The 72,089-nt window shown below is 36.5% G+C and overlaps 3 protein-coding genes and 1 pseudogene across 6 annotated transcripts in view; 2 read left to right on the top strand and 2 right to left on the bottom strand.

The window, feature by feature from the left end:
• Positions 1-23,392: 23,392 nt before the first annotated feature.
• Positions 23,393-49,985, bottom strand: LOC128015005 (merlin-like; annotated as a pseudogene).
• Positions 49,986-56,413: 6,428 nt separating this feature from the next.
• On the top strand, positions 56,414-65,015 carry LOC128014160 (F-box only protein 21). 2 transcript variants are annotated; one of them, XM_052597512.1, is made up of 12 exons: positions 56,414-56,673; positions 57,335-57,470; positions 57,608-57,702; positions 57,786-57,907; positions 58,570-58,716; positions 58,963-59,099; positions 59,660-59,796; positions 60,298-60,477; positions 60,775-60,907; positions 62,332-62,522; positions 62,800-62,957; positions 63,201-65,015. In XM_052597512.1, the coding sequence occupies exons 1-12, from the start codon at positions 56,450-56,452 to the stop codon at positions 63,437-63,439; spliced, it is 1,899 nt and encodes a 632-aa protein (XP_052453472.1). In that variant the 5' UTR covers positions 56,414-56,449; the 3' UTR covers positions 63,440-65,015. The 2 variants fall into 2 exon arrangements, with proteins under 2 accessions (XP_052453472.1, XP_052453462.1); XM_052597502.1 differs by having other exon boundaries at positions 57,593-57,702; positions 63,201-65,014.
• LOC128014169 (F-box/WD repeat-containing protein 8) overlaps positions 59,603-72,089 on the bottom strand; it is a 35,117-nt gene continuing 22,630 nt past the window's right edge. The window contains exon 12 of the mRNA XM_052597525.1: positions 59,603-59,828. The gene's annotated coding sequence lies outside the window, so the exon portion shown is untranslated. The remainder of the gene's footprint in view (positions 59,829-72,089) is intronic.
• On the top strand, positions 65,815-71,723 carry LOC128014176 (calcineurin B homologous protein 3). Of its 3 annotated transcripts, none has more exons than XM_052597545.1 (8): positions 65,815-65,928; positions 67,019-67,088; positions 67,439-67,519; positions 68,499-68,638; positions 70,735-70,796; positions 70,876-70,971; positions 71,075-71,122; positions 71,212-71,723. In XM_052597545.1, the coding sequence occupies exons 1-8, from the start codon at positions 65,868-65,870 to the stop codon at positions 71,293-71,295; spliced, it is 642 nt and encodes a 213-aa protein (XP_052453505.1). In that variant the 5' UTR covers positions 65,815-65,867; the 3' UTR covers positions 71,296-71,723. The 3 variants fall into 3 exon arrangements, with proteins under 3 accessions (XP_052453505.1, XP_052453497.1, XP_052453509.1); XM_052597537.1 differs by having other exon boundaries at positions 70,876-70,983; XM_052597549.1 differs by having other exon boundaries at positions 70,876-70,975; positions 71,212-71,307.

Below are 72,089 nucleotides of genomic sequence, written 5' to 3'. Positions count from 1 at the left end.
CTCAATCACAAGTCACAGCCATATTCCACTAGGGACTCCAGGAAAATGTGATTTGAATAGTAATATTGTTGAAGTCAGCCCTACAAAATCCACCCACCGAAACACTTTGAGAGTCTGCACTGCTGTAGAACCGAGACAATTTAGCCACCGTCACGTTTAATGTGGTCCAGGGTTTCTGAGCACACTGGTTGGGACAGTCAGAAGCCTGCGCTTCTAGAGAGGCGAGAAGAACCGCTACAGATCTCACTAAAGAGTCATGACTTGCTAAAGAACCGCACCCTTGGTATCTCTCAAGGGTTTATGGACGATTTGGGCAGAATTTGCAAAACATGAGAGACCTCCATTAACCTTCAGAATGTCTTGTAAAATATTAAAGTCTCTGAGGAAATCAGTCCTCATTATATTTCTGACTTCTATCATTTCTTTCCAGACTTTTGAGGGAAAATCCACATGTCATCATTTATTCATCATTCACTGTTATTATTTTATTGAGATCATTACTAAATGTGAAACAGACGTAAGAGTGAAGCACTTTATATTGATGCCCTCTGATGGCAGCCAATTATCTTTGATAATTTAAAAATGCCACTCAATATTACTAGCATTAGATGTTTAAAACCGCAAATAAACTATTTATCCAAAAACCTTCCATGCAACATCAAAAGTTTGGTGTCTGTGAGATTCATAATGTGTTCACAAGGCTGCATTTATTTGATCACAAATGCAGTAAAATTGTGAAACATTATTGCCATTCAAAATAAACGTTTTCTACAGCAATATATTTTATGTAATTTAGTCCTGTGATGCAACGCTGGATTTTCAGCATAATTACTCCAGTCTTGAGTGTTGCATGATCCTTCAGAAATCATTCCAATATGCTGATTTGTTGCTCAAGAGACATTTATTATTATCAATGTGGAAAACAGTTGGAAAAAGTAATTTTAGACTTGATTTATACTGATAAACAATTATATACTAAACTCTGTGAATGTCTTTGAGTGGCCCAGCCAGGGCCTGGCTTTGAACCCAGTCTAATATTTCTGGAGAAACCTGAAAATGTGCATCTGCCCCCACCCGTCCAACCTAACAGAGCATGAGAGGTGAAGAGATGAGGAGGAGGAGAAGGATGGCAGATAATTGCCAAATGCTGATACGCAAAGCTTGTCGCATCATACCCCAAAAGACTTGAGGCTGTTAAGATTCTTCAGCTGTGGTCACACAAGGCATGCAAAATTACTTCAGACCACACAGCACTCCAAAGCATGCAGCCTTCCGGTTCCCTGTGTCAACATGATGAGTGAGAATGAGTGTGAAGTGTGACCACGGCTTAAGACTTGGCCTCAGTCCCCACACCAGAAACGTTTAATGCAACACTCACTCAAATCACATCCACACCCAAAGTCTTTATAATGTTGCTATTGGGTTTCAAGAAACCCTTCCAATTAACATTCATATTAAAAATGTGATATCCCAAACTAACAATATTAATTTGCATATACTGTAGCATTTATGAATGAAGTAGTTCAGCAATCCTGTATGAGTGAGGCCCACCGATTACGTGATATGCCCGCAGATCTGGCGCTGTTCTCTAATTAGGATTCAGTGAGTGTTCCTTTAGCAGTGCCGCTGCAGAATTCATCTTTATCCTAGTGTTTAATTGCGAGGAATGTTTATTTAGGTGTCCATGCGATTGTGTCTGTCGCATCTCAGGTTTAGCTTGTTTATTTTCATCTGCCACCTTAAAAATATTTTGACATGATGGGAATGCATGGTTTATTTATTTACTGTTCTGCTAAAAAAAAAAGAAAAAAAAAAGAAAAAAAGTCACCTACATCTTGGATGGTGAAGGGTGAGTCAATTAAAACAGCAAATTCTCATTTTTGGGTGAACTATCCCTTTAACTAGTAATCCATTTGCAAGCATTAATACAGTGGCATACCATACAATGAATATTTCATCACTAACAATGCCTGTCATTTCATGATGGGAAAGGCTTTTGAATGACAAATGTAATTCAATCTGTAAATAACTTCTCCTTCTGGGTTTATGAATTACATAATTTTCCTGTCAATCAACAACTTTAAAATCAATGTTCCAAGTTGTTTATTCACCTCGAAAGCGTTTAATCCCAACCGTTATCTCCTCCTGAGCGTTTTGTATTCATTCACACACTGCTGCGGTTTAAACACCAATGTATTCGTCTCTTCCGCAAGCCGTTTACGAGGAGCTCCCTTGGTTGTAATTTGAGTGTGATTTCTGCGGGTGTGTTTGTTTGTTTGTGTGTGTGTGTTAGCTCTCCTGTCAGGCGGCTCTCTCAGGGGTTGAGTGGAAAATCCCTGCAACAGAGCTGCTGTTCCATTAACATTCTCCACCACAGGCAGCCTAAGCCTTCACACGCCGCCGCACCAGAAGCATTTCTTTATCACTATCGCTCTGCCTTTTCCTCACCACATCTTTTTCTATCGCTTTGTCCACCTTCTTACACCGGTTCCCACTCGCTCCATCTCTGTGACCCTTTCCTCCTGTCTGGCTTTCTCAGTCTTTGCTCATTGTCCTGTAGATTCACCTCAGAGAGGCAGCTGAAACCTGCAGTGCAGCACCAGGCGCATTAAACAGTGCTCACCGTTTGACTGTTCTGCCAGGGGCAAGATTAAATCACCTCAATCTGACATTAAGAAATGAGGTGCATGTGATCCAAGTCACATGCACTAATAAAGTGGCTTAAAAAGGTCATATCAGAAAAGTTTCCACTTTTTAAAGGGATAGTTCACCTAAAAAAGATAATTCGACAAACAACTTTATTCTGTGAAACACAAATATTAATTTTTTGAAAGGAATATGCAGTTATGGGGAATTAAAAAAAAAAAAAAAAAAAAAAAAAAAAGTTGGTCACAAAGAGATCCATGGCTTTTGGCATCAACATGCCATTTTTGTAGTCCATTCTTTGTCCTTGTTGAATCAAAGTCATTGACATAAGGGAACAGACTAAAAGACATGTGATAGTTACTTATTTTTGTTTATTTTTTATGGTTTTTTTTAGCTTTAATTTATTTTTATTTCAGTTTAAGTTTTAGCAAACTTATTTTACTTCAGTTTGGCAACACTGTAAAAATGCTGCTGCAATTAGTTGTGGCAACTTAGAATTGTTTGAGATTGCTTAAATATACATTTTAACTAAACTTATAATTTTAAATAAAAAAAAAAAATTATCACTGCCTAACACTGATGAATAAAATATATGTCCACTCAACATTATTTTCAGCTGAATACTGCGTTTCACTAGAAAATATCACATTATGTTTGCAAAGTGCCAGTTGATTTCTACGTAGTCAGCAATACTGAAGTAAAAATTTGCGAAAAGTATTTTAATGTCCAGCCTTATTCATAATATCCATCAATTATATAAAAAAACCCATGCTAACTCTTTAAACACATTAAACTGCATCCTAAAGGAGTCCGATTTTATCATTCCTCCGGTGGGAAATACACAAGTCCAATGCAAATTATTTACCACAGGATCCTATCTAATAATTTTCTGTGATGGTTATTTTGATATGTGTGGCTCTAGAGGATGTATGTGCTTTCTGAAGAATCAGTAACTGAATCTGAAGTGCACCAAAGCGTCAAATACTCCTTGTGTGCGATCCTCACCTGTTAAACCCCAGGCAAAAGCATGCTAAACACAAAATGTTTTTTTTTTAATACTTCAGGCTAGTTTTCTTATCTCTGATAACACTTATTATAAAACTGACATCAAGATGCTTATATTTTTGTATTCATAATATACATATAAATGGTCAGATTTACATATTAATCTCTTTCAGCCTTATATTTTTTTGCCCTCCACTAACTATACAAAAACAAAACCTTTCGGTTTCAAAAATGCTGTAAAATAGCATTTAATATATTTCTACTTTGCATATTAGTATAATTTAAATAATGTTAGTTATGACAAAACATGGGCAACAGTTTTTTTTTTTTTTTTGGATTAGCGGTGTCAAAACATGATGCCTCTTAAATAAATTGTATTCTACTTACAAATCAAAAACATGTAATTAAGAATGTAAAAAGAAAATGACGCTATTGTCATCTGTAGCATCTAACCAACTGTTAACATGCACCATCCACAAGGCTGACAATGAGCATCTTATTTGGGGAAAGATAAATATATTCTAATTTGAGAACCCAGGTGTAACAAAGCTGACGAGAAGAGAGGTGTGCAAATAAATGTGCAAGCTTTTATTAATAAACAGTAAAAAAAATTAAAGAACAGGCAGGGTCGAACAACAGCAAGCATGTGGCACAGGCAAGACAAAAGAGCAATCCTAAACAGGCTTGAGTCGGATGAAAGCAAGCTCTAATCCAGAGGGCTTGACAAGAGAAGTAATCTGTAAATATGACCATAAATCACGGTGAGGAGCAAACTAAATCCAAAACAGCAAGCAAAGGGTACGTGGCAAGAATCAGGAATCAGGAAAACAGGCAAAGCAAAACTATGACCAAACTAGGAAAACTAGAATTAGCTCCATATAGCTACGCTAGGTGAGTGATAAACTCTATACACTACTAGAAAATAAAAAAAGGAACATGGAATGGTTCGGTAAAGCAGCTGACACTAGGTGAGTGAAAAATGCAGAACAATACTCGGCAACTTGAGAAGGATCTGAGTGGGTGTTATATGATGTGTGTAATTGCTTTCCAGTGATCTTGTTATTGATTAGAAGAAGTTCCACCCATGCATCAATCGTTACAAATTGGTTTCAGTATTTCCTCATGGTCTTTCCGCCACAATTTACCAAATTGTTTTTGATCGTTTAAAATAACATAAAATCCAGGTTTTGTTGGATTTGCCACAAAGTGGAGGAGATATGCACCGAAAGAGATAGATTATTGTTTTTCTTGTTTGTTTTTATTCCCATTATGTTTCTCTAGGAAAATGTGGTTTGATTTTACACGGTTGACCTTTATAGAGATGACACCGTTTTTCTGCATTGTGCAGCAAAATTTATTTATGTTTATACAGCCGTAGGAGGAAGCCAAAGGGAACGTTACACAAAGAGAGCGAGAGAAAGCACATTATAACATACAATTCCTACTGTAAACACTGACTGATGCACTTTGGAGAACAGTAATGCATCAATATGACCAGAGCACCACAGACAGGGATTTCCTCACGCTGTGCTTCGCATCCACAACTCAGTCAATAACATCCTCTGACAAAACCCATCACAACAGCCCCACTACCTTACTGCTGCAAGTCAAACAGACAAGATGACATTTTAGATGTCATAACTCACGATTCACACTTGTTTACAAGCTCTATCCTCGACACGACTCAATTCCGACCCTTTCCTTGACCCTGAACACCACTGACCAAAAACTCTCCCTGACCATGTCTCAAAAAGTGCTCATTACCTGCATTCGGGTTACAAAAGTGGCAGCATGCCATCACACATCAGAGGTCATCAGCTTTAAGAGTTCTCGAGGGGAGCCAGAAGATAAATAAAGCCGCTCACATGGACTTCATTACATTCCCGCTCGTGTGGGATGCATCGGGTCTCTTGCTGATGGATCAGTGAGAGGTTAATGTAGTTCAGGCCCACTGTGTTAAAGAGGCAAGCAGGTAGAGATTGGCTTCGATGTTGGGGCTTCAGATCACCCACGTTACATTATGCAGATAGATATCATTTTGTTATTAAGTGGCAATTAACCCCTCTTTGCAAATTCTGAACTACTACAAACCTAGGTTTGGGTAAGTGTTGAATCCAGCTTACATAATATACTATCACAGCCATTAGAGCCCACTTGGTTCAGTGGCTTTTAGCAAGGCAAGGCAATTTATATAATTGGCAACCTGCATGATACTTTGTTGAAAACAGCAGTTATCACTTTGATTGCAGTTACAGAATAAATAGGCCTTTCTGTTCTGATGGATTAAACTTGAACTTTTAGAAATGTATAGCAATAAACATTTTAAAACATTGCTGCATTGCACAACCATTAGTATACAGTCAGGTTATGATTCCTATATGTTCAGATTCATATTTGGATTTACATGATCTGTCACAAAAAAATCTAAATTGATACCATTAACCTTGTTAATGCATGGACACAAACCATATCTAGAGACCAGTAAGGCAACCACCTGTAAGAAAAAACCTGGCAGCCACTCACAGCATCCTAGCAACTGCATGATAATGCACTAAACACCACTTAGAATACTTTAGAAACGGCACAGCAATGTCTGGCAGCCATTCAAAACACCCCAGGCAAACAGCACTGACTTTTAAATGTATAAACCTTAACCAGAAATACCACAGCGATATGTTTTTCTTGATCCAGTCAGTGTGTTGCATTTGCAAATGTGTTGCAAATGTTTGGTTATGTTCCTGGTGCACATGCATGATTCACAGAAACAAATCAACAGTTAAATAAGCTAATATTATAAATAATATGAAAATAAAATGTAATAACTCCCAGTCAAAAAAATTTAAAACACCCACTCACTCTTTATAATTTTAGAATAATAATTAAAACATCCACAAATACAAACAAAAGAATGGAAATTATGCAGCAAATAAAGGTAACTCTCTTAGATTTGGCCTTTTTCTTCATCTAGAAACTAGTTCTGCTCTGCTCATGAAAAAAATTATTAAATAATGATGCTATAATAATGCAATAATGCAAATAAATGCTTTTCTTTTGAGTGTTGGAAAGAATCCTGAAAAAAAGTATTGCTGCATCTGCATTTCAACACTGTACAATAATATGTGTGTGTGTGTTATGCCTAGTGCATGAATATATACAGTATATGCTGTCATATTCAATAAGTCTTAAAGACAAAAAGCTGCAATCACAAGGTCTTCAACACTAACTTAATAGAGAAGGAAGCAATATTACTTCACTGCCTCTAGATGTGTTTTTCAGGTATCTATTGGAATGAAAATGAAAAAGTTAATCAAGAAACAGAGTAAGTTTTAGTGAACTAGCAAAAAAAAAAAAAAAACCTGGGTCCAGTTACGGCCATTGAAATGTCAGGGGAGGACCTTTCCACACACTCCCCAGAAACATTACAAGTTCTATGTTCCAATTAGTATGGAAGAATATTCAACTGGGCTGCATTTGCATTTGATTTCATGCCTACATTTGTGGATAAGTGTATGAGTGGGGGTGAAGAGAGTGCTCACATGATCATTTTTCTTCATACAAAAAAAGAAAATAATCGAATCTGCAGATAAGAGCGTAAATGAAAGTGTAGTGCTTTAGATTACTCTTAAAATGTTTGAATGAAGAACATTTGAAAAGACATTTCAAACACATTTAAACATGAATGCTGTTTTTCTGAAACAAATATTAGATTTGGACACCCAAATTTCCAAGTCTGAATCTGTGAGCAAAAGATTCTCAGAGGAAAGGACAGTCTATTCAGCAAACCATGAATATTTTTTTTTCCATTTTTGAGAAGCAGTCATACAATTTCAATGTGAAAGCATGAGTTATCACTCTCTCACTTGCTTTAACCGACTGCAGAAAGCTGCAAGTGTCTCAAATGCAATATTTCTCAGTTCTCAGTTACATTATTCGATCTAATACATAGGGTAAAGTGAAAAAAAAACAGGCTTTTCATAACCTGTCACAGGCTACTGTGCCAGGAGGACAAGCTCTAATAATTCAAGAGAGTCGAGCTCTAACAGTACTATGCGGCGTAATTCATAATCACAGCGGTTTGATTGCAGGTTTAGAGCACAAACTCTATTGCTACATTCTGCAGCGGGTGATTAAGTGTCAATTGAATTACAACCATAATTGCAAACCACACTGAAGTTGTACCTGGCAGACTAGAAGCTAGAGAGCATGAAATGCCTTTTTCCAGAGCCCACATTGCCCGTCTCTCACAAAGTTTAAAAAAACACTGCAAAACTTTTCTTTCCTTGGGAAAGCACTAAATAATTTCAAGGTAAAACAGAATAAGACAGTCTGTTCAATAAGTGATACTGTTGCGTACTTTGGTGCTGATCATTTAATCAAAAAATATTGAAAACATATATTTTTCCATTTATTAAGAAATATTTCCAAAAAACACTCAAGATAGCATGAACTGTAAATATTAGACATGACCGAAGCCCTTAAGAAAGAAAGTACAATCTAATGTACAGACATAATGGCTATAAGTATCTATTGTACACATAATTATATTCATCCTTCTGATGGACAGACTGATATATAAAATGATAGAATGACAGATAGAATGATATGTAGATATATAGAATGGTATAATAGATAGAACGCTAGAAATGCAGATATAACAACAGATAGAACAACAGATAGATAAAAGGATAAATAGAATGTTAGTGATTGAACAATAGATATACAGAACACTAGAAACAACGATAGAATGAGAATGATGATAGATAGATAGATAGATAGATAGATAGATAGATAGATAGATAGATAGATAGATAGATAGATAGATAGATAGATAGATAGATAGATAGATAGATAGATATATAGATAGATAGATAGATCTCTCCAAAAATGAGGTCTGAGCAAAGTTTTGGTGGTGCGCTGGTAGAGAGAAATTGCCTTACAAGAGCGTGTTAATCATGCCAGTTTGAAGCTCAGCCTGAGTAGTCATGCCACTGATAGGCCCTGATGAAATGCTGTTATAATTAAAACCACTCATGTGTTTAAAATAAATGTCGGCCCATGTCCCTCGCCAGGGCACCGACACCACTGGGAGACGCTGGCAATTACAGTCAATATTTCTCATTTGCACTAAGCTGTAGTGGAGGAATATTCTTCTCTATGGCTCCCAATGGACTACTGGCAGAATTAAATTCATTTGCCAAGACATACACAGTAGCAAACACTGTTTTTGGCAATGTACTGACTAACCATTATGACATTTAAAGTCTGAAACAAAGGATAAAAAGCTTCACAGACTTCCAAGGAGTCGAATACCAGCTGAGCAACTGCCAACTGGAAATGCTATTGAATAGCTTTTTGGGGGGTATCATAGTAGATTTCTTTAGCCTATTATCAACTCGGCTAATTAATATTCATGAGCCAAATTTATGCATTGTACAACGTGTCCTTCCCACACAGCTAGGAAAGGCTGCATAAGCATGCTTCTCTTTAAAATCCAGATAAACAAGACACTAAATCAGGGCAGAAATAATAATTCCCTGCGACAAGCGTTGACTCTGTGATCATCTAATTATCCCTTAATACATGATGAGGAGAGGTTCTAATAACAGCACACTTATGCATATTCTGTGCTTTGGCTCACCATCCTTGGCCTCGGGAGTCTCTGCGGAGGATGTTCTGTGAGGACAGAGGGAATGTAGGTGAATTATGCAATCCTTTGCCTTTCATGTGTTTATTTAATATTAACTGCTGAGGGTTTTATTCGTTTTCTCAATGGATACGGCACAGTTAACAAAACAAGAGTCCAGACAGAAGCAGACACAATGAGGAAGGGAGAGAGATAACAAGACTCTATCTAATGATTCTCTGGATCGTGAAAGCCTGGCGGACGGCTCTTGTGCAAAATCCAGGTCAAAGCTGCAGAGTTCCCTGCTGGCACACGGAAAAGTGGGGCAAACTCAAACTTTCCCTCCTTTTTTCCCGGTGAGTAAGCAGTATGACACACTCCCTCACAGAAAACATCACCAGTGATCATACCGTAACAAGACGGAGGGAGGGAAGAGAAGATTTAAGAGAGAAATAAACAGGAAAAAGCCGCTAATGTGGGAAGGAAGGAAAGCAGGCAAAGAAGGAATAAACGATGAAACTGAGGAATTAAAATACCAGTTCAATAGAGCAGAGAACGTGTGTAAATGTAGAACTAGAAAAATATTTCAAATGTAACCGATTGAATGCTATAGAGGCATTATAAAAAGATAAGAGTCTGTTAAAAGGGAAATGTTAGTAGCTGGGGTGTACTGGTGAGCTCTATCTCAACTGACAGAACTGATAGAAGACAGTATAACAGAGAATGATAGAACATTAGTTAGAACGCTAAATAGAACAATAGTATGACAAAACAAAAATCAGAAGGATAGATAGAATCATAGAACATTAGAGTGATAGAATGACAGAGAGACAGACAGAACAAATAGTGAATAGAGCCATTAACAGAACAACAGAATGATAGAAAGAGAGGAGGAAAGAATTATGGAACGAATTAATGACAGACAGAATGAGAGAATGATTGATTGAATGAAAGAATGATAGAACGATACACAGAATGGTTGATGGAATGATATATAGAACAAGAAAACTGTATTTCGTTGTTCCTCAACAAGGACAATAAAGTTCTATTCTATTCTATTCCAAACAGACAGAGAGACAGACAGCTAGATAATGGTAGATAGATACAAGCAGAGACATGTAGACATGCAGCACGTATAATAACAGTATGTTGTATTTGTCAAGCCAAACATAATGACATGACTGCCAACACAGTCTGAAGGAAGTCAAGGAGTCATGCTCAACAGAGACAGACAAAAGGAGAGAGAGGGAACACAAGGGATGAAAGGTAGACAGTGTGACAGAAAAGCAAGTTAGCTGAAGTTGAAAGGATGAGAGGATGAGAAGAGGAGGACTGAGAGAAAGAGAGAGAGAGAGAGAGAGAAGCTTTGAAGAAAACAAGGCCATCAAAAAAAGCAAGAGAGGATCTCAGTGGTTTTAATATGTTGTTTATTTCTCTAAAAATAGAGAAGTGAAAATACTGAAAGCAGCGTCACCGTGAGCGCTGTATCCTGCATCGATCAGACAAGTGCATATGTGGTGGGAAAACCACTGTGTTGAGAGGTTAACAGAGAGAAAGAGAAGATGTTTTTAGGAAGAAGAAAAAAATGCTTGCGATTCTGATTACTCTTCTTCTCTCTGTCCTATTGATCACAGCTGTGACAGAGCATGCGTGTGAATTCTGAAAGTCAAGAAGAAGACAATGAAGTGACAGAAAATCAAACATCTTTTGATATCTTCCTTTCTTGAGGAGCAACAACACTGCATCTTTATTTAGGAAAAATCACAACAAAAAGGTTTGTATATTTCAGTGTTTCCCAAGCTTATCTTATATATATAGTTAAAAAGTTTAATGGTAATAAGATGTAACATTTTTGAAGGGAGTCTCTTATACAAAGACTGCATGTATTTAATAAAAACACCTAATTAAAACAGTAAATGCAGAAACATTCTGAAATGTTATTATTATTGAAAATAACTGTTTTCTATTTGAATATATACTAAAATGTCATTTATTCCTGTGATGCAAAGCCGAATATTCAGCATCATTACTCCAGTCGTCAGTGTCACAGGATCCTTCCCAAATCACTCTAATATGCTGCTCAAGGAACCAGAAACAGTTTAAAACGGCTGGTGACAGACAGATTGAGCTTCTGTCTCTACAGATACAAATAACTAGCTGACCTTTACAGTGATCCATGACCTAGTGCAATTCGTCCCCTTGGAATTATAAGGTTCTATCTGACATTTTTGTCAAAATTGAGTTATTCACATATTCTTATTCTGTGACAATTTATTTACATTATGTGATGTTTTATTTTAAGTTTTGTACATTTTGGGATTTTTTATTGAAAAAACAAAAAGGTTCTATCTACAGAAGTCTATGGAACACAACAATTTTAAAGCTCAATATCTCAAAACTACTCACAACGCAGATAGAACCTTATAATTCCAAGGGGACGAATAGTTTATTCCATTTCAGATTTGGAAGGGTTATGCAGAACTTAGGCCAATTTAAAAATGTATTTTTGAGCACACAGTCTACCACAAAGAAGGGATCATTGTTAAATAAAATTTCTGAAACTCATGTTCGAAAGAGAACAGTTCAATGATGCAGACTTCTCCGTTTACAGTGGCAGCTAATGACAGAAAGGATAATACATAGATACATAGCCACACAGATGGGAAATCAAAAATTACCTGTTTTACAGTGTATCATGTAGCTGTCCATCAGTGTAAAAAATGTGCAAAGTAATTAAACCAAAAAGTACACGATTTATAAAGTTATTAGCTTCTAAAGCAAGGAGCCGACTCTGAATCGCTGAAACGAGTCGTTATAGATTTCAAATCTTTTGCCCATCTCTATGTACGTCACTAGGAACACTTTGCATAATAATCTCCGCCTACCGTGTTGGGAGAAACCGAACTCTGACTTGCCCCACCCCCACACACAGACGCTCTGGTTGGTGTGAGAGCATCATGTCGAGGAGACGGTGTGTTTTTAATAGTAAAGGCAAGTTTGTTTTATTTTCACTGCCAAAGAATGAAAATCAGAAGAACCAATGGCTAAAATTCATTTTTACCACAATACCAGAGCAGTACAACAAATCCCTTTTAATGTGTTCACAACATTTCACTGATGACTGCTTTTCTAATCTCGGTGAGTTCAAGGCGGGATTTTCAAAGCATTAGGCCATAAAAGAGGGTTCATTACCAACTTTATTTGGACAAACAAGCATCTCCGAATCCCAACCTGTAAGTATGATTATATAGTTATGTGTTTGTTTTCTCCCGAGCGTCTTATCAGTATGTGTGCTGTCTGCAGCCTTTCTCTCCGCTGATCTTCATTTACAAACACGTCTTTAAAATGAAGTGTAACTCAACAAAGATACATGAGAGAGATATCTATAGAAAGCTTGACATGTCTACTTTAAAGCTAAATAAGTGCTGCCGAAAATATTCTGTGATAAAGTAATCCATATGAAAACAACGAGATGTACATTTTTCACGTCTCCCTTCATTATATCTAATGTGACCACGCTCCCACGCTGAACGTGCTATTCAGATTCAAACTGAAGCACGCGGCTTGAATACACCCACACAGAAGAAAAAGCAGCGAGACTGTTCAAGTTTTTTATTTTACTGTTTGCTTCGCGATTAGAGGAATAAGACATAATTCACCCCAAAAAGATGCTAACGCATAGTTTACCGTGAAGTTGTGTGCAGAACAACCAATCAAAACTATGTTAGTTGTCCAATCAGAACACAGTATGCTATCGAAAGGTGGGGTTTAAGGAAACTGAATCTTTTGAACAGCTTCGCGCGAACCGTGAAATGTGAACTTTGCAACAAAGGGAAAAAACACACTTGACTTTGTCTACAAAACAGAAAAGTCAGACCACTTCTGAAACGTGCAAAACCGGTTCAAAAACTCATCACAATTTGGCCTAAATGTAGCATATGCACGCTCATCTGTTTTCATTGCAGCTAACCTCTAGCCGCTTCATGTCATCTAACAGCTCCTTAAACTTTGACAAGTGAGTTACAGCAAAAAGACGGTCATTGTAAGCCTGTAAAGTGATAAAACTATGGTGCCATGTGATATTTAAAACCATTTTAATAGGTTTAACAGTATTTATCAGCTCAGAAAATATGTGAATTTGACTAGAAACACGAGAGACCAGAAAATATAAAGCATCGGTCAAGTCAGGCGAGACTTCCACATTCAGAAAAAGGCGGATAGTCCACTGGAATCTAAAAAACATTTTGAAATCAATTCTGAATGGCAAATGAATCAGACATTAGTCAAAACGGCTACATTATTAAACAACTCTGTTATTTTTGTAAACCCAACCCTTATCTACCCCAAAGATCCTGTAAACCCAAAATGATCTTTTAGTGGTTGCCTTTCATGTTAGTCAGACATCTCTTACTGTACAATGAACTACAGTATCAATCAGACGTTATGCTGACAGTCAGTAGTGTCACTGCTGCTTAACACATTTGCGTCATGAAAATCTAATGAATTAATTTTCCCTGCTGATAATTGACAGATCAACAGAAGTAAACTGTTTTACAGCAGTTTTCGAATATGCGACTGTTCAGAGCTTAGGAGAAGTATCTGCATGGATCGCATCAGAGTTTGATTGATGGGCTGGAATACAAAACTGCAGGCTAAAAATAGACTGATTGGTCACCCTGCAGTGATTGGACAGCCTAATGAGCGCAGAGTGATTTTGCTCAGGTAGACTTCCCCTGGTCCACCACCCATCGATGGACAGACACCACACTAGACAGGAAAGACGTGAGGAAGTCATTGCATGAATGATTTGATGCTGTAATAGTTTAAAATACTCTTTAATTTATACTCAAACTCATTTAAACACACAGTTAAAAATGGCAGTCAGTCCTCATCTGAGTGCTTGAAAACCAGGGGACTCATTTGTAAAGATGCACAATTAAAACAAAGCAATGTTCACCAATGTACTGTACAATCTCACAACAAAATTACACAAGATTTACATTCAGATAAACAAAAATGCCTTTTGCTAATAAACCTGCTGAACCAAACACTAAATTAAGTTCATGCAATTTCAAGTTTCATTAAAATAACTTAAAGACAGAGACAATCTCAGATGTAGAGGTAGATTATAACAGAGCTTGAGAGCTGCTACTGGAAATGCCCGGTCACCACTCAGTTTGTATATATGAAGGAGATCCACTAAATAAGGTGGGGCCAAGTTATGCAATGCTTTATATACAACAATCAATCGTTTAAAATCAATTCTGTATTGCACTTGCAACCAGTGGAGTGGGGCTAAAATCAGTGTGACATCCAATTACAACCTATGATTTCATACAATAACGATGTATTCAGCATTTTGATTTTGATCATTTCCCAATAAAGTTTCACACTCTTGCCTAACTGAAGTCTTGGCAATTCACAAAGAATGCTGCAACATGATATAGAACTATAATGTGGTCAACAAATTTATAGCATTACTGAACAGATTCAAGCACTAATCAAGACCTTGGAACGTCTGTCAGCCAATCAGAATCAAGCATTCAACCATAGTTTGGTATAATGGTTCAATAAACCGAAAGCAAGCTAGAACAAAAGAGCTAAACTGATTATACACCCTCTGACATTTCAACACACGCCACATTCAGACATATTCTGTTGCATGGATATGATTTGCATAAATTTATGGAGTGTGTGAGTGTATGCGCTCAGGCTTGATGCTCCCCATTGATCATCATCTCAGAGCCTGGTAGTGATTTTGCAGGAAGTCCTTAGAGATAACAGTTATGTCCTACTGTTATATCCAATGACGCAAATACAAAACAAGGCAGGCATTGCATGGACGTGAGGGCAAAGCATAATCACACACACACAGCTTTCTTGCATACTATCAAAGGGTATTTGTAAGTCACCTGAAGCATATTAAAGCAATTTAAGCAGAGAAACCAATCACTGAACTCAATGTTATTAAATAGCGTCTCGGGTATGGAGAACCAGCTCTGTGGAGAGAGAGAAAAAAAAAAAAAACTGACATTCAAAAACTGACATTCAGCCAGCAATCCAGACAGCCTATAGTACAGGAGTACCTCAATGACAAAAGGTAAGGTTTATTTTATAATGGTTTTTTTGGAGATTAAAAGTAAAGTGTGTAATTTCTGCAGCACTAGTATTACCACAGAGAATTAATAGAATTTTTTTTTTTGGAATGTTGATTTGACAAAGCCTTTCCTGGAAGTTTAAAATAGATTGACAAGAGATTTGAAGTTTCAAGGTTATGCAAGCCTTGAGTTGAGTAGTTTGAACACAGTAATATATGCCTTTCTATGCAGGTGCTAATAAGAAGTGGTTAGTAGTTGCTAAGTGGTTACTAAAGTGCAAGTTCAAGTTAAGCTGAATCAAACATGTATGACAATTTTAATTACCACAAAAAGTTAATTTCCGTTTGTCCCTGTCATTATAAAAAAAATAAAAATAAATCCAGGTTACAGTGTCGAACTTGGAACAATGGAAACAATGGACATGAAAGAGGCCAATTCATAAAAATATGCTTAGTAACATGATAATGTTGTTAATTTTAACAAAAGATTTAAAAATAGTTTTCTGGTAATTAAAACATAGCTAGAATAAAAATATTTAATATAAGATTTATTATATTAATAAGTAGATCATATAAATTGGTGTTTAATTACAAAATAAATACTAGATTAAACACTTAATTAAAAACTTTAGAAATGTTGCCTTGGCAAATGTAATAAACATTTTTTTGACGTTGTCAATAAAACTTAGATTGGAGTATTGGAGTATTATTTACAAGAAAATACTCTTTCATTTTTTGCACTTAAAAATGTCACACTATTCACAATGTTATTTGCCGTTTCCTTGTAATTGTTTGCATGTACTAGCAATTTCTGAGCCAAAATTGTTTCTACACCAATTTTATTTCAGTGTATAGGTTTAAGTACTAAAATGTGAAAAATAAAATAATTAAAAAGAAATTAAAAAAGTTCCTAAAGTTAATTAAACTTAAAATTAAATCTTAAAATCTAAAAATAAAAGCCAATTAAAAATATTGATAAATACTATAATAGTACATAAATAATATAAAAATAACACTGATTATAACCTTTACATTTATTGGCCCCATTACATTGTAAGCGTCTCACTGTAATCCAGAAAGACCACGATGGACATGATGCTAATCAACTTTACACCACACACGCTATCAATTTAGCTTAATTTTTATTTACTTGTATTACACCTGGACTATCCCTTTAAGAACTAGTCAAGAAATAAGCAAACAATAATGAATGTACCTGGAGGTCAGAAGATACCTGCTCTTGTACTCAACGTGATGCTGTCATCTGTAGGACAGGTAGAGTATTACAAAGCAGTCAAGGTGTGCATGCATTGAGCATGTAGTCGTGAGCACATGTTAAAAAAAGTGCCATTCTTGACACTAAAGTCAACAACCTCACCATGTAAAACTGGAACTATATATATATATATATATATATATATATATATATATATATATATATATATATATATATATATATATATATATATATTAAAGTCAGGGTATCTTGACATCAGAAGCAAAGGTTACATCTAGAGAATGGTCTGGCCAATCAAATTGCATGTGAGTTGCGTAATCCAAGTACGCTGCAATAAAATAAAATAAAAGAATTAATAAATTCCTGAGGCAAAAAGTTGCCATTGATTATCACTGCCTCTGATTTTCTCACCCTGAGTAAAGTAACTATTCTTCTTTTCACCTTGGTACCACCTACAGATGCAATTCTGCAATCTTCCAAGGCCTCCATCTGCCACCCCAAGGACTGATGGGACGCATCGTGACATGGTCACCTCCTAAGGCACATCCCTCTCTCGAGTGCGACAGCCTGTCAATATGCCCCGAACCAGCTGTCAATCAAGCTGTCACCCATCCAGACATGCAGACACTGTATTGAAGAAGGGTAGAAACTGATGAGCGATGGGGAGTTTGTGTCTCAGGCTGTGATAATAATAACAAGGATTATGGGAAGTATGATACATGGAGCAAACAGTTTAGACATCTGCCCAGCTAAATTATAGTTATTGTCTTAAGTGTTAACGAATAATACAGTACATTAGTACATTACAGCACATTAGGGATAAACTACAGTTGATTATAATGCATATTTCCACAATATTTAGTGCGAAAAGCTTTGAGTTTAATGAGGTACTAAACAAATGAATTACTCATCATACCGAATTCTAATTTACGGACTAATCATTCATGCTATAATTGAGATAGTTGCAGCTTTCAAGTGACAAATATAAATAGTACATTGTTAGGCTGATTGTGATCCCTGTTCTCAATACGTCCCTGTCCACACATAAACACAATCACATGAGATACATCACTAAACACAGTGAAGCTTAACAGCTGGGCTCTGGGAGTAAACATCTCATTCACTTTCTCCATAAAGAAACAGATTCTTAACAATGTAATTTTTAATGTAAGTGATCGCGTGGCCAGTTGTATATTTTATTTGTCTGGCGTCTCACATCTATTTTTAGCTGTACAAAACAACACGTTTTGCTGATTGATATTGCAAACAGACGTTTCTTATCATCTCATTTTAATGTATAATCTTAATTATGAATACACTGGTTTGTAGTACAAACAGTTTAACCTAGTTGTTCTTCTCGTAATCTCCTTACAGTGGCTAATAAAGCTTATGTCTTGCACATTCACAGAAAACAGCGTTGCATTCATAGAAGTGACTTCAGATTCCCATTTCATTTTTAAAACAGTGGAATTTCATAAGGTTTATTACAAAATAGTCAAATATATACAGATTTTCCAAGATAGATTTGATTGTTTTTCCACTGTGCTTCATGGGAGTAGGTGTTTTCTTAGATTTTATTTATTTATTTTTTGCCTCAATTTTAATTTAATTTAATACTTAAAAAAAAAAATCCCAATGGAGAAAATAAATGTTAAAAACATATATGGAACAGAGACTGCTGATAAAGTGAGCTGCACTTAATCCTGAGCTATGCTTATGGCCACAATGCAGAGCTTTTTTTTTCTTTTCACCCACCAGATGAAAATTGTACATCTGATCACTGAAAAACAGTCACATGATTTGAGCATTCATGCAATCACACCTGTGGCACAATCGTTGTGGGTCGAGTTGCACACTAAAGTATAATACTAGAGATGTTCAAAGGGCTAGGGAGATGCTCAAAGTACGGTTGCACATATCGCTGTTCATATGGGACACGTCCCGGCCAGGATTTGAACATTGCCTAAAACATCCAAAGCAGTTTGACATGCAGGTATTGCCCATAATTGACCAATTGTGGGGCTGCGCGTGAGAAGGTGAGAACTACGGGGAACGATTAAAGTGATGCAAAGCACGTGTTTGTTCGGTCCTTTAACTTAAATCATTGCTGCACACCGATCAAAAAAAGACACCAAAGTAGGTTTGTGAGAGTGAATCGAAAGCATTAGGAGCTGTCTGCTCTAGTCTCTATAGCTCATGAATGTCACACAACCTGGATATTTTAAGCAATATTAAAATCCTGACCAGGACGTGTCCCGCATGAACGGATCACATGGCCATTTATTCATCTGCACAAACACATATTCAAAAATATATTTGAGTTCTTTAAAACTACATAAAACCCTTCAAGTGGAGTAAACCACTTGAAAAGAACCAAATAATTTTAACTTAATAAAAACAACAACAAAAAAATTGAAACAAATATTTCATATGAAATAGTTTTCCAAATAGTATGATCCCAAAGGGTTTTTTTATGCTTAACTATCCTCTGAGAGGAAGTAAACTCCTTTAAACTGTAGCATAATTAGGTTTAATACAACCTTTATGAACAACCAGGTGGCTTCATATCGAACACTAAAAAACTAATATGGCGCAAACGTGCAATACCACTGCTTTAGCCAATTATTCTGACACATATTGATCAAGAGAGACAGAGATATCTGCTGAAACAATGTGTAGTATGACTGTACATGAATCAGTTAGTGTGTGTGTGGCAGTTGGAAAAGCTCCTCTCCTTCTGTAGTTCTGTTTATGTGAGGACTTACTCCTCTTAGTGTGATGTAAACTTCAGCCACATATTTATTCTTCATCGTCAGAATACGCTAGGATCATATAGGAATGGGTCACAGCATGTCAGGAAGGCAACACAGGCCATCATTCAAACATTCATACACTAGTCCAACTGGTCTGGATGGCTACAGCTCCTGTCTGGATTTGGTGCTCTGTGAGTGAGCTGTGGAGACCGATTTAAGAGGTTTAAACAATTGTGCTCAGCTCCAAACTGATGATCTTCATAAAGTGACAATTAAGATATACATAAAACACACACATTACTTTTTCAAAAGTTTGGAGTCATTAAGTTAATGTGATATACATCACCTCTTGTGTGTGTGCGAGTTCCTGGGTTATTATTTAGTCTGAAGGAACAATATAATGGCATTAATGGGAAGACTAATCTAAAAAAGTAAGCAAAGTACTTCCATGCTTAGTTAAAACCACTTTGTTATGTCAAAATAAGACACGAAATGTTGAAAACATGATCTATGGGAGTTAAAGTAATTAGCTTTGTGAAATTTAATCTCGGTGTCTGTAACTAACATTTACCGAGCTTTGAGGACTGATGATCTGAAAAGTTCAAAAATAGTTATATACAAAAAAGAATAGCTCACAACATAAACATAAGTTCACAAATAAAATATACTGTTTAAACTGTCACTGCTTTGAGTTATTATTTTATGAGATTCCAACTAGACTTTAATATATAGAATACTGATTTTTTTTTTTTTTTGTTGTTTTTTTTTTTTTTTTTTTTGGGATAGTGTAAGTAAGGTTTATTTAACCAAAAAAAAAAAAAAAAAGTTACTTGGACATGAAACTATATTTGATAAAAAAAAAATAAAAAAAAACCTAAGGGCTCCTATAGATATATATGTTACATGTGTATATAAATAGGTTATTGTAAATTTAAGTTCATATTTGTAAATTACTATTTTAACTTTGACAGCTATAGTTTTTAATTATTTATGCTCATGCCATGAGAAACAATAGACATGTATGACATGTTTAATACCTCGGAGTCATGCAGAATTCATAGTGAGAGAGAACGAGTGAGAGAGCGAAGGGAGCATGTGTGTTTCTGATCCGCTGTCACTGGTCTGTGTGAACTCACTGACAGTGATGTTAAAAGACACTTTAAGACAGAATCCCCCATGAAAACTGAAGTAAACAAACAAGAAGAGACGGAAGAGAGAGATACAGAGAAGGGGAAATGATGACATCAATGCTATATGAAGATGGTACATTTCTGCTTCATTAATAAATCATTCAGAAGGAATTCAATGCATGAGGACTACCCAGTGGTTACTACACATTCTCCAGACATCTTGAGTTATAAATGTCATTATAAATATACTGTTCAAAATTCAAATATTTGGACACTGTGGTTTTAAAGCATTAGTGTATCATGTTCATTTTTTAAATGTGATGAATATTTGGTTTAATGTTTAATATAATTTGGTTTAATATTTTGCATGATATCCAAGAAACCACACAAAAAAAAAGACATTCAGACATTTTTAATTTTGGCTTAGTCCAATACTTTTTGGGATATTGTACACTACATTTTTGTACATTTTGTACTATAAATGTTTTCCATGTTTCTTAAAGTCTATTAAGTCTCTTATGCTTACCAAGGCTGCATTTATTTAATAAAAAAATACAGTAGAAACATAATCTTGCAAAACAATATTACAATTTAAAATAATTCAGTTTTTATCTGAATATATTTTAAAATGCAATTTATTTCTGTGATGGCAAAGATGAATTCTCAGCCATTACTTCAGTGTCACATGCTACGTTAGAAATATTTCTAATATGATGATTTGGTGCTCAAAAAACATTTCTGATTATCATCAATTTTGAAAGCAGTGCTGATTAATATTTTTGTGGAAACCGTGATAGCAGAAAGTTTAAAATTTATTTTGGTATTATTATGAAATGTTTTGAAAAGCCTTAATTGCTTTCAAAAAAATCTTACTGACCCCACATTTCTGAATGGAAGTGCAAAGAAGGTGAAATTTAGCTATTTGCACTACAATTTTTTTGCTCCAAAATCCCCCAAATGAGTATAGGACCAGTAGCTTCCTAAAAAACAAACTTTCAAGCAGAGAAAAATTCATCAATATCAATGCTTGGGGTCTCTGTGGGTTAATCGACTTTTAACTTCTATAGTACTTATCCATAATTCAGGACAAATAACGAAGGACCGCTTAGACACGTATATGCCCACCTCTTCACTGGGGATTTTGATAGATTACCACATAAACACATTGAGGGAACAGGTGAGCCTGTCAGTGCATTAAGACGCTCTCACTACATCTCTGTGCCTTAGGCTATAGCTAGCAGCGGGACGCAATAGGCTATGGAGAAAGCAAAGCCACGGCCATTAATCACTCCACCGGTGTGATCTAGAAAGCCAGTGACCCTTGTCACTTTGCTCCAAGGTCCAGTGCTCAAACTACCTGACCAAGGGGTGATTTACAACGAGTCGGACAGTGTCCCAATACAGGCTTCTGATGTGGGCTCAACATCGGCTAAGAAAACAACAGCTGTCAAAGGGTGTAAGACCGAGCTGGATTTTCTAGCTGCTGTTTGCTTGAGCGCGGTAAGGCCATTCCCCCCAAAGTGTACAGCCTGATTTGCTCAAGCTCTGCTTCAATTAGACAATCACATCAAGGCAAACTGACTGAACACATGGAGGCCAGTCCATCCATCCAAACAAACAGATCACAACACAGGAATCAATTAGCATAGCACTAATGAGAGGAAAAGATTCTTTGGCTAAAATGGAGCATTTAATCAACCGTTTCATAAGGCTTGATGAAACGTAGCTGAACCTTTCAAAAAGGTTAAATTCTTTTTAGATTACTGGTGCTTGGTAGCTAACTGTATGATTAGGATCATATTTCATAGGAACTAGCCCTTCTGAGAAATTGTGCCGCAACACAGAGATGCTATAGACTTGGTGAACATGTATGTCAATTTACAAAATCATACCCATCTGAGACACAACCTCCAATGTTTCACAGCTTGCAACCTGCAACAAGAACACTTCTGTATGTTGTAAGAAGCTGAACTCTAAAATTTGACCATATTTGAGTATTGGACTACAATGTATTTAACCAAAACCTGAAGGGGTAATGATGTTTGCTGCTATATGATCATTTTAAGATATTTAATATTTAAGAGTCTTCTTTTTCTCCACAGCTACTGACAAACTCTTGAACTCTCCAGGCCCAGTTTCATTTTTCAGAGTTTTTATTTTTGCATTTCAGTTAATAGCCCAGGGGATAAACATTCATGAAATATTTCTTAACATTTTATCATCTGCTCTTTTCTTAATTCATACCTTAAGAATAAAGTTAATAAAATCATTCCCAACCATTTAAGGATGCCCCTATATTTTTTCTTAATATTGATCTAAATACAATACTGAAGAACAATCTGAATTCCTCCTGATTAGCGTCCTAAGGTCATACTGTATTTTGACCTTTAATATATTTATTTCCTATGAAGAAATTTCTCAATTTCTTTCTTTAGAAATTTTTCATGAATCCAGCCACAGATGTGTAACTGCCATACCAACAAATAACAAATATTTACAGTACAGAACAAAAGTGTGGACACACCTTCTCATTCAAAGAGTTTTCTTTATTTTCATGACTATGAAAATTGTCGAGTCACACTGAATGCATCAAGGGCTATTTGACCAAGAAGGAGAGTGATGGGGTGCTGCAGATGACCTGGCCTCCACAGTCACCGGACCTGAACCCAATCCAGATGGTTTAGGGGTGAGCTGGACCGCAGACAGAAGGTAAAAGGGCCAAAAGTGCTAAGCATCTCTCAGGGAACTCCTTCAAGACTCAATACTTACAATTTACTTAGTGTTAATATTGTATTGCAAAACACTTTTGCTGCTATTGAGGTGGGATACTGGTAAAGTTAGGGACAGGTTCAGTGGTGTGGGTAGATTTAAGGGTGGGTTAAGGTGTAAGGGACAGGACAACAGTGTGAATTATTTAATTACAGAAATTAATTGCATGCAGGTATTTTTAAAAGCATGCATGTACACAATGAGTACATTGTACCAAATTATTAATGTAAATGTAAGTACATAGTAGTTAAGGCCAATTAATATAAAGTGGGACCCATTTTTCCTCCTACAACATCGTAAAATTGTATTTGGCCAAACTGAAAGTGGCCATTCTAGTGGAGCTGTCTGAACAAACAAGGCTTCGGGGAGTTTTATTACTTTAAAACAAATCCACTACTCAGTTGAGCATCAGCAGAGAGGACAAGCTCCGGCTCAGTTGATGTAACTGGTTCAAAGGTGTGGACAGCCGTGACGCCAACAAAGAGACTGTGATCAGGAAGGACTGAAGCCTGAAATGGGCTGCACTCACTTCTCTTTCTCGATCTCCATGGACAGACGTTTCATGTCTCTGTCTTTGAAGTCAAAACTCAGGTTCTCCATACTGAAGTTGAAGTTAGGACTATGCAGTGAAAGAGAGAAAAAGCAAGAGAAGGAAAAATAAAAAACATGTTCAAATGAGCTGACCGGGCTTTATAAAGATCTATGTACAAATAATAATCAAGGAATATTACAAAATTAATAGTTCTGTACCAAACATCCCAGTGTTAAAATACTAAATATTATAACTTGATAGCATCTTTCGAATAAATGAAATGAAAACTTGATATTAACTTCTAGTCAAATCACAAAGTAAAAAAAAAATAACTTATATTGCAATAATGCTAGACTATTCACTTAACTTTCTAAAGGAAACAGTCACTTCAAAAGTATTTAATCACAAAATGACTACACATAAGACAATAATCATTTAAATACATCATCACATTTTTCTTCTGTAACATTGCATGTTGAAGTGAAACAGGCTTTTTTATTATTTGATTACATAAAATGTCAGACACTAATTAGAAGAATTACACAAAGAATGTGTAAGAAAATAAATGAGTTGACCCCAATTTAGATTTTTTATGTAAGCCTAACATACTAAGTCAAGTCAATAATGCAAACTTAAAAAAAATTACCAAATCTAAAATTATGCTAAAAAGCAGTTGTAGAAAGACATTTAACTGTAACATTTTCACTGATCAACCTGACGTTCAGTGTGGTGACTAGGAATTCATGCACCTAGTATGAGATTTTTAAAAACTGCCTTAAAGGGGCCATTCACATATCGCGCCTAAAAACGTGTGGAAAACGCTAGGCGCCCCGCTTTTTCCTTCTTTCCAAAGCCCTCGGGCAGAAGCGCTCCTGAGGCATCTGCCTTTGCTAAGCAACCATGACATGCTCTCTCCATGAAGATGCGAAAATTTCAGCAAAGCATAAATGGATCTCTCTTTAGTATCTCTGCTACTAAATTTATTTCAAAATGGCAATCCATATACAGCTATGAACAGCTGTTCCTTCATCTTGGCTGAGTTTTCAACGTTGTTACGGGAAAGGATGAAGCTGATTGGTTAGTTCTTGTCACATGACCCGCAGTGCGCTTTCGACATTCTGAAAAGTTGAGATGTTTTTAACTCGATGCGGTGCGGACGCGCCTGAAAAAAACGGGCGCGTCGCACTGCTTGCGCGATGCAACCGCGTCGCTTCCATTATGAGCGCGCATGCCGTGCACCTACATTGGAAATAACGAAAATGTGCGCGCAAAAGACGCGATATGTGTACGGCCCCTAAATTTGCCTCGGGCGGGAAGACTTATCTAAACAAAGTCAAGCTCCGGTTTGCCTTACCAACCCTTAGTTGGATTTTGTCAAAAGACCAAAGGAGGCTTCAGGGTATAACAAAAATATGTAAATCATCAATACCTGCAGACAGCGGCAATGCTTTGAAATGCCTCCTGGATTTTTAAGTGGTCGAATAGATCTAACATTAGCCACCCATAGGAGAGAGCTAATGTTTGAAATGATACGCTGACCTCCAATCACCCCTTAACTCAGCGTGCATGTAAAATGTGCGGATGAGCTGCCAGATGGATTTTCAAGAGTATACTCAAAGCTTTTAAAGAGTGGAAAGAGCTCAGCTCCCAAGGGCTTAGGCTAATAATTAGGGAACTCATCGTAATAGCAATGAAATGTGGTTTCCAGGTAGAAAAAAATTCCACCTTGGGAACATTTGTGTAGGAAAAAAAGCTAATTTTCTGACCTCAATTATATCTTTTGTTTTATCCATATATGAGGCTTAGGACAATCCCTCAATAGTCTTCTGTTTGAATCAGATATGAAGTGCACTCAGTCATCATGTGGATTCGAACCTGGCAGATATTCACAAAGCATTTAATGGAGGTATTTAAGATAACAGCTGTCTCTTGCTAACAGTTTCCCTTCAAATAGGAAGACATTCCGAACTCTGAATTGTAATCCAATTTAGAGAAGCATTACAACCATCTCATGCAATTCCTGGGACCCTAGAGGGCTACCTAAGCATTTTTTTTTTAAGTTGGACAGCCTAATATGAATAGAAATATTCCTTCTAGATTGCATTACGATGGTTACTTTGAGGCTAAAACACAAAGATTTCCCTGGATGCAAGGGGAAAGTTTACTTGTGAGTAATGGAATGGTTGTCTGATGCAACTTTTGTTTAAATAAATTATCTTGACATTGACAAATGGCCAAAAGGCTAAATCAGACTAGCGTAAAAAACATAACTGTGCAGAGTTTAAAACCCTTTTTTTTTCTTACAGATAAAATTGGAGTGGATTCAGACTCTAGCCTGATTAAGAATGACAAGCGTCGTTGTAATGTCATCTGTGGAGATGTTGAAGAACGCCGTTGGGGAGTGTTTCGGTAACGGATGGGTCATTACCGAGTACGCCCATTTTCTGGTGTTCTCCAGCAGTTTGTTTTTGGCTTTGCACTCTGATTCTCTTGCCTCCTGCAGGTCCTGTTTCAGCTGGTCGGCCTCATCCACCCTGAGGAGAATAGATACATGGGTTACTCACTCAAGGTTTGAACCCTTTGAAGTGGACACAGTGTTGGGATCTCCAAAGCACAGTTTCAGTTGGAAATGGAAAAATGGATGCTCAGATCAGCAGAAAATTGACTCTCACAGGCACCAAATCAAACAGCTATCCCAGCATGCACATCAACAGAGTGCCACATACTATGTAAAGGCCCAGCAGATAGGTTTGAGAAGGAAGCTGTGAGAGGAAGATCTGGGACATCTTTTATGATGCATGTTCACATACTGAGTTTTGAATAATAAATTATAGGTGCTGCTAGTTTTTAGCCAATGTTTTTAATCAAAACTGATTTTTAATAGACAAACTAAATAAAATAAATTCAAATATACATTTAAAAAAAAAAATCTATGCCATGCTGCTATGCTGTCATGTCATTGCTAATGTCTTCTAGATGGTCCCTTAGGTTTTCTTTCTGGCCAGATTATTAGTATTATTTCTATGACATTCTAGTATTTATTCATATTTGGAATTAGCTTTTATTCCCATATTTTTTGTTTTCGGTTTAATTTTAATCTAAGATTTTTTTTCATAAAGATTCATTTTGTTGTGTTTTTTTTATTATTTGTACTCGTTTTTTATAGTTCTATTTGGCTTTAATTTACTTAAATTCTAGAGATTTTAGTGTTTCAACAAAGACACAATTTTCTTTTAAATGTTAATGAAATGTTTTTTTTTTTTTAAATCTATATACTGTGTATATACTATATAGATGTATACTCTCTCTCTCTCTCTCTCTCTCTCTCTCTCTCTATATATATATATATATATAGAGAGAGAGAGAGAGAGAGAGAGAGAGAGAGATGTAAAAAAAGTATGACTAAGTCTATTTTTACATATAATTGTATATTTTTAGAAAATAATGATACACTTGAAAAATAGCACCCACTTTTCGAGTTAAAATAACTTTTCAACCACAAATGATCTGTTATTATTTAACCACTGGTGGTACACAACTAAATATTATTATTTAAACACTAAATATGTCATTTGACATATCACCATGTTATGCAGCCATCTGAAAAGCAGTGTGTGTGTGTGTGTGTGTGTGTGTGTGTGAGAGAGAGAGAGAGATGTTACCTCCTTTCAGACTCTTCTGCCATCTTGAGGGCAAGCATCTCAGCCTCTAGCATCTTCTGTTCCACGAGTCTCTTCTCCTCCTCAGTGTGAATGGCTGTCACCTTTATAAAGAGTAATTCAGAGCATGATGTGTCCTCAATGCTCCTAAAGGATCTTCTATGAGCAGCTGGTGTGGGCAAATGCTCACTAACCTTAATACGCTGTATCTGGTGTTCAGCCTCGGCCGCTTTCTGAGCCAACAGCTTGGCCTCCTCCTCAGAGATTTGTGCCTTCTCCGCCAACAGATCTCCAGTCTCCGAGTGCAATTGAGAACACAGAGACCACACGCTTTGCAAAAATGCACATCATCATTTTGCTTCATTTGATGCCCTTGTTAACAGCATTAGATGGTAAAAGCACAGCATATTATGCAAATGCAGCATGATTAATAATGGAAGCTATCTATAGATGTAACTTTTGCTGTTTTTCTTGTTTCCACCGCATTTGTGTAAAAAAAAAAAAAACTGTTTCATAAAACTCAGGTCTAACACATTGGCGTCATTTGTATTACAGAAATCATGTCACTAGGTAAGATTTTCATTCCAAGATATATCTCTCAAAACATTATCTACTTTTGGCAAGAAAAAAAAAAACACTCATAAATATTTTAGAGAGCAAGAGAAAGAGAACATAGGACTCGCAAGAATATGAAACTCTCTGATTAAAAATAATAAGACCAGTGCTAGTCTGAGCCCTGCCTGTAAATGATCTGAATTAGCGTTTTCCTGAGCATGGATGGTGAACTATTAGAAGAAATGCATATACCAGTTGTACTCACACTTATATGAGTTTAAGAGCCGAATTTCTTTTGTTTGCTGATGTGAACTGAACAGTGAGTCTTAAAATGTTATGTGAAAGTACAGAGATGAAACAGAAATATACCCTTAAGAATATTATATTATGCAATAATAAATTCCATTTATTAATATTTAGGTGGGATGGGTGCCGAAAAAAAAAAAAAAAAAAATATATATATATATATATATATATATATATATATATATATATATATATATATATATATATATGCAAATTTCACTTAGACCTTAAAGTGGCTAATATGTAAATGTTCAGATTTTTATTTAGAATATTACTTACTGTTTATGATTTGTTATTTATAAAAATAATAATTTTATCATTATTATTAATGTACTGGTATTTTTGACATCCCTAGACGTTGTGCCAAATTAATTATGATTGACTGACTAAAGAAAATAAAAATAGGGAAGAACTGAAACAGACACACACAAAAACCTGCTACAGAACAATGTTTGGGGGAAAAAAGATGAGTACTAAACCACAACAATCACCAAGGGCTGAGTAGAAGTATAGATATATGTGTGCACTAGCAAGCACTCAAACGATTAGAGTAAGTATATTACTGTGGGTGAGGTTTTAGTTTCTCACCAGAGCTTCACTGGCCATGTGAGCTTCGTCTTGTAACTGAATCAATCTCTTCTCCAGTTCATCACAAGCTCTTTCTGCCTCCTCACGCAATTGTTTCTCCCTCTCCAGCCTCTGCCTCTCGATCTATAGAGGTGCAAAGTGCTCATCCGTATTTCACCAGGATTGCAGCACAGCTAAATGGGTTTAGTGGATCACAAATCTAGCACCTGGTTAAAGGTGCCCAGAGGCGCAACAGGAAAATCAATGCAAATGGTGACCATGAAGTCTTGAGATTTCCCTGACACTTCCCAAGCTCTCCAAAAACAAGATAACAGTTTTCCAAAACTGCAATCATTTATAAAAATATTTCTAAACATACATTACTGTTCAAAAGTTTGGGACAAATACATTTTTCCCCAGAAAGGACGAGTTAAACTGATCAAAAGAGACAGTAAATACTTGTTAAAAAAGATTTATATTCCAAATAAATGCTGAAAGACTTTTCAAAAACATTTAAAATATCTCACAGACTCCAAACCTTTGAACAGTTGTAGTGTGTTACTTATTAAAAATAATTAATTAATAAATTAATTTGGATGCTTGTTTCTCTACTATACTGAATATTGTTATCTAGAGCTACATTGCCAGATAAAAAAAAAAAAAACTATAATAATTAGTTATGTATGCATTAATTTTCTCTGTTGGTTCTCGTCTTATTTTTATTCCTTGATTTTTTTCTCCTTTTATATTTCTATATTTGCCATTTTATCCTCTTTCCTTTCAACTTTGTTTGCTTTGCTTTTCTTTTGATCCTGTAAGACAGGAGCTCACGGAAAATCAGAGCCCAGAAAACAAGTTTGTTTAGCATAAACGATAATCTTTCTCAGTTGGTGTAAATCAGGTAATCATTCACCCTTTCCAGCCTGTTTGCAAGCTTTCTCTTCTAGCCTGCATCTTCATCTGCTGGACTAAGAATCGACTCGGCATCTCCTCATGAAGAGATCATGGTTCCCGATGCACAGCTGAAAAATCTTCGAACACACAAAAATCGCTTTATTAGAGGCTTCACAAAAAAATTTAATGTTCTCATGTCTTTGTATGAGCTGTATGACTTTTTAATGACTGAAACTTCAGTCCGTGTTTCACAAATGGCTTCAGAATCAAATATGGCTTCAGAAGATTTATAAATTAGACGTTGGTTGAAGGGGCCGTTTTATGATAGTTTTATATAGTCATAGTTTGGAAAAAAGCACTATAGAGATTCAGATAATTTCTCCTTTTGTTTTTCACTGCAAAACTAAAATAATACTGGTTTGGAGTAAGTAAATAATGATTGAATTTTCAATTCTGGGTGAACTATTCCTTTAACTAAAGCATGATGGCATCTCTAAATTAATTAATGGCATAAAGATTTATTAAACCAACAGTATTCTGGCTGACAGCCCAGATCTTAAACCACCATATCACAGTGGGTTTGTGAAGATTCATTTGAAATTGCAAGTTTATTATATTTTTATATCATGATCACTGCAGTGGCTATTCAGAGTGAAACAGAAGTCACATGGCTGACAAAAGTCATATGTCAAACAAAAAGGCAGAAATAATGAAGTTTCAAGCAGGGTGGACACCAAAGGAAGTGTGAGATTTAAGTTAAAGGTGATTAGGGCACAAATAATTTAAGGCTTGATTATTAATGGTAAACAATAATAAAAGCATTTGGCTGTCTGGAGTTCTACCTCAGATTATTGCTGCCATACAGCAGCGGAAGCATTTCTTTCCCTAATGGAAAAGTAATTGACCCCATACATCTCCAGATCCTGAGCTATTTTTAAATACTCCATCTCAGCTTCATCTCTGCAGCACACAATAACAAACAAAATACTGGGAGGGAGAAAGAAGGGCAGAGAAAAAGAATAAATTAGACAAAATAAAATCTATTCACCGCAGGGCTTTAATGAGACCCGTTTGACTTGGAGTGCAAAAACTAGAGGACACGCAGTATGTCTTACAGTAACTGATTGTGGCAATGAACACAAATGCACACATACTCACCATTAACTCCCCAATTAAAAAAATATCCCACTAAAAATAACAAGATTTTTAGGCAGATTTTTACTTCCTTCATATTCTCATGAGTCTGGAAGCAACCTACCCTGACTGCATTAACCAAGAGCGGACAGCACAGAATGAGTGAGGAGTTGTTCGTACAGGATGTGTTTGTGCTTTCAAAAACAGCCAGTATTTCAAAGCTGATCTTAAAAACAGCCAAAAACATCAACAACAAAATTATTAAATAAATAAATATAAATAAAATTGAGAGAGAAAAAAAAATACATGTTTAAAAACATTATTAACCAATTTTATTATTACTTTATTAAATTATTTATTAAAAATAAAATAAAATAAATAAATGTATGAAATAAGGCCTTTTTGTGTTTGAATAACCCTGCCTACCTTGGACAATAAACAATAAAATAACTAAATAAAAAACAAAATAATAAAAAAAAACGAATTTATTTAATTAAAATAAACAAATAATTAAACATAAATAAAATATAAAAATAAACATTTTGTGTTAATACCTTGGAAAGATTTAATGTAAACATTACAGAAAATGCCTTTAGAAGTCGATATATTTCTTTCTTTTATTTTTTATGTCTATTCAGTGCTTTATTCATCTACCACTACAATGTAGGCTAATGTCATGTTTTTTATTATTTAGTATATCATATTTCAATGTATCAACTGACAGCCCTGCTGATTATATATATATATAGTAATTATAGTATAGTATATATATATATATATAGTAATTTACTTACTCAAAGGAATCAGTTTCCAAAAGATACATTAGCTAAAGCACCTGGAGGACTTAAAATGGCACATAAAAATATATTACATGTACACTATATTAACTATATTAAAAAAGTAAAAGAAACGTTGACTAGCATGGGACTTCAGGGGGAAAAAAGATGCTATAGAATGGAAAACTTCTGATATCAAATTAAGCTGGGTGTATGTATGAAAGAGAGATAAAAAGAGATGTGCAGACTGTGTGTTTCATGAATACACACTGGAGTGCTGTCAGATGCAAGGAGAAGGTGTGGAATAAGAAAGTGCCCTACATGCATCTAAATCGGCTCCAAAGCAACACAGGAAGTCAGTTCTATCATCACAGTAGACCACAAAATATTGGCTTTTTTGAGCAAAGCTATGCCTGGATATAGATAAAGATAAAGTAGATAAAGTAGCATGCCAGTTTTTCATTTCGTAAGTGTTTTGACTGAACATAACATAGAGTGAAGCCACACCTGCGCAACGGTGTTCGTTTATTACATTGAAGAGCCAGACTTCTAGCAAAGTCTGATGCCTTCTGAAGCCGATTCTGGCCAATAACAGCCGTCTAACTGACATGCAAAGCAAGCAGCACAGTTTGCTTGTTACACTTGATTGAAAACTGTGATTTTAGAAGGCTTTTGCCTTTTCTGTGTGCAGCATGCATCGGCGGTCCATAAAAAAAAATAAAAAATGTGGGCCAGCTGTCTGGGACTGAGGCTAGAATGTGCAATACCTGGTTCTGCCCCTGTGCTCAGCGTAGCAGGCCGTGATTCTCTCCTCCCACATCTCTGCAGTCATCTGGTACAGATGAATGACCTGCACAACAGAAAGACACATGAAGATCAGTCATCAACTTGAAAAGTCTTTAACTGTCTCATCAGGGCGTTTTCAGAACGGAGCTCTTGGTGCGCACCAGACTCTGCTTGACATCAGTATTCATTTTCTTTCTTGGAATGAAAGCTGCTTTCCATCTAAAAAAGGGAAGTGAACAACTGTTGATGGCATACACTACCATTTCATTTTTATTTATTTTTTTTTGGAAAGAAATAGAAACTTTTGTTTAGCAAAGAGGCCTTAAAATGATCAAAAGTGACAGCAAAAACATTTATAATATAACATTCATAATTGCATCATTATTATAAAGTATAATAAAATAATTAATAATTTCTACTTCAAATAAATTATATTCTTTTAAACTTTCTATAAAAAAAAATATCCTGTTTCCAGAAAATGCTAAACAGCAAAACTGCTTCCAACATTAATAATAATAATATTAGTATTACAATTATAACCAGCGTATTAGAATGATTTCTGAAGCATTGTGTGACACTGAAGACTGGAATAAAAAAAAAAAATCCATCATAAGAATAAATTATTTTAAATTGTAATATTTAACAATATTACTGCTTTTACTGTATTTTTGATCCAATATTTTCAACATGCCATATTTTCGGAATACAATTACAATGCATTTCTCATATTAGCTGGTTTCCACAGACATCATCTTTATAAAATAGCTCATCTTTTGTAACATTTCTGGGCCAGATACTGGAGTTACGTTCTGAACTGGTGGTCGAACTGGTTTAGCGAAGGTGCTAAATGGCTGCTGCTAGTATTTATTTGGTACACATATTGATTTCACAAATGTTTTGAACCAAACAACACATTGGGCAGAAAAAAAATCAGGTTCATATGATCGACTAAACCTATAATCGAAAAGACAAAAAAAATGTTAAGCTAAACACAATGGCTAACAGAGCTGAAGGACATTTCCTAATTAAGTGGGACTATTTAAATCCTTCAGACGATTTTGAATGCCAGTGGAGTAAACAAACGCTCTTTCTCAGTACTTACTGACATGCGAGCGAATGCTTCCAGCTGAGAGCTTTCACTACATCTAACGCCCCACGGGACGCCTTGCAGGCTCGTTACAGAGCTCTGAGAACATAATCAGCAGAATTAGCATGGAGCTACGCCCATCTCAACATCACACTCACTCGCTTCGGTAGCAGCTTCTCTTGAGACAGGAAGCCCGGCTTGTGGACATTAGGGTCATGATAGCATACTGCAGAAAAAAGACAAGAAATCAAACTGAGCTCAATTATGAACACAGAGAGAGGGGGAATAAAGACTTCACTTAAAGTTAATTGAGTAACAAGTTTACAAACATTGAGTGAAACATAAAAGCTTTTTCAAATCAAAATAGGATGAAATACAGCTGTGAGTTTTTTTGAGAAGCATTATGGGTAAGATAAGTAGAGAGTAAAAAAACAAGTGCTCTAAAAGATAATTGCTAGATTACAATTTTTGGTTTGTACATTGACCATGGGACCTAAATGATACAGATTATCTTAGAGAAGTTAGATATATATTTAAAAAAAAAAAAAAAAAACAAGTTTGGGGTCAGTGAGATGTTTCTTGTTTTTGAAAGATCATCAAAATAAAGATCAAAAATACAGTAAAAAGTGTAATATTGTGAAATATTACAATTTAAAAATGAAAAAAAAAATGTAACCATTTAAATTTGTTTTTTTAACAATATTTTTGTGGAAACCGTTTAAAAGAAATGCATTAATTTGAAATAGAAATATTTTGTAACAATGTAAAAGTCTTTACTGCTACTTCTGATCAAAAACGTATTAATATCATATTTGCCTCAAACCTTTGTGTACATCCACATCCCATTCTTGTACCCACACTGGTACACATTAATTAAATGTTGTGGTTCTCCTTCTGAAACAGTGTGAAACTGAAGTAAATGTATTCAGTGCTTAGTGTATATATTTGTTTCGAAACACTGAGGAAATTGTCTTTGCTAATCAACACCACTCCACAGATGCAGTACATAAAAATAGCCCGGAAAGCTACAGTAAGAAAAGGAATATGAACTTCACTATCTACCAAAAAATAAACATCATTTCGGATTGTGGACTGCTTGCAGAAACTGAAGAAAGCGCAAATCATCAGAATCAGACAGGAAAGACGATAAAAATCCATCAGTGTCACACTGCCTTTTTTTTTTTTTTTTTTTTTTTGAGCTGTACAGACAGATTCACTGCTCAGCTGTGATGAGACTGGCATGTGAAAGTATCCCCATTTGAAGCGTCTCTGTGAAAGATTGCTGTCTAAAGCTCGACTCCTGCATTAAAAACAAGTGTTCACAGTAAGGGAGAAACTGCTGCCATCTCAGCCTCTCCTCTCTGTTCAAGCTGCTCTTCCAGTTCTTTTTATTTCTTACTTGTGTATATCTGCCTATGCCTCTCTTTTTTTCATTCTTACTCTCTTCACATCTCTTCGCTCTCTTTTCTCATGCCTTCTATAACTTCCTGTCTTTCTGAATAACTCCAAACCTGCACCTGGTGGCTTTAAATGAAGTCAGAAATCTGTCACGTAGCTACTCACATTTGTATATCAGATAAATATTTGTGGACAAGCTGCATTAAAAGCCAAAGAAATGCATTTCTGGAACTGCACATTAACTGAAATTATAATACTGCACCAAGTAGCAGAATGAGCAAAATCTAAAATTACAACATATTTTATATAATGGTAACACTAAATGTAAAACTTATTTAATTTATGTAGAATTCTCTCTCTCTCTCTCTCTCTCTCTCTCTCTCTCTCTCTCTCTCTCTCTCTCTCTCTATATATATATATATATATATATATATATATATATATACATAATAGTAACTATTTGGATAATCGGTTGAATCAAATACTTCAGACATTCAAATACAAATTGAATACTACTATCCAAAAACTTCGCTAATATTTTAGTTTGTTTGTTTTTGAAAGTCTCTTATGTGATACTCCCATCCAGTTTTTAGAGTCAGCGTTGCTCCGTGTCTGACATGAGTCAGAGAGAAACAGAGTGTGATTTCTAAATTGGCACAAGGTGAGCTGTGTGCAGTTAGCCAAGGCTTTTGGATAAATCATGTGTTCTTGTGGCCCCTGAGCTGTCAATCAAACTGACACTTGCTTAATGAAATGCACTTCTTTCTGAGGGAAGAGTGTAATGGGATAGATTCAGACCTTGAAGGACGTCCATAGGAGGTTAAGCTTTAGCTTCGACACCTTTCTGTGTGTCTATCAAGGAAAGAAGGGTTTTAAAAACAGGTGTGTTAGAAAGAGCACTGACCTTAGCGTGGTCGGCGTAAGAGGCTAACAGCACCGAAGCATCAGGTGGACAATATATCTCCTCCTCTAAAATACTCTTCTTCGCCTGTGGGATTTCAGAGAAGAGTTGGATAAAATTAATAGAACTTTATTATGATTGCTACATATTTGAGGGAATGTGCTACCAAGAATTTTATGCAATGCCATCATGATAGATTACCCTGATATTCACCTAGATCTTGATAAAGGGCACAACGGTGGAGTTAAAGAACCATTTGTTTGCAGTGTTTGAATCTGCATCCTTTTGGTTACCTGCCCAGACATTTAACTATTAACAACTAGCAAGTATTTTAGATGATATTAGAGACTCAGATTTTTTCTTAGCCTAAAATAAAAATGTTTATTTGAAATAGAAATCTTTGGTAACACTTAAATGTATTTTTCAAGTTTGATCAATTGAATGGATCCTAGAATAAAAGTATACATTTCTTAAACAAAAAAAACCGCAATCAAATAGATTAATAAATACATAGGGGATTACCATTGTACTGTATGCAGGGGCGGATCTACCAGGGTTGGAGGCAACGAATTAAAGGTTATGGCCAATTTGAAAATTTACTAGCGCGAATCTTTCATGATTCGTGATCCCGCTCCGAACTCCCGAACTGATTCAAATGATTCGTGATCCCGCTCCGAACTCCCGAACTGATTCAAATGATTTGCGATACCCAAACTGACTCAAATGATTCGCGAACCCGCTTTGAACTCCCGAATTGACTCAAATGATTCGCGAACCCGCTACGAACTCCCGAACTGATTAAATTGATTCGCGAACCCGCTCCGAACTCCCGAACTGATTCAAATGATATGCGATCCCCAAACTGACTCAAATGATTCGCGAACACGCTCCGAACCCCCAAACTGACTCAAATGATTCGCGATCCCCATTACTGACTCAAATGATTCGCGATCCCGCTACGAATTCCCAAACTGATTCAAATGATTCGCGAACCTGCTTTGAACTCGCGAACTGACTCAAATGATTCGCGATCCCGCTCCGAACTCCCGAACTGACTAAATCTGCCTAGGGCACCAACTCCCAGAGGGGGCACCATCCCAGTTGCTCCAAAAAAAAAAAAAAACTTCCTCCATTCTCCCATCCGCGCTCGCGACCACTCGCACCTCATGTTTGCCGATGAATGTTCATAATTGATGGATGGATCCAATCCAGTGAAGAGAAAAGAAAACTAAAAGTAAAAAAAAAAAAAAAAAAAACATAAAGTTGGCTTGACCTTGACCGTTCGAGAGTCTCAAATTTAGGGACCGTCTCTAAAGTCACATGTGATATTGGTATACACTTTTCTAACGTTAGTAGCATTCGAGGAGAATTACTTAAAGTCATAAAAACAACTGTAATTGTTCATGTAGGTGTCACCTATAATGCACAATTGAATTAAATGTTTGATATTTATTAAAATAATCTGTAACTCATATGTAAATTATGCTACTCTTTCACCTGGGCTCAAACGCAAATTTGAAGCTCAATAGCATTTGAGGAGAAAGACTTGCAGTCATAAAACAATTGTAATGTATTAATTTAGGTGTCAGCTACAATGCACACCTTATACATTTTTAATATATATTAAAATAGAGTATAAATCATTTAGGTAAAAATGAGGCCTGTTTATCACTTTTAGGCACATTCCTGTGAAAGTTTTTTTTTTTTTTTTCAGGTTCCCTTACGAAAATTACACATGGTTTTAACAATAACAACACAAATCATGGTTCTTGTAGCCATGGTAACTTCAAATTAACCATGGTTTTGTTACTTCAAATAATAATTTACAAAGTATTAATATATTGTATTTTTTATTTATTTATTTTTTTATAAAAACAGACCTATGCCATCAATAGCCTTTAAAATGACTTAAAACGCATTATATAAAAAAAGTATGATGCAATAATGATTGGTTAAGAATAACACTGTTACAATACATGATATAGGCAAATACAAAATAAACAATTAATGTACATGTTATTACAAATGCCATGTGATTGCTGCTGTTACACTTACAGGACAATCAAATCCTTGTTTAGGCTACTGACCAAACATTTAATTCAAATATTCACTTAATCTTTCATTTTTGGACACCTTTTTGCTAAAGATGACACAGGCTTTATAATTTCTTCAACAGAAAACATGCATATAACAACCCTTACAAAAATAAACCATGGTTTTATCATAGTAAAACTGCTTAGTTTCCTTTTGCATGATTTCTGAATGCTTGAGACTATAAAAATAAATTAGAGTCATAATAAAGTTATAGCCATAGATAAATGTCGAGAGCTACAATTGTGATTTGTAAATAATACAATTTATTCATTTAGTTTTTTATTTGATGAAAGTTCTTTTTTCACCCCTATAGTAGTTTTCTTCCCTCATCATATTTGAGGAAGGGGGGCACAACAATACAGTCCTGCTCAGGACACCCATTTGGCCAGCAGCGGCCCTGAAGGTGTTGTTATACACATCTCTGGGAATGTGTGCTCTGCTACACACACACACACACACACACACACTGAAGCACGAGTGGTGTTTTCAGCTCTTCACTATATCGTATATACAGACATAAAGTGCAATGTCTTTATGACAACCTGTCAAAATAAAATTTCGGTACAACTTGAAGAAATTCAAACAGAACTATAGTACTATTGCACAGTAGAGTACGCTTTATGTCGAGTAGGCCTATTAGATAATAAAAATAGTTTATTAAAAATAAAATACAGAAACTCTGTCTACAACTCACCAAAATAAAAGTTTGGTCTAACTCAAAGAAATTATGTAAGAAATTGCTTAGTAAAATATATTTAAAAAAATATGTACTAAAACATTATTTTAAAGGAATATCACAAAAGTTTTCATAGAAGTTTTAATTTAAGCTTGCCAAAACAATAACACCATATTTTCAAAAACAATTTCTAAAAGTGCATTTGTATTTGTGCCTATAATGTTTACTTAGTTATTATTATTTTCAACTAATAAAACCTATGCTTCAGGGACTATGTTCATATAACATCTAAGGCTAAATGTAGCTCTTGACTGGTTGAGTTAGATGGTGATTAACACTACACAGTAGAAAATCAGTTGAGTCTCCCCAGCTGGAAATGTCATTTGACTGTTAAAATCTTGTGTTTTTAAAATAAATTGACATTGGTAACACTGAACCTTTCATAATGCTCTTAATTACATGTTGATGCATACTGTATGCATTAGTGAGTGTGGTGGTGCTTATGGGGTATGGTCACTTATTTCTTATATTAACTGTTTCAAATGCAAGACATTGATTGCATGAGTTAAGTTTGTAAATGATAGCCTGTGTCCTTTTGTAGTGTGCACATATATTTATCATTAAACTGTGATAACTGTGGCTAAATTCAGTATATATACGTCTGCCATATGTTGCTACCCCTCAAAAATTCCTGACCCCTTCTCGCCACCCCATCAATATTTTTCTAGATCCGCCCCTGACTGTATGCATCCAAGCATAAACTTTAAATGTAAAATAATACTAATAAACAGGTTAGTTTAGCTAAATGCCAACTATTACATGGAAACGCAAAGAGCATAAGACCAAGTAATGTTTGGTATCAAAACTATTTTATGACGTGCTGTCTACAGTATGACTACTTACTCAATTCAAACCATGTCAGAAACAGATCTCTAACTGATAACTTTAATGCTTTATAAAGAATTAGATATTTTACCAGGTACTTTCTGAATAGATAGAATAAACAACACTATGTGTTTTTTTTAGCTATTCTAGTCACGACTATCCATTAGTAAGCCAGCAGAGGTTGTCTCCTTCCAGCTCTATGGACTGCAAAGCCCAGACATCATTTACAGCTGCAAATACAAAGCAAAGGCAGAATATCTCAGGGTCAGTTTTAAGGACTCTAGAAGCAGCAGATGGCTCACAGGTTACACATTCACTGTTGCAGGGCTGTTGAGTTGAATTTCAAGTGGGGCTGTAGGGAGAAAACAGGCGACCTGGCAAAGGACTGCTCCTAGTGCAGACTCCTAAGCCTGGCACAAATCACTGCATGTCTGTTTGTAACAATGTAATTTGTGCGTCCATTATCTAGACTTGAATGCATGAATAAATAAATCTGGACTTGCATTTCCTGAAGGATCTAGCAGTACAAACAGCAGTAAACTAATAATGTCGAAGTTTTCAGTAGGTTTAAGATTTCTGAATCTGAGCTCAAATAAAATATAGTTGCATGGATTCTAACCAGAGGTGTAGTGGTAAAAAAAGAGGTGGGTAAACTATAAATTCTGGGTGACCACATCGTGGTTACGGTAAGGTGGGACACTGCCTACCGGTGTATGTGTATCCTGATGACATCGCTATAGGCTATCATTTGATATTGCTACCAAGGGTATCACTGGTTATTCCCTCATATAGGTCACACAATCACTATTCAATTCATACATTAATCTAAGTTCTTGTTAAAGAGACTCAAGAAGGAATAATAAGGTTGAAATCTATAAAGTTTACTAAATGACAAAACATAAAGAACATTTTTTTAAAAAATAGGAATAGAGAGGGAGGCTAATATCCAGGGGTTCCAATGCAATGTACTTGTACGTAATGATTAGGGATTTTGGATTATTTTCATAGTCGATTAATCTGTTGAATATTTTCTAAATTAATCAGTTAGTTGTTTGGTCATTAATATGTCAGAAAAATGTGGATCAGTGTTTCCCCAAAAGCCCAGGAATGGTCCTCAAATGGTCCTCTCATTTTGTCCACAACTCAAAGATATTCAGTTGACTGTCACAGAGGAGAGAAGACTCTAGAACATATTCACATTTAACAAGCTGGAATCAAATATTTTTTTACGTTTGTCTTTCATATATTTTATCAATGACACAGACTGCAATGACACAGACAGCTTCATTGCAGAAGGACATCCTTTTGGTCACGTGGTTCACGTGAGACGATTGACAGCTTTAGTGATATTGCACTGATAGACCAACGCTATTTTTGCGGATCGTGGATATTGCATGTATACGAACACAAATAAACCGGAGATGAGATGAATGGCTGCTGTATGAGTGATGATTTCTATTCAAAATAACGGACGTTATTATTATTATTATTATTAATTGCCGGATATCCATTTTTGAATTTTCTGTTGCGTGTCATTCATTTTGAACGAATCTTTAATATGACTCAGGACTACAGAGTTGTCTCAGAGAGTGATTCGTTCATTTTGTGTTGACAGCACATGCGGATTACACAACATATGGGTTCTGAATCGCCAGGTGAGGTCCGAGTCTTTTATTCTTCATGTCAGTCCCATAGAGACGGGAAGAGAAAAGATTAGTTCATTTCGCTGAACGAGACTCCGAGATCCGAGTCAGTAAAATGATCCGAACTTCCCAGTACTGGCATCACCGCAAGCAATTGGTCAGGACTGACAGTTGCAGCGCAATATGAAAGACTTCATCGGCGTTTACGTGCGTTTAGCCTCCACTACATCCCTGAATCTAACCTGTTAATAGAACTATACATAAAAGGTATACATATTAAAAATGCCACATTGAATGCTGAACTATCTTGAAATGTCTGAATGGAGTCTGTATGTTAAGCAGTCAAGCTGAACTAATTCCAGAAACCTGTGGAAAAGAAAAGAAAAAAAAAGAAGAATTTCAATGCAGAGCTGCCTTACAAGCACTGTAACGACTAATTGATAGACTACTGAATGAATTAAAGAACCAGATTGATTCCTGACTTCATGCTTCATCAAAAGAGAAAATGAATGAAGGATGAAGGAACAGACCCCTGACCTTTATGATCAAAAAAAGTTTGTTTATGTACACAGCTTCTAAATGCAAAACATTTGTTCACAAGGAAAGGTTAGTATTAATTATTAACTAGAAACCAGAGCCAAATTATGAGTAAAATATTGCTGCCTTGCCAAATGAGCTGTTGCTAAAAGCACAACTACATGAGAGACGGGTGGTCACTGTGCCGACCATTAGCTGCTTGGCAAACCAAAAAAAGATCTTATTTAATGATAACGAGAAAATGGAAGCCAAAAGAAAGTTTAACGACAGGGCAACATTTAACACAAGGTCAAACTCATTACCCATCGGCAAATCAATAGTTTACTCAATTTGAGTTTGCTCAAAAATGCAATGTTTTAAATCTGCATGACTTCACCAAAATGTGAAAGAAAGGGAGGGATTTTTTTTCCTTCTATCGCATTCAACCAGTGTTATGTTTTATTGATTTACCGATTTATAGATTTTTTTTGTCAAAAGTGAAGGTAAAGACTTCATAATGCTACAGACATTCTATTTAAAATAAATGTTATTCTTTTGAAATTTATATTCATCAAAGATTCCTGAAAAAAATTATCACCGTTTCTACAAAAATATTAAATAGCACAACTGTGTCTGAGAAGCAAATCAGCATATATGAATAACAGAACGTAATGGCTGCTGAAAATTAACTTTAAAATATAAAATATATTAAAAAGACAAGTTCTTAGTTATAATTTAAGCCCTTTAAATTGTGATAGCATTCAACAATATCACTAGTTTTACTGTATTTTGACCAAATAATTGCAGCCTTGAACATCAGAGAATTCTTTATATATATTTAAAACAAACGACCCTAGAATGTTATTAAACTGTAGTGTATCAATATAATAATAATAATAATAATAATAATAATAATAATAATAATAATAATAATACAACTATTTATTTTATATAGTGCCTTTAAAGCAGTTTTTCAAGGCAGTTTACATAAAACAAACAGATAAAACACATGCAACACAAAAATGGAAAGAACAGACTAGAATAAAAAAATAAAGATAATCAATCAAGAAAAAGCTAACCTAAAAATAAGTTATACACAATACAGTAAATAAGATACAGGATTTAGACTCTGATACAAGAAGGGAGTGCATTCCAAAGTCTAGGAGCATAGGATGAGAAAGCCCTGTCCCCTACAGATCACAAGCATGTCTGTGGAACAGCCACAGACAATATGATTTGGAATATAGCGCATGAGTCATATATACTTCTTTTATGAGGTTTATGGTTTTTTGTAAAAGCGTGCATAACCTGTTAGCATTCCTGTGTGTTTTAGGAGTTTTATGCAAAGTTTACAGGGTTAACCCTGCCATATAATAATAAAAGCTTACATTCTGTTTTAATCTATTCTTTTCATTTGGTATTTTACCAGCCACACTCCTCATTCACCTTTGTTCCACTGAAAATCATGTTCAGTGTATTTTTAAAAACATTTGTGTATCAAGAAATCAAGATTGGAAGACATCAAGTGGAATGATGTTTAATGACAAAATGTAAATTTCCAGGTAAACTATGCCTGCCAAGACATGCTTCCCAGTCATCATAATTATCCATCCATCCATCCATCCATCCATCATCTTCCGCTTATCCGGGGCCGGGTCGCGGGGGCAACAGTCTAAGCAGAGACGCCCAGACTTCCCTCTCCCTAGCCACTTCCTCCAGCTCTTCCGGGGGGACCCCGAGGCGTTCCCAGGCCAGCCGGGAGACATAGTCCCTCCAGCGTGTCCTAGGTCTTCCCCGGGGCCTCCTCCCGGTGAGACGTGCCTGGAACACCTCCCTGGGAAGGCGTCCAGGAGGCATCCGAAATAGATGCCCGAGCCACCTCAGCTGGCTCCTCTCGATGTGGAGGAGCAACGGCTCTACTCTGAGCTCCTCCCGAGTGACCGAGCTTCTCACCCTATCTCTAAGGGAGCGCCCAGCCACCCGACGGAGAAAGCTCATTTCGGCCGCCTGTATCCGGGATCTTGTCCTTTCGGTCATGACCCACAGCTCATGACCATAGGTGAGAGTAGGAACGTAGATTGACCGGTAAATCGAGAGCTTTGCCTTACAGCTCAGCTCCTTCTTCACCACGACAGACCGGTACAGCGACCGCATTACTGCAGAAGCTGCACCGATCCGTCTGTCAATCTCATGTTCCATCCTTCCCTCACTCGTGAACAAGACTCCAAGATACCTGAACTCCTCCACTTGAGGCAGGAACTCTCCACCAACCTGAAGTGGGCAATCCACCCTTTTCCGACTGAGAACCATGGCCTCGGACTTGGAGGTGCTGATTCTCATCCCAGCCGATTCACACTCGGCTGCAAACCGTCCTAATGCACACTGAAGGTCCTGGTCTGAGGATGCCAACACGACAACATCATCCGCAAAAAGCAGCGACGAAATCGTATGGTCCCCAAACCGGACACTCTCCGGCCCTTGGCTGCGCCTAGAAATTCTGTCCATAAAAATTATGAACAGAACCGGTGACAAAGGGCAGCCCTGCCGGAGTCCAACATGCACCGGGAACAGGTCTGACTTACTGCCGGCAATGCGAACCAAGCTCTTGCTCCGGTCGTACAGGGACCGAACAGCCCTAAGTAGGGAGCCACCGACCCCATACTCCCGGAGCACCCTCCACAGGATGTCGCGAGGAACACGGTCGAATGCCTTCTCCAAGTCCACAAAACACATGTGGACTGGTTGGGCAAACTCCCATGAACCCTCCAGCACCCTGGAAAGGGTATAGAGCTGGTCCAGTGTTCCACGACCGGGACGAAAACCACACTGTTCCTCCTGGATCCGAGGTTCCACTATCGGCCGAATTCTCCTCTCCAGTACCCTGGCATAGACTTTTCCAGGGAGGCTGAGAAGTGTGATCCCCCTATAGTTGGAACACACTCTCCGGTCCCCCTTCTTGAAAAGAGGGACCACCACCCCGGTCTGCCAGTCCAGAGGTACTGTCCCCAACCGCCATGCGATGTTGCAGAGGCGTGCCAGCCAAGACAGCCCCACAACATCCAGAGACTTGAGGTACTCGGGGCGGATCTCGTCCACCCCCGGTGCCTTGCCACCGAGGAGCTTTTTAACTACCTCGATGACTTCAGCCCGGGTGATGGACGAGTGCTCCTCCGAGTCCCCAGCCACTGCTTCCTCAACGGAACACAAGTCGGTGGGATTGAGAAGATCCTCGAAGTATTCCTTCCACCGCCCGACGATATCCCCAGTTGAGGTCAACAGGTGCCCATCTCTACTGTAAACAGTGTTGGTAGGGCACTGCTTCCCCCTCCTGAGGCGTCGAACAGTTTGCCAGAATCTCTTCGAGGCCAACCGATAGTCCTTCTCCATGGCCTCACCGAACTCCTCCCAGGCCCGAGTTTTTGCCTCCACGACTACCCGGGCTGCAGTCCGCTTGGCCTGCCGGTACCTGTCAGCTGCCTCCGGAGTCCCACAAGCCATCCAGGCCCGATAGGACTCCTTCTTCAGCTTGACAGCATCCCTTACTTCCGGTGTCCACCACCGGGTTCGGGGATTGCCGCCTCGACAGGCACCGGAGACCTTACGGCCACAGCTCCGAGCAGCCGCAGCGACAATGGAGGTGGAGAACATGGTCCACTCGGACTCAATATCTCCAGACTCCCTCGGGATCCGGTCGAAGCTCTGCCGGAGGTGGGAGTTGAAGATATCTCTGACAGGGGGCTCGGCCAAACGTTCCCAACAGACCCTCACAGTACGTTTGGGTCTGCCGAGTCTGTCCAGCTTCCTCCCCCGCCATCGGATCCAACTCACCACCAGGTGGTGATCAGTTGACAGCTCCGCCCCTCTCTTCACCCGAGTGTCCAAGACATATGGCCGAAGGTCTGATGACACGACCACAAAGTCGATCATCGACCTCCGGCCAAGGGTGTCCTGGTGCCACGTGCACTGGTGGACACCCTTATGCTTGAACATGGTGTTCGTTATGGACAAACCGTGGTTAGCACAGAAATCCAATAACAGAACACCGCTCGGATTCAGGTCAGGGGGGCCGTTCCTCCCAATCACACCCCTCCAGGTGTCACTGTCACTGCCCACGTGAGCGTTGAAGTCCCCCAGTAGAACGACGGAGTCTCCAGTCGGAGCACTTTCCAGCACCCCTCCCAGAGACTCCAAGAAGGCCGGGTAGTCCGCACTGCCATTCGGCCCATAGGCACAAACGACAGTGAGAGACCTATCCCCGACTCGAAGGCGCAGGGAAGCGACCCTCTCGTTCACCGGGGTAAACTCCAACACATGGCGGCTGAGCTGGGCGGCTATTAGCAAACCCACTCCAGCCCTCCGCCTCTCACCATGGGCAACTCCAGAGTGGTAGAGAGTCCAGCCTCTCTCAAGAAGTGTGGTTCCAGAGCCCAAGCTGTGCGTTGAGGTGAGCCCGACTATCTCTAGTCGGTACCTCTCGACCTCCCGCACAAGCTCAGGCTCCTTCCCCGCCAACGAGGTGACATTCCACGTCCCTAAAGCCAGATTCCGTGTCCAGAGATCGGGTCGTCGGGGGTCTCGCCTTCGACTGTCGCCCGATCCTCTATGCACCGGCCCCTTACGCTCCCTCCTGCAGGTGGTGAGCCCACAGGAGGGCGGCCCCACGTCACTCCTTCGGGCTAAGCCCGGCCGGACCCCATGGGGGAGGGCCCGGCCACCAGGCGCTCGCATACGAGCCCCAACCCCGGGCCTGGCTCCAGGGTGGGGCCCCGGCTGCGCCATGCCGGGCGACGTCACGGTCCTTGATTTTAATTTTGCCATAAGGGGTTTTATGAACTGTTCTTAGTCTGGCCTGTCACCAAGGACCTGTTTGCCTTGGGAGACCCTACCAGGAGCATATAGCCCCAGACAACATAGCTCCCAGGATCATTCGGGTACTCAAACCTCTCCACCACGATAAGGTGACAGTTCAAGTCATAATTATAAAAAAGAAAAACAAGAAGAAGAAAAAATCATCAGGCCTGCTCTTTTATCCATCACCAAACTGAAAACAGTCCCAAAAGTAGCATGCAATATGTCAGTAACTGGTCAAAAAGATTCTGGCTATTACAGTCATCTTTTCAGTCTGCTTTACAAATGTGACAGCACTTTACGAGTGCAGTCTGGGAAGGGTGGTTGTTCCTGATAAGCACCCATCCAGGAGAGATATTTAAACAGGATCTGCACATCCAGACACGCAGCTCTATCCCAAGCCTACATATGAGCGGAGGGCACAGGCTAATACAGAACAGACTCACCCTTCTCCAATCCCTTCCCAGAATTCATTAGCATCTTTTGAGAATTCATTACATTGGTTTCAGAGTGCACAGCTATTCTGAAGCGGTGCAGGTCTACTTCCCATTAGGGGGTGAAGATAGGCAACTTATATTTTCTCAGAATGTTTATATCTTCATCTTATACCCTTTGCAATGCATTAAATCTAACAGATTGGTACAAGCACTGTAAAGTGAAGGGCAAATTAGATAAAAAAATGTAGTCACAATGCTGTTGGTAAAACTGAACTGAGAGTACATTTGTGCAAGACAGATGCTTATTTACCTCCCATGCCGAGCAACCAGCTCGCTCAATAAAATGATTGATAATGAAATCAAGGTGTTATTGCTTAATGGTTTCTGATCGCTCAGACTCAATCTTGGCAGGAAGCCATATTACGGTGGGAGGTGTTCCTCTGGGCTTATAGAATCAGAGACAGGGGCTCTGATGTGAAGCACACAGATTCCACATGGCTGAACACAATCACACCAAACAATGAAAAAGAGCGCTGAACCTACAGACAGCACAGCCCTCAAACCTCTATCACACAGAACTGCCCCAAGAAACCAAATACAGGAGCTCAGTTCTGCTGCAAAGCCTATGAAATTAAATGGCTATGAAATGAGTATGGGTCAATGACACATCATCAGCTGCTGTTGTGTACAAACAATACTTACAGTCCAGCTAGATTAGTTATGTACAACACTATGTAGATATCAAATCATCGTTTTATGTGCATTGATTTTGCTCTTGCTTTTAGATCATGATGGTAATCTAAGGGTTAGGAGTTAGGCTGGTATCACAAAGGTGGCAGATTCAATCACAAACAGGTTATTATTATTAAGGAAAACCAAAAACATTAATCTAAATGAAAACTTAGATTCATCATAACAGAAAAATACTGCTCTGTGGTGCTTGATTAAGAATGAATGGTAATTTGAGGACATCTGAAGGAGTGCACACATGTGAGTTTGAGTCACCTCTTTTCCCACCATTTCCCGTCCTCTCTATATCCTCCTATCAATAGAAGTGGCAACATGCCAAAAAATTCCAATTAATTTGAGCTGTAGTCCAGCTAAACCCACCTGAGCCGATGACTCACCTAATGAAGAAGAGCACCAGCTCTTCTTCAACATTTTCTGGGGAAAGCTTGGCCAGGAAATGAAACACTATGTGCTCTTCTTTGGACATATCATGATTCAAAACCTAATACAAAGATAAGTCATAACAAATGCTGTGCTGTGTCTTGTAAACTTTATATACACTGACAATACATTACTAAAATATTCCAAGACACTACCACATTTTTGGACATGATAAAAATGATAACACTTGTACCAAAGTAGTGCTTTAGCATTCTTTGAAGTGCAATGAAAAGAGTACATGAATAAGTTCAAGCCTTCAGTATCATAATATTACCAGGGAAAAAACACTTTACTTTTTTTTTTTTAACTGTCACTCACGTTTTTGAAGATAGACTTGAATGTGCATGATACAAACCTACATTTTTATAATTCATGACTGAAAACATTTTGTAACATGATTTTGATGTACCATTTACATGGTAATGCAATGTCTGATTTTAAAATGGGTTTTGAAGAATGAATTTTGAGATTTTATGTTTTCAAGTGATATATAATTTCTGATGATTTCTAAAATGTGATAGAGAAAAAGGCAACGAGGGAGTATTTTTTTTTAAACAAAGGTCAAAACTCCTTTTGTAATGTAGATTTCTGAGGGTGCACTCTTGTCATAAATTAATCTATTACTTTTCCTACATAATTTTTAACAAAAGATATTGGTTAAATATATATTTGGGAGTCTTAGACCTTTCCAATGATATATAGTTTGTCAAGATTAGATTAGATATTATTGTAAGATAATATAGTCAACATAGGCATCCCGTATTCGGGATGGGGTGACAGTTAACAGGTTAAAGAGTAATGAGTTGGTTTGGTTTTCATGAGAGCATGTTTGTATTTATTCTACCTTTCAAAGATTTGGCCTCATTAAGATTTTTGTATGTTTTTTCACCATAGATGCATTCAAAAAAATCCAAATACAGTAAAACAGTAATATTTTAAATATTACAATTTAAAATAACCATTTAATTTATTCCTGTGATGGCAAAGCTAAATTTCGAGCTTCAGTGTCACGTGATTCTTCAGAAATCATTATAATATGCTTATTTGGTGCTCAAGAAACATTTGTTACTATTAATGTTAAAAACAGTTGTGCTGTTTTAAAAAAAAAATCTGGAAACCGTGAAAAAAATGTTTTCCAAAATGTTTGGCAAATACAAAGTTGAAAACAGCATTTATTTGAAACATCAATTTATGTTTTAATGTAGAGCACATTCTTTCTATTAATTTCAATGCATCTTTGCTGCATAGAAGTATTAATTTATTTTTGAAATCTCACTGACCTCAATTTTTTGAAAGGTTATGTGTATCATTACACATTACAATTTAATAAGATTATATTTAAGAAATATTTTCAACCCCTAAATGAAATAAATATCAGGATATCTTGATCTATTTAACATGACAAATTAATAATGTTTCCAAATCATTTCCATCACCTTCTTGTCCATCTTCAGCCATGCCACAGTGTCTTTGATGTCATACCGCAAAAAAAAAAAAAAAAATCTCACTGAGACCCAGTGTCCAGCACACAAATTCAAAAAGATCCGTTCCTTTCCACTTCAGCTGCAAAAACAAAAATCACAAAAAAAAAAAAAAGCAAGCTTTAAAGAAGTGCATTCTGAACTTTAGGCTGAATTTGAAAATAATGAATTTTAATAAGTTGGGGTCAGGATTTATAGACAGACATGGACTGAAAACAATAAAACCCCAATCTTAATTTCAAGAAGATTTTAAAGGAAAGCACCTAAAAACTCTCTAGGGACTGTTGCAGACTAAACGAAATCAGACTGACCACAAATCTGAACAGCACCAGCATAATGAACACTGACATTCCCTGAATAACCTCATTTCCACAGACCATGTGGACACAAGGCAGAGAAATGAATCTGAGCATCATTACAAAGTCACTGCTGTCAGCAAGCGCATTCCCTCATTTTTAGACATATCAGCTCATCTTTTATCAGGAGGACTACTGTCAGGAGGCCAGGGAAAAAAATTGGCATATTCAATTGGTGAAGAACTGTGGACACAAATCGTTGCATATTTCTCAATAAAATGACTTTAATTGTCTTGTGCATACTGCATACTTAAACAGAATACATAAAGCAGCAAGAAAACATTCATTATAATTATCAAAGCCAAGCTGCATCTTCAACATTAATTTTATTGGTTAGATATTAATTGAACAGAAAACAAGGTCAAATTGTTTAGCACTTAAAAATTGTAGTCAGATTACAATTACATGAAGAAAACTGTAATTAAGTAATAAACTCTATTAAAATACAAATTTTAGGCAATGCATTCTGACCAATTTTTCATTACATTACTTTTGACCTAGTTCATTTCATCCTAATTCACAAAGTTTTGATATAAAAATACAAAGATATTATATACAGTATTTGATCAAACCTATTCAGTTATTTATTTTCAACAACATTAAATGTTTCTCAAACTGGGGTTTGTGAAAGAACTGCACAAAAAATGTAAACTTAAAAAACATCAAAATAAAATCTTCCACATTAAAACATGTCAATGTGTAATTCCGTTATTAAAATATTAACTTAAAATCTCAGGGGGACTTCAAATACAAGTACAAAACTTTATATCATCTAATAACAAGTACAGTATTTTTCGGACTATAAATGGCATTTATTTAGAACCAAGAACCAAGAGAAAACATCTACAGCCGAGAGAGGGCGCTCTATGTCTTCAGTGTAGACTACAGGAGCACTGAGCAGCATAGAGCGCCCTCTTGCGGCTGAAAATGGTAATGTTTTCTCTTGGTTCATTTCTCTCGGTTCATGTCAAATTAATTTTGATAAATAAGTCGTACCTGTCTATAAGTCGCAGGACCGGCCAAACTATGAAAAAAGGTGTGACTTTTAGTACGGAAAATACGGGTTACTTCATTTTAGAAATCTGATGACATTATTCAGATTACATGTGATCAGTTACAGTCTATTGTTACTATCCAGCACTGTTCCCCAATGTTGGAAGAGTTAATTTAAAATAGTCAAAAACAGAGTTTCCAGTCTGCAGGAGTATACTAGCAGAATAACAATTAGAAAACTCATCTTGTGAGAATAATTCTCTTGTGTAGACATCTGTGCTTGATTAGCCTTGTCATTAGTAGGATTCAAGTATACTAGGCGTCATCTGGACCCAGCTGAGCTAGATGATCCTGTCTTGTGAACAATATACTGTTCTTGCCAAATGTGTCGCTGTGAATGAGTCAAGTTTATAGAGGAAAGAACCTTAGTGTTGTAAGTACTGACAACTTCCTGAGAGTACTGCAAACATAAACACCGCAAACTGTGTTAGCAGGGACAGGTGCTTTTCAAGGTGTGGTTTCATCTTCCCTAATGTTTATGTATGAATATGACAATATGCTTCCATCCAGAGTCCAACCAATTAAATATGCTGATGCTTCCCCTCTAGGAAGCTGACGGCTGCCTTCAAGGACGGCCTTCAGCTGGTGGAAACATTCACAAAGAAATGAGATGTGTGTGTAGAAAAACGTGCACTCACTGTCCTACATATTCAGTGGAGAAGTTATATGGCTTTTTAGGAAGAAAAACAAATGAAGTACTGAAAACTTGACAGAGCAGAGCAGAAGAACACAAGAAAGCAAGCAGGCACAAAAGCAGTAAACTCAAAGTCAAATTCCTGTCTTTATCCACTATTGAACCCCAGGCTATTTGCCCAAATCAGATTATATTGACTGTGCTGCACCAAGACTGTCTTTCTACACTGTAGTTACACAGCACAAGATTAGATGAGGTCAATACTACGCACAATACCTTTAGCACACAGAGATGGCTTAAACCACATTCCAGCCTACAGCACAAATAAAAATACAATGAAGTGTTTCTATATTGAATAGAAAAATATACACTGTACTTCTAATAAGTTGCATCTGACAATGCTTATACTGAAGCTCAAGAAAATATATGAAATGTATAATTTCAAGTGATAATCTATATGGGTTCTGCTGTACACTATAGAGATCATCTTCTGAGGTCCATTTTCACTGTAATAGCTTTCTAAGAAAACATCTAGAAGCTAAAATAAATGAAACCGGCTTTATGGCATTTCCTATAGTTTCAAGATCTTGGCGATGTTATCATAAGTGTTCTGGATACCATTTTCTGTTGTTAAATAATATCTCTTACTATATGCTCAAGGCATCTGGAAATAACATGAACTTTGGTTTAGCAAACCCTGTACATGAGTTCAGTGATGGGCTATTATCAGCTATCAATGGTAAGCACTAAAATCTCAAGGACTGTGCAGAGAGAGAAATAAGTTTTGTTTTATAAATCAATGCTGCCACCAAGTGGTGTTGTTCAGGAGATACGACGATGCACCAAAACATACTCTTGATGGTGCCCAAATCAAATGCAATGATCCAGATGGTTCAGATGCAAAGGGATTTCAGGGTTAAATATTACTGTGTACGCTCTACATCTCTTATATACATGCAGCCAATTAACAAAACAAAAAAACTTGACCCCTGAGTTTGTAAAAACCGTGACATAAGGCATTTTTAATGTAAGACTATGGGACGAGGAATTGCAAAAACTGCAAGGAAATGCTAAAATATACACAGATTTTAAATTAAACAAACAATATGTAGGCTAAATATTACACATTTACATGATGCTAATGTGACAGAACTACTTACCATAATCAGGGAAAAGTTAAATCCAACATTTAACTCCTGTTATGACTATGTAAATCCAGTGGCTTTCACATAATACACACAAAATACCAGGATGTTTATATGAAGCAAATTACGCTTGCATGAGTTAGGTCTCACCACTAAGGATTCTGACAATTTTACAACTCAATACATTTAAAAACACTTAAAGCTGCAGATTTCTGCTTTTAAACCAATCCGAAAGTCTTGTGCCAAAGACTCCCATTACCAGTGCACTACTTCATACAATTACTGACAGAGGAGATTAATCTGAAGTATTGTTTATGGTAATCGACAGTGTGTCACAGATGCTGAACCTGGAACATAGCTTTAATGTTTATTGGAGAGCAATATCAATATCATCAAAAGATGTCTCAACCAGAGCAGCTACATTTTGCTCCCTCAATTCTAACTTTATATTTAGTTTTTTATCTAAAACCACTTTGTAGTGCATGACAGTACATTATCACTAGATTACATAGCAACAGAATCGTGATCCCTCAGAACCTCATTACCTCCATAGGAAAGAATGTTAATGAGTGTGAAAGAGCAAAACAGAGCGAGAGACAGGCACAGAGCAGTACACAGGGTCCTGTTGAGTGGGACCACCGTGCCTCATGGGACATTAACTCATGGTCCCCGTCTGTCTTTTCACCATCTGTTTTCCCTTAATTCAAAAACACTCCCCATGATGGTTTCAGTGCAAAAATAGGGCATCTTCCTGCAAGAAACTCGGTGGATGTTATGTGCAAATGAAGTGCAGCTCTCAGAGGAGTCCTCTGTATTCCTGCAGAACTCCCAAAGGATTCAGCGTTTGTACAAAACACCTTTAAATATGGAAATTATGATTATTGCCATACAGGATGCTGCTTGCTTTGTAGATTTGTATGTTTGTTTGTTTTCCCCACAAGCAGTCACGGGTGTTTTTTACAAGCTTTTTTGGATTATTTTTAAGGAAAATTTATTTTTCTCCAGTATTCTAAACACAAAAGGAAATGTTATCTAGAATGGAAAAAAGGGGGTAAAGGTGATTTATACTGCCAAGCTCCAAAAAGGACAATAAAAGTAGTCCATATAACTATCTTTCTAGCTTTTGTTTGAGGAATAGAACCAAATCAGTTTGTTGCTTATTGACAATAATCACCTCGAGGCACTCAAATCTCACTTGGAGTATCATTTACCAAATTTGCATTTGTGTTGAGTCAATGACATTAAACCTGACATTTCATTACACAACATGACATTTATTAAGCAGATGCTTTTATCCATCGCAACTTACACACTGGTGTATACATTTGATCAGTTCATGCATTCGCTGAGAATCGAACCCATGACTTTGGCGTTGCTAACAGCATGTTGTACTGTACTGAACACAAACCGCATTTTTAAAACCAACTCCCTTCTTAAAAGCCATATTAATTTGATATACAACTTTCCAAGGTCTCTAAATTGTCAGTATGATAAAAATTTGCTGAAAAGCCTTTTGTACACAATCTCTTATACACCTTCTATCATCTGATTGATGATTTATACTCTTAACAAATAAAAGGGCTTTTAGTATAATTCTAAAAACATCCCCCTTCAGCTCATGATTTACATGTCTGTTGCAAAACCGTTTTTATAAAGAAGATATCATTTTTAGTAATACTTCAAGATGAACCCTTACGGGACTGAAGCAATTCAGATTTGTTTGTTATTCTTCTTAGAAAAATCTAAATTTTAAAGTTAAAATGGATCAAATATGATATCTCAGGCTTTTGACGAATTTTTATTTTTTCATCTCTCAATCATCATTGTATTCCACTGCAAAATGTGTTTTGCCCCCCAAAATAAAAACTATAAAGCTTTGATGATCTTGCTAAGACATACAATTTAGAGATACTAACTTACAATTGATATGTATATGCATCATATGCAAGTAGTCTGCTATACTCTCACTTTGTCATACCATGTGAGCCATACAAGCCCAATATATCAAATATGGCACTGGAAAAAATATATATATATGAAAAATATATTATCTGACTTTCATTTCATTTGTCAAATATATGTCAAGCTTTTTAGATTTTATTTAATTGAAATATCACTTGTCGGAGGACTAGTGTACAAGTCGTATGACCACTTTTATAGTGCTTTTCTTCACTGCATGCAAGGTGTAGCTTGTACACATTTTGTGTTTACATACAATACAACAGAGGGGAATTAAAGATGACACAATTTCCATTTTATGGAAAAGCTATTCCTTAAGGCCAATGAACTGTCTCTTTTCAAACATTAAAGCAGCTCGAGAAGACAGGGATGCCATTACAACGACTGTGACACTAAATGTTTCGGTTTGTTTCCTCCAAAGGGAGTTGAGTCACATTTTTGATGCAAGGACACTTGTCAAAATATCTGCGTATGGGAAACATTCCTCCTCTTTAGAAACAAAATTAACCTGTTGACTAACTATATATCTGAAGCATAGCTTATTATGAAACACATCAGAGTTGAAAAAAAATAAAAAGCTACAATTTAGCATTACTGGCCAATGTAACACAAATATGATTAAAGTGCATCTCTAAAGGCATGGTTTTCAAACCACCTGCATTAACTGGTAACTAGCAGAACACATATATTCCCTTTCACTTCCTTTAAAGCTCCATTAGGTCTGTAAGAAAACTGCTATAAGCGTAAATACCTTTTAACTGGCAGACAGCTGATCACAAACATTAACCTATTACTAACACTTAAGTATTCATTTGTGTAGCAAAATACAAACCTTCACAACAGGACTTCACAACATTAGGTGCTCGTATATGTTTGTTTAGGCTAGTCTACGGTTTCATGTCTCACTGTTTATTGTTTCATAGTGTTTTTGACGAAATTGGCCTGATAGCTTGTTAACTGTTTGCTAACTCACCTGTCCAGCTGTACAAAAAACTAGCTGAAGTCCATGAAACACAAACACAGCTGCTGGTTTGGCTCTTTCAGGACGACAAACCTGAAATTTATCTTGGACGAGGAGGCGGGAGGACATCGCCATATAGGGTGCGTCATTGTTGTTTTGGGTCAGGGATAATACATTGAGTAAATAAATAATCTTCCAATCAGCTATTTCCGAAATGTTACGTTAGGATGCAGGAAATTTTTAAGTACTAAGCATGCCTTAAATGTAATATATATATATATACACATATATATATATATATGTGTGTGTGTGTGTGTGTATGATTTTATGTTTTTAATAACATATAACATATACTTTTTAAACTGTTTACACATGCATGTATTACTTTTAATGATTGTTTAAAATATAATTATTATCATTCACAACTTATTAAGTAAATGTATATATATATATATATATATATATATATATATATATATATATATAATGCAATTGAAATGTATTATTTTTAAAATGTAAAATTTTATTTTTAAATAAAATTTATAGATTGCAATATATATATATATTATATTGAATATATATTCTTTATAGTTAATATTCAATATATTCCAAATTAAAATGTGCATATTCGGATCATTTCACTCTTCGCTCTTTTAGCCCTATGCATCGGAAAGGGGCGTAGTTTCGTGGACAATTGGGCGGTGCATTGATGAGGTCATCGGAGTAAACAGAAAAGATGGCGACGCCATGCACGGGAGATCGGTTTTTAGGAACAAGCGCGGTAATCTCGGAGAGTTTCGCCAAGCAGTTAACCGATTTACCAGCGGAATTATTAGAGCATATATTGTGCTTCCACGTTCTAAACCATATCGACATCTGCAACGTTTCCAGCACGTGCAAGAGGCTGCATGACGTGTGCCATGGCAGGGGAAAGGTCTGGGCGCATCAGTACAAGCTCAGGTGGCATAAATTAAAAACATTTCGAAAGATTGATACTGTACCTCCATTAACTGCCAGTTAATCAAACCATAAGAAATATATTTATTCCCTGATAGGTGGTTTAAGATGTGCATTTAGTGCGTGACTTGAGAGCTGTCAGGTCGTGTTGTCATTCTGCTGATGCACCAAATGTATCCTGCGTGCACACGCAGAGAGATGCAAAATATGATATGTTCAGTTTTTACAGGCTCGCCTCCTATATGTAAAAAAAAAAAAAAAAAAGGAAATGCTGCTACATTATCATTGTTGACAACGTAAAGCGACCTTGATCGCAGAAATGCATGATATTATGTGCTCATAACATGTACTCTTCTTTAAATAGAACTATACTTTTAAGATGATTACATTTAGAGTTATTATAGTAACAATAACTACTGTTGTGTTCTAGCAGATACTGTAGTTGTTTTTTTTAGTTGATACATGCACATTACTTTTTTATCATTATTTTTTTTCTATTATTATCATTACTCAGGAGATCGATATATGAGCACACAAAAATATTCTTTATGACACACAACATTACACTAGCCTCATTTAAGGTTTAACGTATTTGCAGTCCCCTGGTGATGGCCGGTATTCATTTATGTTGTCAAACATTACTGATGTGTCATTAATATTTTAGGTGGCCCAGGCTGCAGAGATTTTATCAGCAGAATGAATCATACGATTGGCTGAAGGAATTCAAAACGCGGCAAGTGGTTGGTCAACAGATAAGAAGAACAGTAGAGTCTATTTCCAAGAGGTTCTTCACAGAAGTTGTAAGTGACTTGACAGGAGACTAAACTAAAAGCAGTTTACCATTTTCTCAAAAATGTTAATATGACATGTATATTTGTACGGTAAGTTGCTTTGGTCACTAACCCAGAGATCTGTAACTCAGCCTTGCGTTGGTCAGGTTCTTGGAGACAGCTTTGCAGAAATCGAGTCTCTTGGTGCTCCAGAACACTTCTGTGAGGATGAACTGCTCGGAATTTTGAACTCAGACATAAGGTTAGAAATGAGCTCCCACTTATTTAAAATCTTTCTTAACAATGAATGGTATAACTGAATTTATAGATGTACTTCTTTCCCAGGAAATGTTTGACACTTAAGTACTATGCAAAGAAAATCCTGTACTTCCTCCGGCAGCAGAACATTTTGAGGAACTTGAAGGTTTTTCTTGAGCGAGCGCCAGAACAACAATCAGCCCTTGAAGGTTAGCTGATGTCACACACACAAAAAATAACATTTTATTTCTTATTAAAAGAATAGTTAGTCATGAAACTTTCCTCACTCTGAGGCAAATAAGATTGTAGATGGATTTGTTCATCTGATCAGATTTAGAGAAAGGTAACATTACATCTTTTGCTTACCAATGGATCCTCTGCAGTGAATGGGTGCCGTCAGAGTCTAAACAGCTGATAGAAACATCACAATAATCCACAAGTGATCCACTCCACTCCAGTCAATCAATTGACCGTGGTGTGAACTGAAATGCTCTGTGTTTGTAGAGAACTATTCCTTTTTATATTGCTTTATCTTACCAGCGACAAGACCGAATGAAGGCCAGTGGCACTGGTATAACCAACAATATCTGTTGTGCTCTAACTGTTATCATTTGTAAATCATAGCTCAAATATACATGCATTATGAACTTGAAATATGTGTGCTGCATACTGGGCTTTGTAATATCAAAAACGTTCTTAATATATGCTTAGCAAAGACTTACACATCTTAATATTCACAATGAGATTAGGCATAGTGCACAGAATAGGTTGATTCTCACTATATTATTATGGATGATTGAGGTTCAACATGAAATTAATGTTTAGGTCAATGATTTGCATCAAATATCACTTATTTAATCTCCAATTCCAGGTGCTGTTTTGGTCGATCAGTATTGCAACCCTCTGGCTGATATCACTTTTGAGAGCATATCTGCACAGATAGAAGAAATCACAGACAAGGTGAAGAAGTGTCTGCGAGTAAAAAATACCGCACATCCAAGTCTACGAACCAGTCAAGGTCAGTCCGCAAGGAGAGATCCGGAAAATTCAATTTGCTGGTCTCATGAGGTCTATTAGTCAGACCCGTGTAGCCAGGCTTATTTTCTCACTGTTGTCTGATAAAAGCTCTCAACTTGATGACAATAAAATGTCTTGGAGTTTAATTTTTTACTTATCTACTTTGGACTTCATCGGGCAACTACATTAGCATTGTTGTTCTTAATGATCCAAGCCGATATATGTCTTCACTGGAGTGTTTTTCCAGGCGACTGCTTTGTTCTGGAAAACTTGGAGCTTCAAAGGCAGGTCATATGTGCTCTGAATGCGGTGCTGTATGACCAGCTACAGTACAAGGGCAATGAGCGTGACTACTACAATCCACTCAACTCATACATACATCAGGTACTGCAATCACATGGGTATCACACTCGTTTCCAAAATACTCAAGTTAGGAAGTGTGGATAACCAGTGCTGGGGGCAATGCGTTATATAAGTAACATGCATTACATCAGCCAATTTTTTAAAGTAACATGTATTTTATATATTTAAAATAAGTAACATTACTAATGTGTGTGTGATAGATAGATAGATAGATAGATAGATAGATAGATAGATAGATAGATAGATAGATAGATAGATAGATAGATAGCTTTGATACAGTTTATTTTTAGAATAATAAGTTTATAGTAAAAAGAACAGTGTTTATTTGAAATAAAAGCTTTTTGCAACAACCTTAAGTCTTTTTTTTTATCAATTTAATGTATCCTTGTAAAGTAAAAGTATTCATTTATTAAAAAATAAAAAAAAATTCTGCTGACCTCATTTTGGGGTGATACACACTTTTTAACAGCAAAAGAAAAAAGAAAAAAAATGTGTGCATTAAAACATTGTATCGAATGTGCAAATTAAACATTTTGACAGAAATGTAGTTTATTTCTCACAGTGTGCCCCCTTGTGGACAGGTGCTGCTCCGTCGGACAGGCATTCCCATCAGCCTCTCTGTGCTCTACATGACTCTGGCCAGAAAGTTAGGAGTACCTCTGGAGCCTGTGAACTTCCCCAACCATTTCCTGCTCCGCTGGTGCCAAAATCAAAGGAGGTGGGCGTTTAACACTTTCCAGCTATTGCAGTCTGTCAGAATGAAATGACATAGCAAACACCAATCAGTTTAGCACTGTTCACAATACACAAAGTCACAAAAATCATTTTAATGTTTATGATATCTTTATATCTTATTGCCACATTTAGAGCTGTGAGATATTATAGTATACATTTAACACTGATACAAGAAATTAAGCAGTTGAGATTGGCTACTTGCTGTATGTGAGTATACTGTATATATGCGGATAAAGATGGACCTGGACGACAATATCATTTTTATTTTGCATCCCAGATTTGTTTCATAGTATACGAGAGCATTCTGTATGTATCCAGGTAAAGCATGATGTACTATATATACAACTTTTCATTTATCACTGAGAAATAATATAATTTACATTTTCCAGCAATATTACTTTAATCCCAATATGCCTCAAAAAAATGTTGTGCTTGCATTAAATATAAAACCACAATGTAAGTTGACTAATGAGTTGTTTTGCAGGAGTGATGACATCTATGACTATGTCTACATTGACGCGTTTGGGAAAGGAAAGCAGCTGGCTGCTAAAGAGTGTGAGAATCTGATCCGACACCAGGTGGGAGCAGACTACTACAGCGCTATAAGCAGCAGCGAGCTTCTGCTGAGGATGGTGGGAAACCTGCTGAACATCGGCAAACGAGGGTGAGAATCACACGTGGACTTTGATTACTTTAGCTGTACTTGTGTGTCAGTGTTCTTTTATATTCATATTGCTGTACTGTTACCTATGATCATTTCCTTAAATCCCTGCACTTACGTTTTAGTGATAACTTGTTTCGTGCTGCTTGAACACTCATTAGTAAGCCAGTCAGGGGATTCTGCAGTTGTAGACAGTGTTTTATGTAAATTAAATCTTTTTTTCTTGGCTGTCAGCTGAATTTGTGAAGTTGTCAGACCCACGTTTGTTACAAGATGTGCTTGCTTTTGTGTTTTGTCTAGGGAAGGAAACGAGAAATCATATCAGCTCCTGCGGGACTCTCTGGATCTCTACCTCACTATTAACCCTGATAATGTGCAGTATCTTCTGCTGCAGGCCCGCCTCTACTTCCACCTGGGCATCTGGCCTGAGAAAGTGAGTTCAGTCTCACAGATGAGACTTAAATGTCAGTAGCACCCCATAATTCAAAGAACAGTCAAAAACATAAAATCTCTCTGGCACAGTGGTAAGCACATATACACTCATATGTCATACGATTGGAAGATTGAATTATTTTAGTATCATTGAGATGCAATTATTTTTATTAATATTTTGAATGAATTTTTATTCTAATATTTTCCATTTTAATTTTAGTTAAATTATTATTAATTTTGTCTTTTGTAATTTTTAGTCTTTTTTAAATATATATATATATATATATATATATATATATATATATATATATATATATATATATATATATATATATATATATATATATATATATATATATTAGTGTGTGTCTGTGTGCGTGTGCGTGTGTATGTGACCCTGGACCACAAAACCAGTCTTAAGTGTAAATTTTTTCAAATTTTAAAAATTTATATTTATTGGGATCAAACAATATTTGGCCAAGATACAACTATTTGAAAATCTGGAATCTGAGGGTGCAAAAAATCGAAATACTGAGAAATTCACCTTTAAAGTGCAAATGAATTCTTAGCAATGCATATTACTTATCAAAGAATTAAGTTATGATATATTTATGGTAGGAAATTTACTAAATATTTTCATGAAACATGATCCTTATTTAATATCCTAATGATTTTTGGCATAAAAGAAAAATCTATAATTTTGACCCATACTGCTAATTGGCTATTGCTAAAAATATACCCCAGCGATTTAAGACTTGATTTTTAAAATAACTAAAACTGAAATAAAAATGCATTAACAGTATATAAATATATATATATATATATATATAATATAAATATATTATTATTATTTTTTTTTTTTTTTTTTCAGTTTTAGTTATTTTAAAAATCAAGTTAAACTACCTGCAATTAGCTGAAATACATTTTTTTTTTCAATTAATGAATAATTTAAGTATTGATAAAATTGTGATTATAATTCAATTTTAGTTTACTTTCATAATTTCCTAATCCCATTCCTGCTTTCTGTTCCAACCACTTTCCACCACTCTCCACACTGCTATTCCAGTACTTGTTTCTTACTAATTTAATGTCACACTTTCTTACAAAATGAATATGCATTGACTGTGCAATTGTGCAATCTGCCAACAGCTTTGGCTAATTGCACAAAATACAAAATGATGGCGGTTATTGTCACACAAATCCCTCTCATGCCTAACACGAAACAGGTTTATAAGAGAGGGTATGTTGCATTTGCATGTAATATTTGGGATGGTGAATAATGCGGCTAAACCGAAAAATACAAATTGTATAACCAGATAACCTCTATGTATAATCAAGTGAATTTCATCATCATGTCTATAGAAATATTCCAATGCAAGTATAACCTCTATGCTTGTTTGATTTCTCTCTCTCTCTCTATCTCAGGTACTGGATATTCTACAGCACATCCAGGCTCTTGACCCGACTCAGCATGGAGCGGTCGGGTATCTGGTGCAGCACACGCTCGAGCACATCCAGCATAAGAGGCATCCAGTAGAGCTGGAGGTGAAGAAACGCAGTGTGCCTGAGCACAGGGACGTACTGTACTCTGTAGGCCTCATCATGAAACATAAGAGGTGGGTTCCTGTTTGTCTGAACATCAAACTAAAGAACCATATGGAAAACTCTTTACTTCAGTTCTCCAGCTGGAGCTTATATTGATGACGCAAATATACTACAGCTAAATAATACAGTGAGAAATCAGACTTTTTTGGCACAGGATGGGAATGCAATCTTCATTTCAAACCAAAAAGGCTTAATACTTTATATAGCTTTAGGTAGAATGTAGATGAACCATGCATTTAGATTAGGAATATTTGATTGACAGTGTTCACAAACTGTTTTCTCTCATAGGTCAGGCTACAACTGCGTTATCTACGGATGGGACCCTAAATGCACCATGAGTCAGGAGTGGATTAACACTATGAGGGTCCATCAGCTGTCTAAGGGGGCTGATCAGCCATTCTACAACGTCCTGGTGCAGGACGGTACATGTAGATATGCTGCACAAGGTGAGTTTTTCTTGTGAGCCAAGATTTAAGCAATGGAGTTCTAACATGGTTTTAATTGTGCTTATACTTTTGGTGTATTATCATTGGCATCTGAAAACTGAGTCTTTGTCCCAATTGCTCTCAATTTCATCAGTGTCATTGAATCATTTATTTTGTGGCAAATGGGTGACGTCGTAATTGGTTCGAGATAATTGCAATCTTAAAATAAAAAGAAAGAAACTCACTTTTTTTTTTTTTTTGCAGAGAATCTGGAGCCTCACTCGGCCCCGCCGGAGATCGCTCACCCTGAGGTCGGCCGCTACTTCACCGAGTTCGCTGACACACACTACATCGCTAATGAAGAGCTCCAGGCGCATTACCCAGAGGACATGTGCAAGACCCTAGGGACTGTAGAGGAGCACTACCACGGTCTCACCCCAAACTCAGGGCAATCACCAGAGCCCACCGCCAATTTCCAGGACCACGATTTATTAGATCCGTAGACCAGAATGCCACTTGCCTCCCTCCCTCCCCCACTCCCCACTTTAGATGTTTGGTCGGTCACTTTTTCCTGAACTGTTATAACTGATGAGGGACTAAACTTGATGTTTGAAGATCTAGTTAAAGAAATAGTTCATCCAAAAATTATTTTTTTTATTTCATTTACTCGCCCCTCAGTCCATCTAAGATGTAGTAAAGTTTGTTTCTTCATCAGAACAGATTTAGCTCAATTTAGCATATTTGTTCACCAATGAATCCTCTGCAGTGAATGGGTGCCGTCAGAATGAGAGTCAAACAGCTGATAAAAACATCATAATAATCCACAAGTAATCCACATCACTTCAGTCGATCAGTTAACAAATTGTACAGAGAAATGCTGCATAAAGACATTTTAACTTTAAGCCATCACTTCTAAGCAAAATCTGAGTCCATAATACAAAAAATGCTTCATGCAGTCTTTAAAATCAAAATCCACTGACATATCTTTTTAGAACTGCTTTTACTGATAAACAGTGCTTGATCGGTGCACATTTCTCTCCTGATTTAGAAAAGACAACTTTTTTACTGTAGAAAGCAAAATTATGGATAGAGGACTCATATTTTAGCCGGAAGCAATGGTTTGAAGTTGAAAACGTCTTGATGCATTTGTTTCCTACAAACACACAGCTTTTCACGTTAAGTGATGGACTGGTGTGTATAATTGTGTTGTTTTTATCAGCTGTTTGGACTCTCATTCTGACGGCACCCATTCACTGCAGAGGATCCATTGGTCTGATGGTGATGTAATGCTACATTTCTCCAAATCTTTTCTGATGATGAAACAAACTCATCTACCCCCATATGGCATGATGGTGAGTACATTTTCATATTTGGGTGAACAATTCCTTCAAGGCAAAACCAGTCTAAGATCAGTAGTTTTTCTCTCACTGATTTCAATTGTACAACATCCTGGTCCTAGATTAGTTTTAAATGCAACTTTGACCCAGAGCTGCAAATGTCGTCTAAACTGAAAGAAACTACATGTGTTGTATTTGAGTGGTTGAGTTACAGTATTTGTGCAGATACAAAATAAACTCTAGCTAGTATGTATACGTGAACGTACACTACAGAGGGTCTGAATATCTGTATATGTGTTGATGATCAACTTCTCACTGAACTAATGCACTAATGTCACATATGTTAATATGTTAACTAACATGCACTTGACATGAGTTACAATCTCTAAAGCTATTATTAATATATTATGTAATATTTTGTAATGTTTATTTCAAAGTTATATATATATATATATATAAACTAGAGAATAAGGGCTCAAGGAATTCTTGGCTCTCTGGGGTTATAAATACAAAAGTATTGAAAATATAAGAGAATCAATCACAATTAAAGAATAATCTCGACTTTGATGGTCTGGTTATTTATTATTTAATTTGTATGACTTATCTACTTATTTTGTAAGTGAAGAGATTTTAGATACCTAATTATTTAAGTGTACTCATTTAATCTTGATTCCCTTACAGATTGCACAGGAATACGTAAATAAAATATTAATTTGGCATATAATGCAAAAGTGTGAGTTGCTCTTTGCAATATTCTTCAGTCATTCTCTAGAACCAGATTGGCATTTTTTGTTCATGTCAGCTTGAGAGACAAATCAAATAATAAAACATGTCAATTAAATATTTTATATTAATTACTAAGCTGATTTAATTGTTATGCTGGTTAGAAGCATTTTTACAAGTCACCCAATTCTTAGTTTTTTCATGCACTGAACAGCTTAAAGTGAAAGTTGGATAATGAATCACAAAAAAGTCAGGGTGGTGTCCCTCTTGTATCCAAAACAGAGTGTGTTTGCATAAACTCTAATGCTCATCCAAGTTACATACAACCTCAAATATTCATAATGCAAATATAAGTATCTCCCACACTATACCTTAATCCTGACTGAAGAAGAAAGACTATATATTAAATACTTTCTCATGAAAATATCAAATGTTTTCATAAGTACCAAGAACAAAATAATATCTTTCAGATAATTTAATCATATTAGTTGATTTAAATTAATAATCACATACAATCATGCATTTATAATTAATTTAATAATTTTAAATGATAATTTTATTGTATTATTAAATATTTTTTATATTAAAATAAGCCATGTATTTACAAATAATTTTATTTACAACGACCCCTAATATGTGCTAAGACTGAAAGGGAAGTCTTCCTTTACAACGTATGGATATTATACCTTTTATATTATATTATATTATATTATATTATATTGTTCAGAATCGGCACGCGTTTAAAAAAACACTGGCGCGTAGCACGTATTTGCATATTCTATGAGGGGGCGGAGCTTCGCTATCAGAGTCTGACCAAAAGTTCTGACCTTTCTTCATACGACTTTCCTACTGCTCTCTTCTTGACTTCAACATGGGAGCTTCTCAGTCTGGACCAGTGCATATGTCGCAGGATCTGGTTCATAAAACTGGCTGTGAGTACGTATAAACTCTTATATATGTAGACAGCGTTTCTATCATTATGGAGAAGCGTTTTCGCAAGTAACTTGAATGTGTGATACACATATTACACAGATCAAATCTTCTCAAAACTAACTGTTCTACCTCAAAAATAGAGGAGAGGAAAGAAAAGTAAATTAACACTTCACAATCAGGTCAAATTCAATAACATGAATGCATTTTTGACAGCATTTATTAATCTTTATGTCAGTTAAAAAAAAAGTCTTTATTAGTTGTTGTGATGAACAAAAGATAGTGAAATGTTGACAAACTGTATTTTGTATTGTTAAGATATGAAACCTTTTTTTTTTAAGTGTTACTAGAATAACACAGACAGTATAGACATATATGTCTTCCTTGTTATGTTAAACATGAGTTTTTCTGGTTTTACTTGTTTTTTTTCCCTGTCTTTTTCCTTTCATGTGTATGTGTGTGTGTGTGTGTGAGAGAGAGAGAGAAGGAATTAACCAATAATTTACTTCATGTCCTTTCCACACTCAAAGAAAAAAAAGGTACAAATCTGTCACTAGGAGGTACCCTTTCAAAAGGTACTATGTACCTCTAAAAGCTAACATGTACCATTTAGGGGTAAATAAAGTACCTTTTAGCTTTTGTAGGATAACGCCCCAAAGTCCTTCAGTTAATAGAAGAAAACAGTGGTCTGTGGCAGAGGTTCGTAAATGAAACTATTTAAAATCAAAAATCATAAAAATAAAACTATTAAAAACAATTACAACTGTGACTAATCTTCTTTAGTTGTTGTATACAGTTCTCATATCCAAAACAACTCAGATGATATGAGCAATGCTAATAGTGACAGATAGCGGAGTGTTTTGGTTTGGTGACAGCTGTCATAAGATAAGGGATTGACTACACTTACTATTTTGGTCAGCAAAATTTCTATAAATACATAGGCCTACAGGTTGTATTGTTGACAGTGTTGTGAGCATATCTGTTCATATTGTCATCCGAGGCATTAGGAATTCATTACAGTTACCGTAATGAAACATGCATTCCTTATTGAGTTTGCATGTTCCTGAATTTGCTGTCTTTTTCTCACTTTAGTTTCCATCGAGCAGATAAAAACCCTCCATACCAGATTTCTGTACCTGACTCGAGATGAAGACACATTAAGGTACTGTACATAATGACATTCATTTATTTAAAACTAATATGCTGTCATAAGCTGTAATCTATCACTCATTTTCTGCCTGTCTTTATTTTATTTTACTTTCTAGGGAAGAGCAGTTGGTCTGAAAATTATGCTGCTTGCGTTTTTCTTTTGAGCTGCAGTTGAACCGTACACTAAATATGTATACAATATGTTGTTTATACCCATTTCACTTCTGATTTTAATATAAGTTCTGAACACATGGTGTATTATTGAACTGTGCGTGTTTTAAAAAGGGTTGTCAGTTGAGACTGATTTTCCTTTATAATGAAGTGTGATGTAATGCACAGCAGAAACATTTCTTCTTATTTCAGACGTGAACACCTTGCGAATGTTAGCGATTTGGCCCTCAATCCAATCCGAAGACAGATCATTGAGGCTTTCTTTGATAAAAGGTGCGTACAGAAAAGAAAAAGAAAAGAAGTCTTCTCAAAATAGTGAAAAAAAACAAACAGAACACTTCCAGTTGTCGCAATGAACCCCGTATTGTGTGACAAAATTAATGAATGTCCCTCGTGGATAATAATGGAGAACGTTCAGTAGCATTTATTTAGTTATTAAAAGCTGAGATACTAGAAAGCATTTCACACACAATGTCTACACCAAACCTGACTTTCAGAAATAAACCTACCTTAGTAAATAGTTTACCGCAGTATTTCCTCAGTTTCTTGTGTAGCTACCCCAACAAAGCACACTAATCAAACACCTGAATCAAATCATTGGCTCCATAAGTGTGTCACATTAGGGAGACATCCAAACTGTGCATGATTACCCGAGGCACACCCGTCAAATTCAAATCAAGTCAAGTCAAATTTAGTTGTATAGTGCCTTTTACAATACCCCAGTGCTTCCCAAACCTGTCCTGGAGGCCCCCTGAACCTTTAGTATGTCTCCCTTATCTAACGCTCCTGATTCCTAAATGAGGTGTGTCTGATTAGGGAGACATACATAAAATGTGCAGGGCAGGGGGTCCTCCAGGACAGGTTTGGGAACCACTGCAATACACATTGTTTAAAACAAGCTTGACAGAAATTCATGACGTTAGTATGTATAATATCTTAATATTTTCATGCCCTATAGTCACTTTGAGCAGAGCTGGGTGATAATATAGTTTACAATTCGCAAAGCTAGATACACTCACTCTCCACAAATATACTGTATCTGGTGTAAAGTTTGACGTATTGGCATTGATATTTCCATGAAACACCCATGGAACCTTTATAGTCCTTTATAGTGGAATGTTTACTTGTAGAATGATTTTAGCATTTATATTGTTCTTCACACTAAGAAACAAAAAAACGGTTATTTTAAAAAATTTTGACTGAAAGGTTCTATCGTGCTTCTGAGTGCTAATATCTATGTGCTTTCTTGCAGGAACATGGGTGAAAAAGAGAAGGGCTGTCTGCAGGAGATCGGTTTTGAGGAATTCGTAACTGTCCTGTCCTTCTTCAGACCACCCAAACCACACACTGCAGACGAGGAGATGAAAAACATCAAGAAGGAGAAACTACGATGTGAGAATACAAATGTTCTTTCTGTTGCAGCTTTCAATCCATGCAAGCTGAAGTTTGTGAAAGTTCTTCAGATATCAGTGTTATTTTAGTATCACTGATATACTAATATAGTTTTTGTTAATACTATGAATTTCTGTATATATATATATATATATATATATACACAGTATTGTTCAAAATAATAGCAGTACAATGTGACTAACCAGAATAATCAAGGTTTTTAGTATATTTTTTATTGCTACGTGGCAAACAAGTTACCAGTAGGTTCAGTAGATTGTCAGAAAACAAACAAGACCCAGCATTCATGATATGCACGCTCTTAAGGCTGTGCAATTGGGCAATTAGTTGAATTAGTTGAAAGGGGTGTGTTCAAAAAAATAGCAGTGTCTACCTTTGACTGTACAAACTCAAAACTATTTTGTACAAACATTTTTTTTTTCTGGGATTTAGCAATCCTGTGAATCACTAAACTAATATTTAGTTGTATGACCACAGTTTTTTAAAACTGCTTGACATCTGTGTGGCATGGAGTCAACCAACTTGTGGCACCTCTCAGCTGTTATTCCACTCCATGATTCTTTAACAACATTCCACAATTCATTCACATTTCTTGGTTTTGCTTCAGAAACAGCATTTTTGATATCACCCCACAAGTTCTCAATTGGATTAAGGTCTGGAGATTGGGCTGGCCACTCCATAACATTAATTTTGTTGGTTTGGAACCAAGACTTTGCCCGTTTACTAGTGTGTTTTGGGTCATTGTCTTGTTGAAACAACCATTTCAAGGGCATGTCCTCTTCAGCATAGGGCAACATGACCTCTTCAAGTATTTTAACATATGCAAACTGATCCATGATCCCTGGTATGCGATAAATAGGCCCAACACCATAGTAGGAGAAACATGCCCATATCATGATGCTTGCACCTCCATGCTTCACGGTCTTCACTGTGTACTGTGGCTTGAATTCAGAGTTTGGGGGTCGTCTCACAAACTGCCTGTGGCCCTTGGACCCAAAAAGAACAATTTTACTCTCATCAGTCCACAAAATGTTCCTCCATTTCTCTTTAGGCCAGTTGATGTGTTCTTTGGCAAATTGTAACCTCTTCTGCACATGCCTTTTTTTTTAACAGAGGGACTTTGCGGGGGATTCTTGAAAATAGATTAGCTTCACACAGACGTCTTCTAACTGTCACAGTACTTACAGGTAACTCCAGACTGTCTTTGATCATCCTGGAGGTGATCATTGGCTGAGCCTTTGCCATTCTGGTTATTCTTCTATCCATTTTGATGGTTGTCTTCCGTTTTCTTCCACGTCTCTCTGGTTTTGCTCTCCATTTTAAGGCATTGGAGATCATTTTAGCTGAACAGCCTATCATTTTTTGCACCTCTTTATAGGTTTTCCCCTCTCTAATCAACTTTTTAATCAAAGTACGCTGTTCTTCTGAACAATGTCTTGAACGACCCATTTTCCTCAGCTTTCAAATGCATGTTCAACAAGTGTTGGCTTCATCCTTAAATAGGGGCCACCTGATTTACACCTGTTTCTTCACAAAATTGATGACCTCAGTGATTGAATGCCACACTGCTATTTTTTTGAACACACCCCTTTCAACTAATTCAACTAATTGCCCAATTGCACAGCCTTAAGAGCGTGCATATCATGAATGCTGGGTCTCATTTGTTTTCTGACAATCTACTGAACCTACTGGTAACTTGTTTGCCACGTAGCAATAAAAAAATATACGAAAAACCTTGATTATTCTGGTTAGTCACATTGTACTGCTATTATTTTGAACAATACTGTATACACACAGTACACAGACATATGTAAACAAACTTTTATTTTGGATGTGATAAATCACAATTAATCGATTTGATCACTAGTACTTAAACACTAGTACTTGAACTAAACAAATAAAAAATGTTTTATTTCAGTTCATATTTATTACTAAACAAAGGTTAAGCCTCACCACGACCCTTTTAACATACTTTTGAAAGACTATTTTGGTAACTTCTTTCAGCATTAATATACTTTAGATGTTTAAATGTTTCTTTTGATGAACGTCTTGGTAAAAGCATATCTTCTTCACTGTAGTTCTATTCAACATGCATGACACTGACAATGACGGCATCATCACGCTGGACGAATACAGATGTGTAAGATGAATTTCTTATTTCATATAAAACTACACGTGCAGTCATGGCTCGTTTGACCGCTGTGGGACTGTGATTGTAGGTGGTGGAGGAGCTGCTGTCCAGCTATGAAATCATAGGAGCAGAAAACGCCAAAGCCATCACAGATGCTGCGATGCTGGAGGTGGCGAATGTCACAGTGGGTCAGATGGTACGCTGGCAAACAGTGATGGGATTGGACATTTCAAAGCTCTGATGTGATTTTGATACCTTTTGATAATCTGGTCCTTTTTTTGTTTTAGGCTCCTGATGATTTTTATGAGGGAATCACCTTTGAGCAGTTTGAGCAGGTTTGCACTTTATAATGTGAATTATAATTAAATAGAATGGTAAAACATGCATGCTGCTCATCCCTCGCACTTAACTGTCTCTCCCGCAGATATTAAAAGATGTAGAGATCGAGACCAAGATGAATATTCACTTTTGGAACTTGGACAACATGACCGTGCAATGTGGGAAATGAGAGTCATTTCCGCTTCACAGCAGTACTTTACATTCAAACTCGTAGTGTTGAGTTAACTTTCTCGGAAATATCTCCAGTGATCAAGATATGGACGCGTCTACAAGTTAACATGATTACATTTCAGAGTCCAAACCAAACATCCCAAGTATATTTGGAAGATATTTACGAACCCTGTAAGGCCTAGTTATTTTCGGACTTCATGTTGACATATGTACAACATAAAGCATTTTGATTCAAACACACTTTCAGGTTCCATGTATACTGTATTTTTAACAGTGGAACTGAGTCGTGTGATGGAGTCGTGAAATTTCCCTTCTGAGATAAGTATGCTGATTTTATTTAGAGGAAGTCTATATTAAAATGTATTAAAGGATATGTAAAGTTTTACAGCATTTATTAAATTGATATTTTTATTATTGTCAGTTGAAACCACCTTTCTTTATATTGAAATTAATAAAATAATCAGTTTTAGAAGTAATAATTTTTTTCCTTTAATGCACTTTGTTAAAGCATTCTGGCAGATATCTATGCAGGGTTACAAAATGCATTCCATACCATATTTAGGTTGTGTGTTCAGTCAAACTCTGTGGTATTTGGAGCAAATTCGTATTTTACTTGGCCGAAGCCAAATTAGTTATATGCCAAGTTCTCATTCTCGAAAAACAAAACAACACAAGAGGAAAGGAACAAGACCAGATTAAATACAGATTCCCTCTGAAGTAATGATGCTGAAAATTCAGCTGCACATCACAGGAATGTATTTATTATATTAAAATACTGTACTTTAGATCGAA

This window comes from Carassius gibelio, chromosome A5 (assembly GCF_023724105.1).
Source record: "Carassius gibelio isolate Cgi1373 ecotype wild population from Czech Republic chromosome A5, carGib1.2-hapl.c, whole genome shotgun sequence".
Taxonomy (NCBI): domain Eukaryota; kingdom Metazoa; phylum Chordata; class Actinopteri; order Cypriniformes; family Cyprinidae; genus Carassius; species Carassius gibelio.
The sequence above is the reverse complement of the archived record's forward strand: the minus strand, read 5'-3'. Positions and strand labels throughout refer to the sequence as shown.

Coding starts and splice junctions, on each gene's coding strand:
- LOC128014160 (XM_052597502.1), top strand. CDS start 56,450: ATGGCGACGCCATGCACGGGAGATCGGTTTTTAGGAACAAGCGCGGTA. Junction 56,674..57,334: donor GCGCATCAGTACAAGCTCAG/GTGGCATAAATT, acceptor TTAATATTTTAG/GTGGCCCAGGCTGCAGAGAT. Junction 62,523..62,799: donor CTCATCATGAAACATAAGAG/GTGGGTTCCTGT, acceptor TTTCTCTCATAG/GTCAGGCTACAACTGCGTTA.
- LOC128014176 (XM_052597537.1), top strand. CDS start 65,868: ATGGGAGCTTCTCAGTCTGGACCAGTGCATATGTCGCAGGATCTGGTT. Junction 67,089..67,438: donor CGAGATGAAGACACATTAAG/GTACTGTACATA, acceptor TTCTTATTTCAG/ACGTGAACACCTTGCGAATG. Junction 68,639..70,734: donor CAAGAAGGAGAAACTACGAT/GTGAGAATACAA, acceptor TCTTCACTGTAG/TTCTATTCAACATGCATGAC.